Genomic DNA, 72,089 nt, shown 5'->3' on the forward strand with positions numbered 1-72,089 from the left:
GCCGGTTGATATGTTTATGGAAGAAATTAAATTTTACGAGATCGAAGATGGTGTGCTTGACAATTTTATTGAAGACGAGGGTTTGTCAAAAGAAGAACAACGACCAATGCCATCAAACGAACTTCAGCGTCAAATATGGCTGATGTTTGAATATCCCGACAGTTCTGGAGCAGCAAGGATTATTGCCATAGTCTCCGTATTGGTCATTTTGATATCTATTGTAATATTTTGTTTGGAAACGTTACCAGAGTTCAGGGAAGAAACCAGTGTATTCAGTAACCACCTTCTGAATGGGACAACCAATGAGGAAAAGCACAATCCGTTCACAGATCCATTTTTTATATTGGAGACTCTCTGTATAGTGTGGTTCTCCTTTGAATTTGTGGTGAGATTCCTGGCATGTCCTAGCAAGACTACTTTCTATAAAGACATCATGAATGTGATTGATATTGTGGCTATTGGGCCATATTTCGTTACTCTGGGCTTGGAGCTGGCAGAAACCCAAGGAGGCCACCAACAGGCTGCGTCATTAGCCATTCTGAGAGTTATCCGGTTGGTGAGAGTGTTTCGCATCTTCAAACTCTCCCGCCACTCCAAAGGTCTCCAGATTTTGGGGCGGACCCTACGCGCAAGCATGAGAGAACTCGGTCTCTTGATTTTCTTCCTCATCATTGGCATCGTATTGTTCGCGAGTGCAGTGTTCTTCGCAGAAGCTGATGATCCAGCAGCTGGATTCCCGAGCATCCCTGATTCGTTCTGGTGGGCAGTTGTGACTATGACGACCGTGGGCTATGGAGACATGAGCCCGGTGACCATTGGAGGAAAATTAGTAGGATCCATGTGTGCCATTGCTGGTGTGCTAACTATTGCCCTACCCGTACCTGTCATCGTATCAAATTTTAGCTATTTCTATCGCAGGGAAAACGATAAGGAGGATGATAGAGAATACGTCCATGTCACATGCGCTCGGGAAGGGTCATTTTATGTCGAAGTGAAGGAAAACGATAGTAAGCCTTCTCTCATTCATGCTGAAATGATGGAAGACGATTTGGATACATCTAGATACATCAACCTCGGTTCTCTGGAGACTTACACTGGGAAGCTGACAGATGTCTGAGCGTACAAACAACTCCTGGATGCTTCAACTTTTCTGTTGAAGAATTAAGTTTTTACTTTTGAAATGTATTATATTCTTCTCCAAAATTATCTGAATAATTTGATTTATACACATATATTCAAAAAAACACAGATTACAAGATCGAAAGGTGAAAATTGCATGTACCGTATTCTGTGTGTGGCGTCATATCCTATGCCCACCTGTGCAGAACCTTAGTAGGCTGAATGGCACTGAAGCTGTTACCCTGATGTTTTCGACTGACCTATAACCGACATTGTGAGGTCAAAGTGGAACCGTTCAGCTAATGTGAGAGGAGGTGGTGTTTAAAGGTAGCCTAATAGACTAACCACCCGTGGGCCTACTGTGCTGGCTGTCTAAACACTTCTTCGTCTGACGGTGTCGGAGCGCCATTGTGTGGTGGAATGTTGAACAGCAGGTACAACCGACACGCTTGAACTTTCCTGTGCAGCTATCCTTAATTTGATTAATAGTGTAAGCTGCAGCTCCTTTTAGAATGTAACAAATTACAATAACGTGATAACGTTATATAACGTGATGACTATCGCAAACATAGTCTGAAGAAAATGTCTCTGAGATTTTTACAGACTGTGTAGACTTTTCAGGAAGTAGGCAATGACCTATACAACATCTAGCCTACTTAACTGCGTGTTATAGTTCAATTGCTGTGCACGAGAGTATGTATACCTGTTACTGTGGTGGATATGCTAAACACTATGCTATGCTAAACACTTTTTGACAGTTATATATTTTTTTCATTACTTAATAATAACTGCCTCTTGAACATTTAGGGGGAAGGCTAATGTAAAACTTAGCAATAATTTGCGTTTTTGTAAAATAGCCTAATGCATCTTGTAAATTGATTTTATTTCTATTTTTCAATGTGATTTGTACAGTTAAAGTAAAGAAGACCTAAAGAACCCCTTTCAATAATTCCACATGGTGCATATACATTCTTTTAACATTCTTGTTTTGTCCATCATGCCCATATCAGGGTTTTATATTAATATTATTTATTCACGCTATAAATATGCATAGTAACCTACTCATGTTACATACACATTGTTGTGATTGTTTAGATACAGTGCAGAGTACTCTGTTACGGAACAGCTAGTGCATTAATGTGCTTAGTCATGTGATATACAACTATATACACATCACTAGTGATGTTTTGACCACTGACTGAATAAGTTGCCATTCAGTCATTGTGTTCAGCTAAATGTCTCAGGTCTCTTAATGCTTGATAACCCTCAGATGAAAACACTGAATAATATAAGTCCTGGATTGGCTGAATCAGTTATATGTGTCTAGTCAGGGGCAAAATGGGGCCTGGAGAATGCCTTATTGCGGGTCCAGATCAGTGCGTTGAAATGCGTCTTTAATGAGAGATACAGCTTTAGCTGATGCGGTTATTAGATACAGTATTGGGATTGTATAACTTCTTCCATAAGAAAGCACTGTCTGGAGAATAGGACTGGTGAATAAGAAGCCGTAAGTTCCTCCATAAGAAAGCACTGTCTGGAGAATAGGACTGGTAAATAAGAAGCCATACGTTCCTCCAGAGCTCTTAACAGGTTTCTTAGCACTTATTACATTTGAAAGAATTATGCACCTACTAATGTAATACACTTTCTAACGCTGCATTTGCACTTTACAATGATAAAAAGGAAATTGACATTGACAAAGTGACATTTCAATATAAAATGTTAAACAAACATCTGATCACTCTCACTCAGCTAAAGCTATAAGGTTATATTTTGCCCAGTAGTGCAGTTCATATCTTTATTTCCATCAGCAGTATTTTCAATGTCAGAGGCCTTTGCGTCATGCTTTAGTCATACCTTATTTCAGTGTGCATATTGGAACACTAACCACTGTGCTAATCAGCAGAAAACGTATACAATGTGTCCTATGCATAAACGTATACAATGTGTCCTACGCATAAACGTATACAATGTGTCCTATGCACAAATGTATACAATGTGTCCTATGCATAAATTATACAATGTGCCCTATGCATAAATGTATACAATGTGCCCTATGCATAAACATATACAATGTGTCCTATGCATAAAGGCCTTCATAGGTTTGTACCTGAATGCTGATTAGTTGAACTCAGCTAAATGAGTTGGCACTGAAACACATCACTTTTGCCTTGACAACATAATGTGTGTAAAGAACAATTTTTTCTAAAAATGTCTGGATGTACTATTTTGATAAATAAATATTTTCTCATTTTACCATTTGTCAATTTGTGCATTTCCTTGCAGCAGAAAACAGTGCAAAAAGGCTGCCTTCTCTGGCTGCGACCACACTGCCTACTCTAGGTGTTGACATTCACAGCTTGGTGGATTTGACAGTGACCAAGTGTCGGGGTCATGGCTGTCCATCTGTCTGGTAAGGATGGCCGTGGCTGCAGCGGGGACCTTCAGGGAAGATGCCGACGGGACACTTTCCGTAAGAGTGGTCTGCATGACTCAGCAGCTGCAAGCTGCTCCATCTGACACCCTCTGATTCTGTCTCTGCAGCGGACGGACAATGATCCGAGCAGTGAGAGCATTTCAGGGTCATTTTCTCTGACGTTGTACCAGTCTGTTTTGCCAGGATAAACAGTCTTTTGTGAATCAGGCTTTCTCTCTACCAAAGGGCAAAGAGAGTGCCTTACTTACATTCATTTCTAACCTGGAAAGAGGACTATTTGTGGATAGACTGGACACGCTCTTTAAAAAGACAGCGGTCAGTTTGTAATTTATTGGAGTCACAGTATACAGCATACGAGTGCACTCCACTGGTGTTGTTATAAGACACTCTGATGAGTGCTGGGAACATCTATACAAAGTACATAGCTCCAGATTTGATTATCAATCCCAAAAAGCATACACCACAAACAATTCTTAAGATAAAGAGAAAATAAATGATTCAATAATGACAAATGATCAAATCTGTCTAACTGACATAAAAATCTGAACATCAAGTGTATATCAGTGCATTGCAAATATTCGTTTTTAATATTAGTATTTTTTAAATACAAGGAATCTATAGAGAAACTTAAAGATGATAAAATAAAAAATTGATAACAAAAGAAAATGCAAAATGCTACCTGAAAACATATTAGTCCTGGCCTATGACACCTGATCAAGGCACATAAAACCATTGTAGGCTACAATACCGTGTCTTGGTCTGACCATTACTTTACCAAACATATGCATAAATCATAGGTTAATCCATTTAACCGTTACATATACACAGAACTTCTCATGTGGTAAATCTTTTATTATGCAATGAGAGTGTTAGAATGAGGATAACAACATAACATGACGCAATGCTTTGTGTTTTTGTTTCATTCTCACAACACTTAGTTGTACCAACATTACAAAATGAAGAATACTCCTTCAATGAAACACTTAGTGTTACAAAATGAAGAATACTCCTTCAATGAAACACTTACTGTTACAAAATGAAGAATACTCCTTCATTGAAACCCCATGCGGATGGCGCAGAAGAGGCCTGCTGACAGGGTTGCTGACGTGCTCATATTCCTCAAAATAAACCAGCAAGTTCCCAGCGTCCCATTTTCTCCACTGCTCAAGACCCATTGTTCAGCACAAGTAGTATTTGTGCCTATTGTATTATGTAACGGGTCACTTTCCTCTGGCTTCACACTGGCCACCATAACTGCCTCAGCTGTGGAACTGGACCTAATGCTGCTGCAATGGCATGGCGTTCTCAGAGGTGCCATAGCATGTCAACTCCTATCAGTGGTCTTATAGCATGTCAACTCCTATCAGTGGTCTTAGCAAAATATATATGAAAAAAACAACATATATGACCTGCTTTTTGTACATTATCAGAGTGCTGCACACATCAAATGATATACTGTACATTCATTCAGTGGTGCTAAACCACATTGTATTTTTACAAGTTTTAATATTTTAAAAGCGTTTAGGATCATAGTGAAGCATTTAGGATCATAATGAAAAGTATACCATAACAGACATGACTAGGTATGTAATTTCAGACATGGTGACAAGGCAAGCCGAGTATGTGTTCTTTATGTTGTCATTATGCTTCTCAGATGATTGGATACTTGCTAGAGAAAATCAAGCCCAACAGCTGCACCAATCCTGTCACCTGAGTTCAGAAACGTACCAAAGCATAACCTGCCCAAGATGCTTTCCTCTCCACTATCAGAGTATTATCATAGTATTGATAGAAATGTACCAAAGCGTAACCTGCCCAAGATGCTTTCCTCTCGACTCAAAGTATTATCATAGTATTGATAGATTGACAGTGCAGAGTATTATCATAGTATTGATAGATTGACAGTGCAAAGTATTATCATAGTATTGATAGATTGACAGTGCAGAGTATTATCATAGTATTGATAGATTGACAGTGCAAAGTATTATCATAGTATTGATAGATTGACAGCGCTTGTCCTCTGGCCAGCGGCACTGAAGATTTGGCCAAATGAAGTTTATATACGAATACAAATAAATGATTTCATTGTCATCATTGCCACAAGGGTCATAGCTGCTTAGGTGCTCAGTGCTGCAAATAGTTCATTTTGGAATGCTGTATATATTTTTGAATTACACTGGTGTGCATGGGTGTGTATAAAGCATGTAGATGTGCATGGGTGTGTATAAAGCATGTAGGTGTGCATGGGTCTGTATGTGTGCATGGGTGTGTATAAAGCATGTAGGTGTGCATGGGTGTGTATAAAGCATGTAGGTGTGCATGGGTCTGTATGTGTGCATGGGTGTGTATAAAGCATGTATGTGTGCATGGGTGTGTATAAAGCATGTAGGTGTGCATGGGTCTGTATGTGTGCATGGGTGTGTATAAAGCATGTAGGTGTGCATGGGTCTGTATGTGTGCATGGGTGTGTATAAAGCATGTAGGTGTGCATGGGTGTGTATAAAGCATGTAGGTGTGCATGGGTGTGTATAAAGCTTGCTACTTTAATGTACATTTAGATCTGACGATTAAATACTCTTGATTTTACTTCAGAAAATCAACATTTTGGCTCCATCTACTGGCTTACAAGCGCTGGATAGTTCTTCAGGTATCTGCAATATTCCACTGACCTTACGGTCATATTGAGAAACTGATCGGAATACAGATAACCGATGCCGGTGTGAGAGAACCGATGCCGGTGTGAGAGAACAGAGGGAGGGCAAAATGGTCTGTTTCAGCACCATGGACAGCAACACGCAAACGTTATCTCCTCTCATAAACTAGGAGAAACTCAAGTTTAGACATATTGCACATTTTATTATATGGCTATTCTAATAGCAATTTAAACACGTAGGAGACATAAATGAAGGACTGCTTAATTAACTACCCTTTGATAAGTTCTTATTTTGGCTGTGATCTCTCGCCTTCTCTCTGTCTTTCACGCCCACCGTCTCTAACACACCCACACCCACACACAAACTTACACACAGGAACCACGTAACGAACACGTGCAACTGGAAAAGTGACTAGTTCAGAATTTCCAAGTCACTGACAGATCGTCCGATGCGGCACTGTGTGATTCCCGGCATCCCCCCGAAAGCGCCCACTGCTGCGCTTTAGCATACCGCTGTCTCTATAATGTAAATATTGTTCAGGGTGTGTTTAATACCTGCACGTAAGCGGCGGATTAGATACTGCGCCAGTGCTGGCACATAAATGATCTTGTTTTTGTGGTGTGGAAGGAACTTGTGGCAACGTGCGTTAGTACAACCGTTCTGCATTGCGTCGAATACCCTCCCCCTCCTTCTCTTTATCAAAAGCTCTCTCCCCCTCTCCCTCCCTCCCACTCTCTCTCTCTCTGCCCCCTCGCATGTTCAACACAGCACAATGTACTGGTGCACATTATTAAGGAATTATTTTTTTCATCCTCCTATTGATTCTCCACTTTAAGCATCTTTCATCTCCACCCTTTGACAGTATGTTGAGCTGCAACAGACCTTGCTCGTCATCTTGTCTACTCGTAAGAGCACATTTTGCTGATGCGGTAATGTCTGGAAATGGCAGGGGTTCGCTTATTGCCCCTTAATGTATCTCCCCCCTGAGTTGCAGCATTAGAGTTCCTCGTGCAGTGGGCTGTAAGCTATTCTAGCCGCACTTGCCGCTGCACTCTACCAGACTGGACGTTGCGGCTTCAGCATTCTTTTACATTGCAGCGTCCAGCCTTCGTCAATATGACTTTTTTGCTTATTGCGGGATGCAAAGAGTTTGATTTTAAGTATTTTGAAATTTAATTTATTTTAGTTTCTGAAAAATAACTCGTGGAAGGACACGAACATGCCATGAACTTCAACCAGGATTACAGGCACTCAGAGAAGCACGACTCCGAAGAGATGTAAAGTGTCCATGTACCCTATAGATATCCATACACAGGAGAAAGGGAGCATCAGCGTTGGATGAGTGCACCAACGGACGCATTCCAGCAGTATCCCTAAAGATCAAGCGGAGGTAAGGTATGCATGCGTGTACTTAGTCGCTCACATGTTCATCCGGTCATTAGCGTGTATACTTTACAGCCTTAAATGTCTACAGAACTGCAGTCACTTTGGAGTATGCTAGGTGGAGAAGGTTATCGGAGCTTCCGTGGATTGACACAATCAAGGAGATTAGATGCTAAGGAATAATAGGCTACCTGACATAACCTTTTCAAGATTATTTGAATATTAGTATGTCTTTGCATAACGCACAGCAATTAGAAGAGATGTTCTTCCTGGGTGAATAGGCTAATTATGTAAATGCGAGAATAATTGCAACAAGCAAAGTAACATTAAACAAATAAATAATACTCCATAGAGTGAAATTGCTGAGTTAGCAAATATTGCTGCTATTCGATCCATTCGCTCTGACTGGGTGGCAGAGGCAGCAGCAGAAAGGTAGCAATGGTCGAGTCAGCGAGAACCGCAGTGGGGCCGCACTGAGGCCGAGGCAGCTATCCCCTCACCCGGGGACCGAGACAGCTCACAGGGGTGGGGAATCTCGGAGGAAGGGGGAGCATTTCTTATGGGAAATTGTCTGGTTTGTCAAACTAACCGCAATCCCGCAATTCCTGCAGTGTTCCTCCCACGCCGACCTGCAGGATGACCGTAGTGCCCGGAGATAACATGGATGAGACCTCAGCTGTGCCCGGCCACCCTCAGGACGCCTATCCCCCGGACCACGATGACCACGAATGCTGTGAGAGGGTGGTCATCAACATAGCGGGTCTGCGCTTCGAGACCCAACTTAAAACTCTCTCACAGTTCCCTGAGACGCTGTTAGGTAATCCCAAGAAGAGGATGCGCTACTTTGATCCCCTGAGAAATGAGTACTTCTTCGACAGGAACCGTCCTAGTTTCGACGCAATACTCTACTACTATCAGTCCGGAGGCAGGCTGCGGAGGCCGGTGAACGTACCCTTGGATATGTTCTCAGAGGAAATTAAGTTTTACGAACTGGGGGTCGACGCTATGGAGAGATTTCGCGAGGATGAAGGCTTTATACGGGAGGAGGAGCGCCCTTTGCCAGAAAAGGAGTTTCAGCGACAGATCTGGCTACTTTTTGAGCACCCCGAGAGTTCAGGGCCGGCCAGGGGGATTGCTATTGTGTCTGTGATGGTCATTTTGATCTCCATTGTCATATTTTGTTTGGAGACTTTACCTGAACTGAAAGAAGACCCAAGGGGTCGTATGGAAACTGTGGGCAACACCACTTTCTATTACAAGCCAAACATCTTGACCGACCCGTTCTTCATTGTGGAGACGTTGTGCATCATATGGTTCTCGTTTGAACTGATAGTGCGCTTCTTTGCCTGTCCGAGCAAGGCGGCTTTCTTCAAGAATATGATGAACACTATCGATATAGTGGCCATCATTCCATACTTCATAACACTGGGCACAGAGCTGGCCGATGATCCTGAAAATCACGACGGAAAGGGTGAACAGGCGACATCATTGGCCATACTCAGGGTGATACGTCTGGTGAGAGTGTTTAGGATCTTCAAGCTGTCAAGGCATTCAAAAGGGCTGCAGATATTGGGACAAACCCTTAAGGCCAGTATGAGGGAGCTCGGATTGCTCATCTTTTTCTTGTTCATCGGAGTCATCCTGTTCTCCAGCGCAGTGTACTTTGCAGAGGCCGAAGAAGCGGAATCGCACTTCTCAAGCATACCGGACGCTTTCTGGTGGGCAGTGGTCTCCATGACCACAGTCGGCTATGGGGACATGGTTCCAGTGACCATAGGTGGCAAGATCGTCGGTTCCCTATGCGCCATTGCAGGTGTGCTGACAATTGCGCTTCCGGTACCTGTCATCGTATCCAACTTCAACTACTTCTATCACAGGGAGACAGAGGGAGAGGAGCAGGCTCAACTCCTCAATGTTAGCAATCCAAACATTGCTTCAGACACCTCCAGTCGCCGTAGCTCCTCGACTGTAAGCAAATCAGAGTACATGGAAATTGACGGTGACATAAACAACAGTATCGACAATTTTAGGGAAGCCAACCTGAGAACTGGCAACTGCACAATCACTAATCAAAACTGTGTGAACAACACCAAGCTCCTGTCCGATGTTTAGAAGAAAGCAGGGACTTAAGAAACTGGTGATCATACTAATCACACGAATGCTTCATTTACCTCCGTAGAGAGCCCTTCAATGCGACTACTATAGCCTACTCCGCAAAAGAAAGAAAAGAAAAAAAAACACAATGAAAAGAATCAAGCCGTTAGATATTCGAAAGTTAGTAGCTGTTATTAATTTTCAAAAAAAGAATACTTCCAGTACATCAAAAGAACTCCCAGCTAACACACATAAGCGCGCACCAACAGGCAAAAAGTCTGGCACTTACGAGGACCCTTGGTGGTTGTTCTAACCGGCATCCGCGAAGGGTTGTTTTAAAATGATATGCATGGAATACAGATACCATTTCAGTAACTTGCACAGTGCATCCTGGAGAAAATGCATCCAAACTACCCTGCCCTGCAGAGGAAGAGGCGCAACGCTCGGCAGGGTCTGATTGACGACTTCCTGATAGGTGGTCTCCTTCCAGTAAAGGATATACCGACCAGCAAAGCACCTTATACAGACGTGACTGAATACCTGCTGGGATGCTACAGAGGACCAAGTCCTCGACCCATGAACATCCGCAATGCTGCTATTTTTCAGCAGATGCTGTATTAAAAGATCACCAAGTGATTCAATGCCATGCCCTTTAGATGCAAGACAGCACAATGACAAAAGGAGCTTCATATTAGCATGTTCAGATTCTTATCATTTTGATAATGGCATGCTTGGGACATTATCTCATTTAAGAGCTTTTTTTTCTTTTTGGACCTTTCTTCCATCTTCCCTACCATCTACTTCCATGGAAAGTGCACTGGATCGTTATGATTTGAAATGCTTATCATTTATGAGTATTTAAGGACTGAATGTTAAACCTTAAGGGAACAGTAACTCAATGAGATCATAGCATGTTAGAAAATAACCTGCATTATGGCCTACTCAACTAAGGTACTATGTATCCTAGTATATTTAATGCATGACATCAATATTATACAGCTTGTTGCAATTTAGGCACCTCTTATAGGTGCCCATGTTACTGTCAGGGAAAAAGGGACATGGAATCCCACATTTTCTGAAATGTGACAAAAATATATGCAAGCCCATCTCGGGAATGCAGACCTCCTTATTTAAAAAGTAGCCAATGAAACTGAGGAAAATATTATCAAAAATGCATATACTCATACTAAGCACCTGTTAAAATCAGTATAACGCCAATAATACAGTGCATGGGCCTCTCTCAACAAGTAAAACTAAATGTAAATATAATTCATGCTTTCGATTTTTGCAGTCAAATTTAGGCCATTGTGATGTTCAAAGTATCTAAATTACTTGATTTATTTAATAATGTCAGGAAACATTGCAAAGAGAACAAGTCAGAATTATGAACATAGGTTGCTAGTGCCTTTGTGCCTCTCAACGACTGGCTAGGTGAAAGTGCCTCAGCGTACGACTGACCGCCATCATGACACAAGCGCAGCACAGTGCAGTTTCAGCTGGAGCGCTAAACGGGAATGAACCAGTTCAGTCACAACAATGACCTTCTGCCTCCTTTTCAAAGCTTTCACACAAGTGCAAGTGTTACCTCTAAGAAGGGAGACTTTTGCGCTGAGTTGTAAATGTGTTAAACAAGGCGGAGTAACTATTTGGGGTGTCCATGGTGGGCAGGTGAGATAGTCCAGGTGTTACAGTATCCTTACACTTGTCTGTTTCAAAGGAGAGTACTGTGCGGGCTCCATAGAGATGAGCCCTGAGCATCGGGTGGGTGCACTCCGAGTTGAGAAGGTGTTCAACATGACACATGGTTGTCACGCACAACTTGACCTCTTCATGTCGTAATGCACCTGAACTTTGTCTGTGGGGGGGAAAACATCAGCGTCGGTCTCATTGATGAAGTTAATGGTGGGATGGGTGAGGGTGGGATCCCATTGGGTTGGAATCTGCCTTGTGGATGAGTACTTTTGCGTTGCGCTGCGTTGCGTTGCGTTGCGTTGCGGGCCATAAGGAGTCTACCTCAGCGAGGTCCCTGCACAGCTTCCTGTACTGCAGCGCTTGAACATGCTCTCCATCTCCCTCTCTACATCCATGTGCAAAATGGCCAGCCATGTACTGTATTCCCCCTCACCTGCCCCGAGGAAAGGTCAAGGAGCTCCGAGAGTGATTCCATGCCTACTGTATCCCTTCCCCTTAATGCCCCTTGCCCTTACTGACCCCTCCCCTTAATGCCCCTTCCCCTTAATGCCCCCTTCCCCTTAATGCCCCTTCCCCTTAATAACCCCTCCCCTTAATGACCCCTGCCCTTTCAGCTGCGCACAATCAAAAGCATTGCTTTGCTTTAGTGGTACTGTTGTTCTTCTTAACTCTGATCAGTGCTATTATTCTCATTTGATTTGACATCAGCTGGTTTCTACTACTTAGACAGAAAAGCAAGGACATGTACGGCTGGTCAGACCTTACTGGACATGTATGGCCGCTCAGACACTGAGATACACATTTATTTTCTGCGTTTGATTTTATAGTGCCTGCAAGGAGTATTGATGTCTTGCCCCTGAAAGAATGAAATGTGTTGACAGCCATGCTGAAAGTGGGGTATCTTCTGATGCAGAAAGGGCTTAAGAAGGCAGACTGTTTTTTATGCACTTTTTAAATATCTAAAACATGACAGACAAGATTCTTACCATTGCTTTTCTGCAACACAGCAGTTTTCTTTTTCTGTGAAATGTCTGAATGGGCTGTAAGATGTCTCTAAGAGTCCTGAGAGTAGCTTCTTACTGACTGTAGTGTTTGCAATGGTTAAGACAAAACATACATTACAAACTGCTACTGGTACTTTTAAAATAGGTAGATGTTGTGTGTTGGTGGGATTGCAGGTTGAAGACAAATACTTTGTCTACTATCAGCCATCATGACATCATCCCTTTGACTTGTTGGCTTTTTTGTTCTGTGCAATAGCATTGTAACACAAGTTATGTCACCATGGTCCATGAATGGGCGATATAAATACCCCTTGGTTGTCAGAGTACATCAACAGGGAAGGCTAGCCAAGAAGCAGGGGTATGGTGCTGTACAATAAGACCATCCAGACGATGCATTCTGACAAACAGCAATAGAGACGACATATCATTTAGCTGCACTCCCCTATGACAACATGAGAAAAACGAGTAAATAAAAATACAACAGACGTACTGTGCTGGTGGTAAACATAAGTATGTGCCCAAGGACGAAGGAACGTTTTTAAAGATGACAGCAGAGCATTTGTATGAAATACTTCTTATTGAAACATATAGGATGGTGTTTTACTGAGCTGATCTCCTAAATCTGTTTAATTGTTTCAGTTTAGAGGGGATCAGTGAGGGACAAATGAACCAAAGTCAAACCCTCTGATAGATCTACTTGTACTGATCTACTCGTACTGACCTACTCGTACTGTACATTTCTGTGCTCTCTGCGGTGTCTGTGTTGAGTGTGAATGTTGGTGTCAGAGACAGTGGAAAAGGATGTTTAGATTTTTTACAAATCTTGGCATTAATAAGCCTTGCTGGGTCCAAAGACTGATTCAATTAAACGTGTGCTGACATATCTGAAGAAAAAAAAAACACATAAATACCACAAAATACTTATAAAAAATGTTGGAACTAATAGTGCTATTTCAAACAGTCTGCTTACAAGTGATTTTCCATCCAATATAGCGTGCTGGTAGAGACACTTAATGCATATCCCAAGAAAAAATGAAGAAGTCATGTATTGTAGATGTGGCCTTCTGAGAACATGACAACATTTAGTTTCTCTTTGTGTTCACCTCTGTGGCCTCATGTTGCTATTATATTATTTAATGTCACTATTATGAATAAAACACGTGCTTCAGATAAACCATATGGGGCTCCCAGAGAGTCCCTATGCTAAGCCATGACTATAAAAGAGAAAGCAAAACACAAATAATATTATAATATATTATATTGAATAAAGTGAAAAAAGGCATTAGTGAAACTGGTTATTCTCTTGGCTTTATTTAAATGTCACCAAAGCTTCATTCAAACACTGGAAATCAAAGAAAGACGTCATCATCCAACCTTCCTGTAAAGACAACCAATTTAACAGCAACCTTACAGCTCGGATCGTAAATGTGCATGGTCAATGAAAGGCTGCATGAGCTTAGTCTTTCAAAAACTTAGGATCGGCTTCGTTGCGGTTGCTTCATGTTAAAAGCCCTTGCTGTCATCAGCACGCTTGTGTTTTCAAACTCATTCTTATCATTTAACATCGTCTTAACTTTCTTTTCCTTAAAGGACTTCTCTATCGGCAGGTCTGTGCTGCAGACGTTAATGTTGTTCACACAACATGTAAGTGCACATTGGTTGTGTTGGATGAGGTCTAGTGGCGATGAGGGCCTAGAGATAAGCTTTAGATTGATGTGAATGTGCTTTGTTGGATTTCAATGAAACATAGTTATGAATGCCTGGAGGGGTGCCTTTGGAATGAGCCTTGCCCTAGGACCCCCCCCCCCCCCCCCCCCAGGTTCATGATGGACTGTCTGTACCACCACACTTCCACAGATCCCACATACCAACTGTATGGAAATATGACTGGTATGACATGTTTGCTGCCATCATTGTTTTGACTTTTCATTGAGCAAGGATTTGGTTGTGTGTGTTCATTTTGTCAGATGCTGACCGACGCCTGGTCTGTGATCTATGCAAGGGTGTTTATTTTCTTATGTCACTTTTGAGTTGATCATACATTTAACTCAATAAATTTGTAAGGATCTGAGTCCTGTCAAAGCCGCTCTCTGGTGTAATATGATCTGTGGGTGTGTGTATGTGTAAAGCTGTTGTGATGTGTTTTAATAGACCACAGTAATTAACATAGCGTCTGTCATTAATCATAGATGCTATCAAGAAAGTTTCATATGCACTCAATGGCATGAGAATGAAGTCAGAAGTTTTCCTTTAGAATATGAGCACAGTGTGCAATTCTCAGAAGTAATGAATCATTCTTCGCCAACATCTCACATCATTTGGCTAATTAGGTGGAAAGAAGTGCTCACATGGCAACTTTTGAATGAGAATAATGTTATGTCAACTCAGGTGAAAGAAATGGAGCTGTTAACCATGGCAAGATGCTTTCAATCTGAATAAAGCAAGAAAATGATGTCACCTTTTTATACTAGAGAATAGTGAAAAAAGACTGTTGGAAATTCATCATATATTATTCTGGAGAGAAAAGAGATAATGTTGTGTGGTTAGGGTGAGACAGGTAATGTTGTGTGGTTAGGGTGAGACAGGTAATGTTGTGTGGTTATGAGTAAGGCAGGGAGCAATACCACACAACAGTATAACGACAGAATGCCTTGGACTATGAAGTGCAGCACACAGCAAAATGGATGAATGAATATCAACACAATTGTGCTATTGCAGATTTTTCTGTTAAGGTATATGGGTTTTTGAGATCTCCCTCGATATACATACAAATGTACAATATATGTGCATGTGTGGTACCCTACATTTCTGCAATATATGTGCGTGTGGTACCCTACATTTCTGCAATATATGTGCGTGTGGTACCCTACATTTCTGCATATGTTTGTTTTGCAACGGCTGGAGGGGGAGGATGTTTGGTTTGCGAGGGCGTCCTTTGAGTTGCCCTCCAGAGCTGCAGCTCTCTCTTGCCCCGCAGCCTCAGAGGTGGGGTAGAGAGGTGGGGTAGGAGCTGGCAGAGGGCCCAGTGTTGCTCAGAGGTGGGGTAGAGAGGTGGGGTAGAGAGGTGGGGTAGGAGCTGGCAGAGGGCCCAGTGTTGCTCAGAGGTGGGGTAGAGAGGTGGGGTAGAGAGGTGGGGTAGGAGCTGGCAGAGGGCCCAGTGTTGCTCCTAAGCAGTCAACGAAGACAGAGGAGAAAAATGAAAGGGGGAAGTGTGAAGGGGGGATGAAGACTAAAAAAGAATATGTGTGTGTGTGTGTGTGTGTGTTTGAGTGTGTGTATGTGTGTGTGTGTGTGTGTGTGTGTGTGTGTGTGTGTGTGTGTGTGTTTGAGTGTTTGAGTGTGTGTGTGTCTGTGTGTGTGTGTGTGTGTGTTTGAGTGTGTGTATGTGTGTGTGTTTGAGTGTCTGTGTGTGTGTGTGTGTGTGTGTGTGTGTGTGTGTGTGTGTGTGTGTGTGTTTGAGTGTTTGAGTGTGTGTGTGTCTGTGTGTGTGTGTGTGTGTGTGTGTGTGTGTGTGTTTGAGTGTCTGTGTGTGTGTGTGTGTGTGTGTGTGTGTGTGTGTGTGTGTGTGTGTGTTGAGTGTGTGTATGTGTGTGTGTTTGAGTGTATGTGTGTGTGTGTGTGTGTGTGTGTGTGTGTGTGTGTGTGTGTGTGTGTGTTTGAGTGTTTGAGTGTGTGTGTGTCTGTGTGTGTGTGTGTGTGTGTGTGTGTTTGAGTGTCTGTGTGTGTGTGTGCGTGTGTGTGTGTGTGTGAGAGAGAGAGAGAGAGAGAGAGAGAGAGAGAGAGAGAGATGGAAATGAGAGAGAAGAGGCAGTGTATGTGTGGGTGTATGCAAGAGCATCACAGTTCTAGCTTTGAGCAAAGGGTATGTTGATGTCCCATGACCCCAGTGGGAACAGACCACAGCGGCACAGCTGAGCTACCAGCTGCCCAGACGAGAGACCAGCTTATTCCACTCTGGGCACAGCGCACTGCCCAGACGAGAGACCAGCTTATTCCACTCTGGGCACAGCGCACTGCCCAGACGAGAGACCAGCTTATTCCACTCTGGGCACAGCGCACTGCCCAGACGAGAGACCAGCTTATTCCACTCTGGGCACAGCGCACTAACACAGTAAGTAGATGTGTATTTGAAGAATACATGTTTTAAATTAAATCAAAAGAACAGCCCTAAACGATTTTATTTTAGAACAATACAATTTCATTTTCTCATCATCTCAATCATTTGTCTCCACAGAAAAACAATATGGAGTTTAAGCTGCTTTTGTGAATAATGTAAAACATTTGTAGAAAACAATCCCCTACTTCGGTCATTCCAAGTTAGTTTACGATTCTGATCTTAAATCTTGTAATCAGAGATCCAAAACGTCCTTCATGTGTTCCCCCACTAATTCAGACTTCTAACCAGATGCCTGTGCAGCTCCAGGCATAAGAGGGGCTTGTTTTGTGGGCTGGTTTCTTAACACCCTCTGATGGAAGGCAAACACACACACAAACAAACAGTGAATAACACATCCTCTCCTCCTCCATCTAGCAGGCTACAGTGGTGTTGCCTCTGAGTAATGTGTCTCATGTTGTCAGTCATCCTCCTGACTCTCCGCAGCGAGGCTGATGCCTATCACAGCACTCCCTAAGACCACTTAATGGATTACATAGTGGCACTGACCCCCTCCTTCCCTCTCTCTCTCATACACACACACACGCACACAAGAAAAACAAAGGCACGCTGAGTGGGAGTGTGCTATTTTCCCTGAGTCAGGACTCTGGCACACTCGATATTCCGACCGAATCGATCTCTTCAAAGACAGACTTGCACTACATATCCCTTTTATACGGAAAAGCTGTGCGAATCCTATCAACATCATCTGAAATGTTTCTTGGACCCTGAGTGCAGTCGTAATAATGGCCAAGCGGTCATTCACCTCCACCATAACATTAGCCTCCACCATAACATTAGCCTCCACCATAACATTAGCCTCCACCATAACATTAGCCTTCACACAAAGCCAGAGGCTGTGCTATCTCGCGCAGGTGGCTCTGAATCCGACAATGAGATGTGATATGAGCTGTGACCCCTCAGTTTGCTGTCCCATATAGCAGTTGCACTAGTTTTGCCTCCATACAATCTACTGGCCGGACAGCACATTACACGTGGATGGTCAGATGTGCAGGCCGTACAGAACATTACATGTGGACGGTCAGATGTGCTGGCCATAATTTAAGGATGTGAAGACAACTGGATGCATTTCCCATGTGTGTGTGTGTGTGAGTGTGTGTGTGTAAATCAGCATTTAAAAAGCCTATTTCCTGGTCGAGGCTAAACTCCCCTCATTATCATCTCTCTCTCTCACTCTCTCTCTCTCTCTCTCTAACTCTCATTCACACAGTGCTTCCTTTCATCTTTGCATTATCTCCATAATGCTGTTGTCAGCCATGTTTAATAATTAAGGGCACGTCCATCATTTCATCCATCTTGTGTTGATGTGCAAATGGCTTCTGTCAAACCCAAGCCAGTAAAATGGGCCTCTGTTGCCGTCTGAAAGACCTACTTCCCTACCAACACAGGAGAGACCAGAGGAGGGAGGTCCACAAAGAGATTGATTGAAAAACACAACTAGGTAAATAAATAAATAAATAAATAAATAAATAAGAAGCTGAAAGAAGGCAGGAGAGAGAGAGAGCATGCAGTAAATATGCTCTCATAATGTCTGTTATGATTATAGAGTATGTATAGCATGATAACATACAGTATACAGCATTCTAACACGTGCAAAACCACCATCTCATTTGGCTGCCCCATCCACCCTTTTTTCTCATGTCTTTATCCCGTTGCCTGTCTCTGATGGGAGAGCATGAGTGTTTCTGCCTATTGCGACCTTGCTCTGTCCGGCTTGCAGGTCTCGCCTCCGGCCTCTCCCTCCAGGGGGCTGAGCCAGAGGAGGGCAGGATCCTGCCCAGTGCCCAGTGCCCAGCTTCCCCTACAGAGCCCTGGCCTCCTGAGAGAGAGAGCCACAACACACAGCACATTTCTGTTTCATTCATTCCTTCCTGTCAAGACTCCTGGACGTTTTACAAAGGAGACAGAAAGAAGTCATGGAGGGCAAGTATTAGCATAAAGCACACAACAAACACCAACAACACGCTTCAGACAGCCTGCCCAAGGTCAACGAACAGCAACAACCCATTTCAGACAGCCTGCCCAAGGACAGTGGGAGACTGCAAGCCCAGTGTAATTTAGGAGAAACAAATGGAAATCGATAGCCAGTTTTGGGTGAGAAAGGGCATTGTTGCTTGCTGATGATGCAAGGTGAATTCGAAAGTAAGTTTGGGAGGGAAAAGCTGCTCTTTGTGATGATATGGATCTGAGATTATGTGCAGTGACATCAGTTCAGTGTAGACACAACAGCCTCTTTATGCTGATGAGGTTTCCTTTGATGATGGAACATTTTGATGACATTGAACCTTCATTATTAACAGGATTTAGAGAAATTGTACACACTGTTAGTGTCTCATTAACACACTGTTAGTGTCTCATTATTTAACACAATGTTAGTGTATCATTAACACACTGTTAGTGTATCATTATTTAACACACTGTTAGTGTCTCATTAACACACTGTTAGTGTATCATTATTTAACACACTGTTAGTGTATCATTAACACACTATTAGTGTATCATTAACACACTGTTAGTGTCTCATTATTTAACACAGTGTTAGTGTATCATTAACACACTGTTAGTGTATCATTATTTAACACACTGTTAGTGTCTCATTAACACACTGTTAGTGTATCATTAGTGCATAATTATTTAACACACTGTTAGTGTCTCATTATTTAACACACTGTTAGTGTATAATTATTTAACACACTGTTAGTGTATCATTAACACACTGTTAGTGTATCATTATTTAACACACTGTTAGTGTATCATTATTTAACACACTGTTAGTGTCTCATTAACACACTGTTAGTGTATCATTATTTAACACACTGTTAGTGTATCATTAACACATTGTTAGTGTCTCATTATTTAATACACTGTTAGTGTATCATTATTTAACACACTGTTAGTGTCTCATTATTTAACACACTGTTAGTGTATCATTAACACATTGTTAGTGTCTCATTATTTAATACACTGTTAGTGTATCATTATTTAACACACTGTTAGTGTATCATTATTTAACACACTGTTAGTGTATAATAATTTAACACACTGTTAGTGTCTCATTAACACACTGTTAGTGTCTCGTTAACACACTGTTAGTGTCTCATTATTTAACACACTGTTAGTGTGTCTTTATTTCTTTTTAGCTGTGTGTGTCATTATTTCTTTTTAGCTGTGTTTGTCATCTTTGTCCCTTCAACATGTCAGTTACCAGTTAAAAATACTATCCATGCACTTCATTTGAGATCCCTACTTACTCATTTAGATTAATTACTGATTGTTATTACATAATTTCTATAATAATTAGCATATGATTATATTAATGATTGTTTATATACATGACTTATTAAGCAGCTATACACACCATCACTAATGACCATTGTCATTGTAGAGAATCACATCATCTCACTGACCACACAGACCTACACTGACCACACAGACCTACACTACAGCACAGCACTGGGCTACTTGATAATGTTTTTCCATCACTCCTTTACTCTGTCACCTACAGGGAAGCTGTCCAAGTCCTGGTGCATTAAGGTCGGATAATGCCTCAGGTAGCGGTGTGAATGGTCCTTCTCCACTCTCCGTGTCTAATTTGGGCAGCGAGGCTTCCTCTTCCCCGCACTAGTGGAGCCCCTCCCTGTCCTGATCACATGGCACCCGCTCCAGCCCTGGCACAGCCCTCCCGCCAGCAGCCTGAAAGTCACTCGTCTAAGGTCTCTCGTTCTCCCGGCTCCCCCGCCACTGGCTATTGATTCCCTATCGGCCAGCTAGATCCTGTACATGCTCTCTGCTTTTTACAGACTTCCTGGAAGTCCTTGGCTCTTACCTGTCAACAGGACACAAACAACAGCTCCTCCTGTGATGGAGCGCATCTCTGGACCACATAGGACCAGCAACTGCACACTAACAGAGACGCCCACTCTCCTCCTTCACTCATGCAAGGCTGTTTGCTTAAAGTGCCGTTTCTTACATGGCTAATCTGCCACCATTGCACACATGGTGGAGCCACCCTGGGCTCTTTGCAAGAGGCAGGACTGACTGCACCAGTGCAGAACCAATTTCTGACATTTTGTCACGCCGCTGCGCTGTGCTGTCCCGTCCTGCGAGACCATCCAGGGCTGACAAATGAAGCGAGAGAGAGAGAGAGAGGGAGAGAGAGAGAGAGAGGGAGAGAGAGGGGGGGGGGGGGGTCTGCAGGCAGAGAGGCAGGCAAGCAGGCAGCTCACTCCCCCTCCGAGCACACAGCACTACACACAGCACTACACTGCTGCTCCTCTCCTGCCTGCCAGAGCTGGACAGGGCTGGGCTGCCGCCGCTTGAAACTGCCTGTTCCCTCTCCCTCTCCCTCTCCCTCTCTCTTTCACACACACACACACACACACACACACACACACACACACACACACACACACACACACACACACACACACACACAATCCATTTTTGTGTTTCTTTAATGCATATTTCCCCCCTCTTCTCCAATACAACCTTCCTCTCTCTCTCTCTCCCTCTCTCTCTCTCCCTCTATCTTTCTCTCTCCCTCTCCATCTCTCCCTCAAGAGCGGTCAAGGACAGGCAGGTCAGAAGGCTCTGCAGCTCCCTCAGTGCAGCTCCCCTCAGGCTCCTGCAGTCCTCCATGAAATACAGAATTCAGCAGTTTAGCAGCACCGCCCGACTGAGGGAGAAACAGAGAGAGAGAGAGAGGGAGAGAGAGAGAGAGAGAAACAGAGAGAGAAAGAGAGAGAGAGAGAGGGGAGAGAGAGAGGGAGAGAGAACAGAGAGAGAGAGAGAGAGAGAGAGAGAGAGAAACAGAGAGAAACAGAGAGAGAGGGAACTACAGCTCTGCGGCTACTGCTCCCTCAGTGTAGCCCGAGGTATTACATGTATCGTTATATCTATAATTATAAATACAATTACAATTATGATTATGATTCATTATAATTATAATGTTGTAATTATTTTAATAATAATATAATGTTGCTGCTTCTGATGGTGGTGTTGTTAAAGTACAATTCTCATTATTTGCATTGGTTGTTTTTAAAAAATATTCCTTCCAGGTTTTCCATATCAACTTGTGCCTTGAGCAGTTGTGGTCTATGTTTAAATACCATTAAAAACGTGAAGATTCTCTGTGTACAGACAACACATGTTTATATGTTTACACACTGATACTGATACAGAGAAAGACCATATGTCTCCCTCTCTCCATCCCTCCTGCTCTCTCTCTCTCTCTCAGCCTCTCTCTTTCTCCCTCTCTCTCTCTCTCCCTCTCTCTCTCTCTCAGCCTCCATGCTGCTGACTCACTGTCACTGGCCCAGAATGTGCTGTCTGGCTGCATTACTCACAGGCACCTTCCTCTGATAGTGCTTCCTCAGCACCTGGGCTGCTGAGCGGGGGCTGGGGGTGGGGCTGGGCTCCTGTGTGGGCCCTCCTCAATGCTCCTCACATTTGGATGGACGGGACAAGAGTCGTGGAAGAGCAGCGCGGGCGGATGATCAGAACTGTCAATGCACCACTGTGGATAACAAACCTCTAGCTTGCCATATTGATGAGAGGATAAGAGAAGAATGTACTCAAACAAGAAGCTAGCAAAGAGGGTGGAAGGTAGATTCTGTTTTTTATGTGGACAAAGCTGCATGGGCTTAGTCTTGTCTGATAGAGTTGTAGATGTTTTCTTCTGGAAGGGGTTTAAGGGGAAGGATGATGACAGTGTTTGAAATGGCTACCACAGGATGTCTACTGAAGCAGATGCTGATGTATCATACAGAAAGGTACCACAGGATGTCTACTGAAGCAGATGCTGATGTATCACACAGAAAGGTGCACTACCTGGGTCATTTCCTGGTGCAGTGGTTTTGTTGCAAGTTGTGGTGCTGCCATCTTGTGGCGTTAACTCTAAACACATCAACTATGCACAAGCTCATTTCCTCAGACCGAGGAGTCATTTTACACTGATCATTTTGACACTGGAGAATGTTTTAAAAAAATTGTGATCATGTCAAAGATGGAAAGTAAATATCTTGGTGAAACGTAAAATGTTTGTGGGTAATAGAATAGTCTGTCCTTCATTTTCAAGCTATTTAATATAGACCTAAAAACATTCTTGCTATCTTGATATTGTTATAACTTTTAAGAGACTCAATTAAAGGCAACCAATGATACTGTTGTCTGAATCTCCACTTCAAGAATGAACTAATAGCTGTTATTTGGCGCACTGGCTAAGCTGTTACTCTAAGGATCATTGTTTTTACCCATCTGAATATTTAGCCATCCCAGCCACACATACCTAAAGGGGACTTACAGTAAGACTTGTATTTATCAGATTTCGGGGCTGCTTCAAAAAAAATTGGGTTGTATGAAAGAATATAATATTGGGACCCCTGAACTGGTCATTACGTTCTATGGGGGCCTCCAGTCAATGCAGGGCCTTTGGGATTTTCCGAGCTTTCCTCCACTTTACGCTGCCCTTGTACAACATCCTTATTAGACTGGCATGACTCTCTGGTTGAAGTTGGCTGACCCCTACTGGTCATGCAGCATAGTGCACAGCATTAAAAAATGTTATCTCAAAGAGTATCAGTTACAAACCTTCCATGTGACAGATTGCTTTCCATGGAGACCAGAACTATCTGTGTGATTTGATCAAATACATATAATTGTTTGGCCTAAATAAAAAAGTGGGCTTTGATCTAAGATAGATTTGATTAGCTTTCTGTGTTGTGGTTTTGTGTGTGGTGATTCCCTCAAGTAAAGCTTGGAACCTGACAAATGAGAGGCTGTGGTTATTGTTGTATGTAAAACAAGCCAAGAATAAGACATTCAAAATCCAAAAGCCCACTGCAACAAAATCTGGAGCATGTCAAAATGAATGATACAAGAGACAAATGTTGGCTGGAACAGTGACCAAAAATGAATTGTGTTCTGTAGGTTGAAACATCCTGCAAACTCATCCCATTCAAATTGCATAAGGCAAACTGCTTGGTAAAATACATGTTGTACCTGTATCATGTAAGTGTAGACAAAAAAGATTAGATGAAAAGAATGTTAAGATGGCCTTGGTTTTGAATGTGGTGCATGCACAGATATACTGTATGTATTTACATATTGGCATATATCCCACATACTAATTTTTAAGTCAGATTAAAGGAAACATAGTCAAAGGAAACTTTTACAGCATTATCACATGACTCATTATAGGGCTGGGCGATATAACGATATATTTTAAAATGTGATATGGAATTAGACCATATCGCATATATTGATATAGGGGCAGGCAGAGACACTCCGGCACTCTTCAACAAACATGGAGAAAGCAACAACGTCTGAGCATGCGGAGGAGAGTCTCTTGGTTAGTAAAAGAAAAAGTAGGAGCTCAATAATTGGGGCAGCCGTGGCCCACTGGTTAGCACTCTCCGGTTCGAGCCCCGACCAGTGGGCCACGGCTGAAGTGCCCTTGAGCAAGGCACCTAACCCCTCACTGCTCCCCGAGCGCCGCCATTGAAGCAGGCAGCTCACTGCGCCGGGATTAGTGTGTGCTTCACCTTACTGTGTGTTCACTGTGTGCTGTTTGTGTTTCACTAATTCACCGATTGGGTTAAATGCAGAGAACAAATTTCCCTCACGGGATCAAAAGAGTATATATACTTATACTTATATATATATAATTTGGAGATGGTTTGGACACAAATTTTCAGATGAGCAACAAAACCACGCTATATGTAGGGAGTGCCATAAGCACATTGCAGCCAGTAGTGGAAGCACTAAGAATCGTTCACCACTTGAAAACGTGCCACAAAGTGCAATATGAAGAGTGTGTGAAACTGCGTGCTGCAGAAGCCACAGACCCAAGCCGTCCACAACCCGACAAAGCTCCAGCCCCAAAACAAAGCTCACTGCAAAGCTTCATTTTTTCCACAGTGTGCCGCATGAGAAGAAAAGCGACAAGTGGTGTGCAATAACAAAAGCGGTGTCCTCTCACATTGCCAAAGACATGGTCCCTGTTGCAACAGTGGAACAGGTTGGGTTCTAAAAGCTAATGAAAACCATGGACCCGAGATATGTCCCAGTCGCAACTGATTTGCACGAGAAGCACTGCCACAAATGTACAGTGAAGTCAGACAGAGCCTTGCAAACCGGCTCGCTAACGTCACCCATTTAGCGTTGACCAGCGATATGTGGTCAAGCAGGACATGTGAGCCTTACATGAGAGTGACAGTTCACAGTTTGTTATCTCTTTATATATAAATGCTGCCCTTACTAGGGTTTGTCATATTTTGTTCTTTTGTAAGAGAAGAAAATCTGTAATTTGATTTTAAAAAGCCATTTATAGTTGTCAAACTAAAAAAATATTGTATTCTCATATAAGCTTAAATATATTTTTTTCAGAAAAAGATTGGCCTATTTTATTTTATAGCTATTTTTTTTAAGATATTTTTTTATTTAAACGAGCACCTTACAGAGCTTTGATTTAAAAAAAGGCAGTCCAGTTGTTATACAGTGTTTATGTTTACATTATTATTTGAGTAGTGAGTTTTAATAAAACTACTCATATTTGACTGAACATTTCATTTCACAGCTCTAACATTACGGAAAAAATATCGGGATATATATCGATATTCAACCTAAATATATCGGGATATGACTTTTGGTCCATATCGCCCAGCCCTAACTCATTACAGCATTATCACATGACTCATTACAGCATTATCACATGACTCATGACTCATTACAGCATTATCACATGACTCATTACAGCATTATCACATGACTCATGACTCATTACAGCATTATCACATGACTCATTATCACATGACTCATTACAGCATTATCACATGACTCATTACAGCATTATCACATGACTCATTACAGCATTATCACATGACTCATTACAGCATTATCACATGACTCATTACAGCATTATCACATGACTCATCATCACATGACTCATTACAGCATTATCACATGACTCATGACTCATTACAGCATTATCACATGACTCATCATCACATGCCTCATTACAGCATTATCACATGACTCATTACAGCATCATCACATGACTCATTACAGCATTATCACATGACTCATTACAGCATTATCACATGACTCATTACAGCATTATCACATGACTCATCATCACATGACTCATTACAGCATTATCACATGACTCATGACTCATTACAGCATTATCACATGACTCATCATCACATGCCTCATTACAGCATTATCACATGACTCATTACAGCATCATCACATGCCTCATTACAGCATTATCACATGACTCATTACAGCATTATCACATGACTCATCATCACATGCCTCATTACAGCATTATCACATGACTCATTACAGCATCATCACATGCCTCATTACAGCATTATCACATGACTCATTACAGCATTATCACATGACTCATCATCACATGCCTCATTACAGCATTATCACATGACTCATTATCACATGACTCATTACAGCATCATCACATGCCTCATTACAGCATTATCACATGCCTCATTACAGCATCATCACATGCCTCATTACAGCATTATCACATGACTCATTACAGCATTATCACATGACTCATTACAGCATTATCACATGCCTCATTACAGCATTATCACATGACTCATTACAGCATTATCACATGACTCATTACAGCATTATCACATGACTCATTGGACACTTTTACAGCATCATCACATGACTCATTACAGCATTATCACATGACTCATCACATGACTCATTACAGCATTATCACATGATTCACTACAGCATTATCACATGACTCATCATCACATGACTCATTACAGCATTATCACATGACTCATCATCACATGACTCATTACAGCATTATCACATGACTCATCACATGACTCATTACAGCATTATCACATGATTCACTACAGCATTATCACATGACTCATTACAGCATTATCACACGATTCATTATCACATGATTCACTACAGCATTATCAAATGACTCATTACAGCATTATCACATGACTCATTACAGCATTATCACACGATTCATTATCACATGATTCACTACAGCATTATCAAATGACTCATTACAGCATTATCACGACTCATTGCTAAACATTGTATCGTGTGAGTGAAGTGGGTGTATGCTGGAAAAGTATGGATACCAATCTGTTAAACAACAGAAAAGACAACAACTGATCACCTCCCTGGACCAACATGGACCTGGGGGTCATACACAGCAGTAACATGAAAAGGGTCATTAATTCATATGGAGAGATAATCACGTATTGTAGAGTGTGATCATGGTTAATTCATATGGAGAGGTAATCACGTATTGTAGAGTGTGATCATGGTTAAAATGGTATTTTTAAAAGGTCATTATCAAAGTGTAACTGAGGTGGAATATGTGTGTATCATTGTTCAGGCTGTATCCTGTAAAACATACACATGTGTTCCCCCTTTGTCTTCCAGTTAGATTACATCTGGAAATATTTAAATTCTGGCCAAACAACCCATTTTCTGTGTGTAGAAATCCCTCCTCTGAAAATGTTCCTTATCTAGGAGAACAGCCAGTCAAAGTGGCCTCCTCTCCCTTTTGCTCTGTGAGAATTGAGTTTAGTCCTCCCCAACCTCTCATTTCTGGGACATTATCCAACACTAATCAGATGGACATGTCCACACACATAAATAGAGTCAGGACATCCTTATTTCTCACAGTGTCAGGACATTCTTATTTCTCACCTAAATCGAGTCAGGACATCCTTATTTCTCACATAGTCATCCTCCCACTGGCTTTGTGTTCATTTTTTAAACTCTTTTTTGTTTCACTGATATTCACTAGAAATACAAAGTAATTTCATAAACCATAAGGTTTAACTGTGCTATCATAGATAGGGAACCACTGAAAAGCAAGACTGCTGTGGTTCATCCAACAATTTCCCTGAAGAATCTTGAATCTTGAGTTCTCAACAAGAGGCAGGACACTTAAATTATCCTGTAACATCTCAATTTGAATGCAGGAGCACAGCCCAAGTACGCAGGCAAAATGCTTTCCCTGTAATAGAATGCAGGAGCACAGTCCAAGTACGCAGGCAAAATGCTTTCCCTGTAAGAGAAGCTCATTTTGATAATGGTGCAGTAACTCCTGGAACCACTTCATCACATTTCTCAAAATAATGAGGTCTGGGTTAACTGAGCGTTTCAGTTGGCCATGACATGCAGAAAGACAAGACATCCCACACAGAATGCACACACAGCTGAGACTCCACATGACACTCAGAGATGCACTTGACCACACATGACACTAAGAGATGCACTTGACCACACATGACACTCAGAGATGCACTTGACCGCAGATGACACTCAGAGATGCACTTGACCACACATGACACTCAGAGATGCACTTGACCACACATAACACTCAGACATGCACTTGACCGCAGATAACACTCACTTGACCACATGAAGCTCAAAGCAAGGCTCAAAGGCACAGCAGTGTATTATGCATAACATCAATAAGGCCATGAGATTTGGTGGCACAGTAGGTTGTGCCCTCAGAACTATTTGTTTTAGAGTGTCGATATTGTGGCTTATTGGAAAGCGAAACTGAAGCCAATCATTGACCAATGATTCAGTGTTGTAAAACACTATGGTATCCATATTTCATATTCTCTTGATACAGTAATGCAAAATCCTCTCACCAACTCAACATCTAATGTAAAGCCATCTCCTGGAGCCAGAATAGTTTTGGCTAAATGTCCAAAATAATGTCCTTCATCCCTGCTGAAAAAAACAGCCTGACCAGCTAAAGGTGGTTTGCTGGTTGTCCAGCTTGTTTGACCACCCTATGATGGTTGACCTGCTAGACCAGCAAAACTCTTGCGAAAACATACCTTCAGCTGGTTTACCCAGCTGGTTTTGCTTCTCGTACCACCCCAAGCTAGTCATTTTAGCTGGTATTGCTGGTCTATAGTGCTGGTTTAACTGGCCATGCCAGCTTATGTTGGTCATTCTAGCAAACCAGCATGACAGGCTGGTCACCAGCATGACCATCTTGCACCAGCTGTATCTCACACGACAGGCTGGTCAAACCAGCATGACCAGCTTCCTCAGATGGTCACGCCAGCATATCCAGCTGGTGGTCCAACCAGCTACACCTGCAAAGACCAGCGAGAGCTAGAAGAAAACCAGCAAAGACCAGCTAAAACCAGCTACCAGCATAAGCTGGTTTCTAGCTGTTTTTTTCAGCAGGGATAGGCGACTGGCAGCTGTTTGAACCAGGCCATTTCCCCAAGAAATGCATAGATTCTATATTAATATGGTTCAAATCCTAGTAAATTATTGCTATACTCTCTGGCAAATGCTACTAAATAATTCATTTTTATTGCGTCTGTAGTATACCCTTTCCTGCCACTCAAGATATTTAAGTTACACTAACTTTATTCTTGCTATTCATGTTATGGTGTAATCAGGTTAGGCCTACTTTAAACACCTCCAGACTTTTGGAGGGAAGGGTTCTCTAATATTTTGTTTGTTTGTTTAACATTCAAATGTAATTGTATCTAGGATATGTTTGCAATATTTGAAAACACTCAAGTCAAGAGAGTCATAAACAAAACCAAACAATAATAACAAATAAAAGCATAGAAGGGCAATATAGTCAAAGAATAGTTAAAAGGTAAAGATCATAATAAAAAGAAAACATAAAACACAAGGTAAAATCATTTAAAAATAAAGAATAATTAGTAAGCAAAAACAAAGGCAAAAGTAGTAAAAAAAGTAATAAAAGACAAAGTAGAATAATTATCAAGGCAGATTCAGAATTTGTAACTCGGCACAGTTAGCAGAAAGCCTCTGAGAACAGTTTGGTCTTAAGTCTAGATTTAAAACTGGCTACAGTTGGGGCCTTTTTAATGTCATCCGAAAGTTGGTTCCACAGCTGAGCCGCATAGCAGTTAAAAGCTGCTTCACCATGTTTAGTTCTAACTGTAGGTTTTACTAGCAGGTTTTTCACCTGGGACCTGAGAGGACGAGAAGGTGTGTACTGCTGAAGCATGTCTGACAAGTATTTAGGTCCTGCTCCATTTACTGATTTATAAACAAGCAATAGTGCTTTAAAGTCAATTCTGTGACTTACTGGAAGCCAGTGCAAGGACTTAAGAATTGGAGTAATGTGGTCAGTTCTTTTAGTTATTGTTAGAGTCCTAGCTGCTGCATTTTGTATCACCTGAAGCTGTTTAATAGTCTTTTTAGGAAGGCCTGTGAACAGTCCATTGCAGTAATCAACCCTGCTGGAGATAAATGCATGAATGAGTTTTTCTAAGTCATGTTTTGACATCAGCCCTCTGAGTTTGGCAATATTTTTGAGGTGGTAAAAAGCTGATTTAGTAATCGCTTTCATGTGGCTGTTGAAATTTAGATCACTGTTAATTAATACACCAAGATTTTTAACAGTATCCTTTGCCTTCAACCCTTTTGTGTCAAGGAGAGTGGCAACCCTAATTTTTTCCTCATTTTTACCAAATATAATTACTTAATAAGTTTTTTCTTTGTTCAGCTGAAGAAAATTTTGAGACATCCAGGTGTTGATTTGTTCTATACACTGACACATAGATTCAAGAGGACCATAGTCGTTTGGTGATAGAGCTAAGTAAATTTGTGTGTCATCTGCATAGCTATGATATGAAATCAAATTATTTTGAATGATTTGTCCAAGTGGGAGCATATAGAGGTTGAATAATAGTGGCCCCAAGATCGACCCCTGGGGAACACCACAGGTCAAGGACGTTGGTGTTGAGGTACAGTTTCCGATGGCAACAAAGAAGCTCCTTTCTTGTAGATATGATTTTAGCCAGCAGATAACTATGCCTGTAAATCCAACCCAGTGTTCTAGTCTGTGTAGTAAAATATTGTGATCAACAGTGTCAAATGCTGCACTAAGGTCCAGTAGCACTAGGACTGATGTTTTACCTGAATCTGTGTTGAGGCGTATGTCATTGGAAACTTTAATGAGAGCTGTTTCAGTGCTGTGATTTGCCCGAAAACCAGACTGAAAGTAATCAAAATACCCATTTGATGTTAGGAAGGTGGTTAATTGATTAAAGACTACTTTTTCAATAATTTTGCCAATAAAAGGTAGATTGGATATGGGCCTGTAATTGTTTAGCATGGAGGCATCCAGGTTATTCTTCTTGAGAAGTGGCTTTACAACAGCTGTTTTCAGTGACTTAGGAAAAGTGCCAGACAGCAGTGATACATTTACAATTTGAAGGACATCCGCCGCTATGAGGTGAAAAACAGTTTTGAAGAAATTGGTAGGCAGAGTGTCTAAGACACATGTGGAAGAGCTGAGATTATGTACCGTTTTTTCAAGTGTTTCGTAGTCTATAAAGCTGAACTCTGACATCAAGTTTAGTTTCCCTCTGTTTGTTGCTGGAAGTTCAGGTTGTTGAATTTGTAATTGAGTAGATATGTTGAGTCTGATTTTGTCAATTTTACCTTTAAAAAAAGATGAAAACTCATTGCATTTATTAGTTGAGAGAAGTTCAGGCGCTAATTGTGAGGGGGGATTTGTTAACTTATCAACAGTTGAAAATAGAATACGAGTGTTATTTGAACTTCTATTGATAATGTTAGAAAAGAAAGACTGTCTTGCTTTGCATATTTCAGAGTTACATGTGCGGAGCATCTCTTTATGGATTTCATAGTGGATCTGAAGTTTGTATTTACGCCATTTTCTTTCAGTCTTCCTACACTCTCTTTTTAGAAGTTTAACTGCTGGATTTAGCCTCCATGGTGCTTTCTGTTTGTCCTTAACTTTTTTGATTATATACTCAGTTCATTAGGGGTATTCATCATCTTTTTGTTATAGTTCAGATTAAGAAAACATATTGTTCAAACATATTGTAACAAATTAGGATGCCCCTAAGAACAGTTTGTCTTTTCTTTCATTTCGCCCCCATCAGAAGTCCATAATCCAAAGAAGTGATGAGCCATGGGACTACGTGTGCCAAGTAGCCTATAACACAGTAGCGAAAAGTCTTTGAATTTTGGTACATCTTCAAGAGAGAACAAGGGCTCGTTGTGGAGTGTGAATGAGACAAACATCTTTCCGCTTGTCGGGCACCCGCACAGCCAGCTGCTCGCTCTATCATGCGCGCGAACACACGGCCATTCCTACGCTAAATATTGAAGCGAATTATAGCCCTTGTCATCATCGCAAAGTTGAATTAAAATCTTTTTTTTTTAAGCGAGGAGCGAATCTACAGAGAGATTCTATGCAGTGGTTGGAAAAGAAGCTGTACACGGTTTTGAGGTGCTGATGCGGCCCTGAGAAGAAACGATGGCGACGGGGAGGTGGCTGCTCTATACTGGCCTCTGTCTCTCACTGGTCGCCTTGTTTATGCTGACAGTGGCTGTCAGTTCCAACCATTGGTACGAAACCGATGCGAGGAGATATAAGGAGCGCTGTCGAACTTTCACAGGTCGCAGGAATGACCCGGGGTTCATTTCCATCCCGAACCCCAGCCTCCCGCTGCGCGCCAGCCGAGGCAGGCTCGACCGCCTTGAAGACAGACCAGCCCTAGTTCGAAACAGGCGCCAGGTATTTGCTATGAGCGCGGCGGATGAATGCGGTCGGCGTTATAATTCCACCAACATGGGTCTCTGGAGCAAATGTTACCGACTCGGATTTGACCAAGACATCGAGGTCCTCATTCAGAAAGGTATGAACAGCGGCCAGTTCATATCGCATCGTGTGACCAAATTAACATGGCAATTTGTCATGTCGTGATCTGTAAGACGTACCCATATGAAACGTCCATTTAATGTGAACAATGTGTCTTGCGCCAAGGCTGTCCTATGGTTTCATATATCTGAGTTACGCCATATGTTGTCCAGCAAAATGACATATAGATTAATAACAATCAGTGATGGCTATCCCATACTAAGAGACGCTCGTAACTGTCTTAAGAAACTGTATCTTACCGTTGGGTCTTATTCTGCGAAAAGGCTATGGACATACACATATTCTATTCTATTTTAGTCTATTCATAAACGTGTTTGAGAGCCACCGTATAACATAATAGCATGCGCTGTCAGCAAGGCAGTCGTTTGTGATCTCTTATCTTTGACGAGAATATCAACCACGTTTACAGGGTTAAACAGAATAACATGCATAAGAGATGGACCAAAATCACCCCCCATCTAATGCAGGAGTTAAGAAACAACATATTATTTATAAAGATCAGATCATTGTTTCATTGTGTATCGTGCCTATGCATGGAATTGTACCATTTTGCTTCAGCTGGCTCTTTCCTGTGCAGAAAGCCATGGGCACTGATTCAGACCATATGATTGGTGATTATTCTGAGAGCAGATGAGTGTGTGTTCCGGTTTCTCGCTGATCCTCCTGTATTTACTACTGCGAGAGGGGCAAAGCTTGGCACTCTCCATCTGGCCTGACTCTCAGAGTTCTGGTGCTGGAACAAGTAAGAGAGAGAGAGAGGAAGAGAGCTCATAATAAACTGTCAGACTCGGCCATCTGCCCCATGTTCTTCACTAGCTGCTACACCCATTAGCGCCTCCTATGAGAGTGGGAGAGACAGAGTGAGAGAGAGAGAGAGAGAGAGAGAGGTGAAATGATATCTTATTACTCAACATACAAGACCCATGATCCTACAAGTTAGATATAGAGAGAGAATATACACACAGTGCTCAGAATGGATATAATGTAATCTGAGAAGATGCTTTTTTGGTGTCTTTTGGTGTTTAGGATACATCCAGCGATGCTCCTTCATCAGGTACTACTATTCTTCCTCCACCTCCTCACGGAAGGACCTGTCCTACAACATCACCAAGATTATACAGCAAGATGACTGGCATGCTTTGCGTAAGTGGCAAAGGATTTGTGGGAGAATGTGGGACCTCTCTGAGTCAATGTTCTGTGTTCATTCACAGTAATCAATGGGATAACCATATGGGCTACATTTGGATTGTGGACCCATTTTATGGACTATAGGCTATATTCTGAGATAATGCATGGGGCATGAATTATTGAAACGAATTCCTTGAAAGGTCCATTGAACTGCTTGGGATACATATAACATATTCAAATGGCTGTTCAGTGACGCCAGTTAGATATTAGATTTGTTAAGCAGTTGCCCATAGAGGAGTTGCCCATAGAGTACTCCAGTTGGGAGCTGCCTATAGAGTACTCCAGTTGCCCATAGAGTACTCCAGTTGGGAGCTGCCTATAGAGTACTCCAGTTGCCCATAGAGTACTCCAGTTGGGAGCTGCCTATCGAGTACTCCAGTTGCCTATAGAGTACTCCATTTGCCCATAGAGTACTCCAGTTGCCCATAGAGTACTCCAGTTGGGAGCTGCCTATAGAGTACTCCAGTTGCCCATAGAGTACTCCAGTTGGGAGCTGCCCATAGAGTACTCCAGTTGCTCATAGAGTACGCCAGTTGGGAGCTGCCTATAGAGTACTCCAGTTGGGAGCTGCCCATAGAGTACTCCAGTTGGGAGTTGCCCATAGAGTACTCCAGTTGGGAGCTGCCCATAGGGTACTCCAGTTGCCCATAGAATACTCCAGTTGCCCATAAGTAGTCCATTTGCCCATAGAGTACTCCAGTTGCCTATAGAGTACTCCATTTGCCCATAGAGTATTTCAGTTGCCCATAGAGTACTCCATTTGAAATGGGAAGTGATCGTAACAGAGTATTTCTTGATCAAACTCATGCCATCAAAGTTGTGATTGTAGAATTAGTCCAACTCAAGAGAAAATGCCTTCTTACTTGTCTGCAGACCTGCGGCGTATGACTGCAGGCTTCATGGGCATGGCCCTGTCCATCATCCTCTTCGGCTGGACCATCGGTGTGCTGGGCTGCTGCTGGCACCAGGGCCTCATGCACTATGTGGCGGGTCTGCTCTTCCTCATGGGAGGTAAGGGGTTCAGGGCCGGGTGCACTATGTGGCGGGTCTGCTCTTCCTCATGGGAGGTAATGTGTATACTCTATATTATCTCCCTTTGGAGATTCTATCACAAATACACCAGTGATGGCCAGCCAGTGGGAGGGAGAATGAAACTATTCCAATGCAATTGTTGGATAATATATGGACGATTAAACATACTGATACATTATCAGTACTAGGCCTACATTATAAATATGATTAATTATTATAAATGAAAGATTTTTCTTAGATAATAAAAGGTTTACCTTGCCAGTTTCCTTGAGTTTAATTGAATATGACAAGCTGGTAATCTGAAGCACAATGCCACCAATCATTCAAAATATTGCCACAAAGCACTCCTCAGTTTTAAATAACCCTCTCCCTGAAAAATTCACAAAGAAACCATATGCAGCCATTTAAAACCGATATGTGAATTTCACTGTTTCACTGCTCTTCAGAATAATTGTGATATATTATTCAGGCGTGACCCACAAAGCTGAACCCTTGTCATTCAGATTTACCATATCAGATGGCAGTGTGTTATAATATCTACTACTCAAATGTAATATTTTCAATTGACTGAACTGTTCACATTTTGAAGCAGTAATTAAGTGGTCACCTCCTCCAATGTCTCCCTCTCTCCTCCTAAGGGACGTTCTGCATCATCTCTCTGTGCACCTGTGTCGCTGGCATCAACTTCGAGCTCTCACGCTACCCCCGCTACCTGTTCAGCCTCCCGGACGACATCGGACACGGCTACGGCTGGTCCATGTTCTGTGCCTGGGGAGGCCTGGGCCTGACGCTGATCGCCGGCTTCTTCTGCACGCTGGCCCCGTCCATTCAGCCCCCGCCACCCCGCTCACGCTGCCCCAAGCCTCGGCCGGAGAACGGAACGCTCTGCTGAGAGCTCCAAGCCTCGGCCGGAGAACGGAACGCTCTGCTGAGAGGGCGTGCAAGGGGAGAGGAGACATTTTGTGTCTCGCCGTTGGAGAGAAGCTTGTTTGGACCTTGTGCAGACAGCCAGATGCAAGCTCTTGATTAGGAAGAATGAAGACTGAATTGGGCTCAGACTTGATTCATTTATCCTTGTGACTGATGTGCACAAAAAAAACATCACTGAACAAAACTATTTCACCTGCTCGGCCCTCGGGGGCGCCCCAGCCCCGTGTGTGAAGGACAAACTGCTCTGCGTATAACAGGCCGAACTGCAGATATGATCTTTGCACGTACGCAGTGGAAGTGCTGTACTATAGTGTGTTCTCTTCAGTGTGTTGTACTTCCTGTTTGCCTACATGTGTGTGACCGAAAACAAAAAAAAGAAAACTGTTGTCTGTCTCAAGTCTGCCAGACGTTCATGTGTAACTGACAAAAGATATGGAGACGGTCAAATCAGTCACAACCGAGCATCCTCATCCAGTCATTACCACAACACACATGCATTCCATTAGATAATAAAATTTGTTATAGAAAAAATACATAATTTGTTGGAAATCTATCCGTGCTAGAAATGGACCATGGTCATCCAGGGTCAACTGGTTGAAGACCAAAGGTGTGTGATTGAAGACCAAAGCAAAAGGAAGACATCAGAGTCATCAGAGTTCTTTGTTTTATTTAATATTCTGTTTCTTTTCACGACCTTCAGAAAAGGGGTCAGTTCTTTTAAGCTCTTTGTTTTTGTTGTGTTAGATGTGTTTCTCTCAGCAGCACGTTCAAACTCAAGGTTGCACTGGCCTCCCCAGCCTCATGACTTGTTCTGGTGAACACTGATTAGTCCGGCCCGGCTTGATACGGATAGAGACGGTTAAAAAGAAAAAGGAAATCAGCTGAGAAGGAGAGGAAGTGATTCAGGGCTCCCGAGAGCGGCCATTTTTGTTGTGGTCTTGCATCAGTCTTTCAATACACACTCACTACCTTAAGCGTTTACTCGGATCTTTTTTTCCTTTCTTCCTTTTCAATGTCAAAGTCATATAACTACGCATCACTCGGCATCCACACTTGTTCTTTGCTCTACTGACACACTTTTAAGGCCTTGCAGTGCTGTTCTGTGCCAAATCTAACAGACGCATTCAACACATGCAGCCATGCCCTCAACTCCCAACTCAATGGCTCTACGGTTATTAAAGCAGCTTTTTTTTGTTTTCTTTCTGAATTGCTTGAGGGGCAGCAATGACATGTGCCACATGGTGGCGCTCTCAGCCTCCAAACCCAACTAAGGTCACGCCTCCGCCTACAGCGCCTGGACTCTGGATGGAGAAGGCCTCCCATCCTCCGCCCGGCTCGGCAGCACGCCTCCCTCTGATGCAGAGATCTGGCTTTGCGTCAGCCCTTAGGTGGACGAGCCTGTCGGCTAACCGTGGTGGGACACCGTGACCTTTTTTGGACTTTCCATGACCTTGCCCACGAGGTCATTCGCGGCTCTAACCGGTGGCACACCGACCACGCGGGCCACAAGTACCAGTAGTGCAGCATCTGCACGTCATCGCCACTCTACCTTCCTTGACCACATCTCTGATTGCTTGGATGCACACACTGAAGCAGTGAGGGACACTGACCAGCAGGTGGGCAAGAATCACAGTAAGAATGCGAGCTGTCAGGTCAAGTCAGGGCCTACTCCCTCCACCTCCCAACCCGTTGCTGTTCTGTGGGGCTATTCCGTTCGCAATACCTCAACAAGTCATCTGTGCACTATTATGTAATTAACTCGTTACTCGCTTAGCTAGCGAACTGAAAGAGGTATGATGATGACGGTCAGACCCCCACTCCTGCCTTGCCCCCATGAGCTCACCCTGAGGTGACCCCCACTCCTGCCTTACCCACCCTGAGGTGGACGCTGCAATAGATACATGTGGTCACTTGACTACGGTTGGATGCTTGTTGGGGCCACTGGAATATTGATGACGTGTGAGCCACGAAACAAAACCCACTGAACAAACAAAAGCAAAAAGCAAAACAAAAAATGAGTTCCCAACAAACAGGCCGTCAGAGGGAGGGAGAGAGGGAGAGAGGGATGGAGAGAGGGATGAAGGAAGGGAGGGAGGGAGAACAAATCATCAGATAATCATCTTGTTAATCAGTGTTACAAGTTTGGCCTTGAGTTCTCATGGTTGAATATGTGTGTTTTTGTTTGTGTGTGTGTGTGTGTGTGTGTGTGTGTGTGTGTGCGTGTGCATGTGTGTGGGAGTGATGGGTGTGTCCCTAGTGGCGGTCCATGGCGGCGGTCTGTAGCATGTCTGGCGTGGCGGTCTGGCCGGGGGGTCTGAAGGCGGTCTGAAAGCCGGGCGGAGGCGAGTGGTAGTGGCTGGGGGTGGCGCTGGAGGGGGGGGGCAGGTAGGACGCCCAGCCGGATCTGTGCAGAGAGGACAGGTGTGTGTCCAGCAGCCCCACGTGGTGCTGTGGGAGGGGCTGCTGCTGCTGAGGGGGGGGGGCTGTGCTGGCCGGGGCCTCCATCTCTGTTAGCGCCTGCAGGGACTTCAGCCAGTGTGGCGGATTGTCGTCCTGGAGACAGTCCAGACTGTTGCCTGCGGTGGCGGGGATCCCTGGAGGGGGGGGAAAGTGTCAGGGGTCAGTCTCTCTGGCCAAGCTGGATTACTGCCCTACGGCTGCTCTATAGACATGTCACAATGACCACATTTCTAAAAAAGAGAAACATTTAACATCATACACACCTTTAATCTATACCAGAATCAGGGTTCCCACTCTAAATCAAATGTAAAATTCCATGACTTTGCACCAAAAATGATAAAATTCCCTGACTATTCCATGTCTGGAATAGACTTTTCAAAATTCCATATTCCAGAAATTCTATGACCTGTGGTGATTCTTTCTGTAGTGGAATACCCACGTTTTAATGATTTTAAGTTGCTCACACAAAATGTATTCATGAGTTGATATTGACACTTGAACAGGCCTTTAACAATTGTGCTCATTTGATAAATGTTTTTTGGGATAGATGGGATAATGGATCAATAAATATTGTATATTATATCCATCTAAAAATACCAGCATGCCAACAAAGATGTGAATTCTGGTCCGAATGTTCCAATATTCAGCAGAATATTGACACCTTCACACTCTTACATGGTTCTCCTGGCCACTCTCACCTAGAACAGTGTGATTTATCATTGGTGATTGAGTGAGAGATCTCGAGTGTGTGAGAGAATTCAAGCTAATACTACAGTAGCTAACCTTGACAAACCAACGGGGACAACTAATGTGTATCCTGCATTGAAAACACTTCCTCCTGTGGGCAAGTAGCCACTCGGCCACCTGAGAATTCTAAATATGCATCAGAGCCTTTAGAACTCAACAAAGCGCAGAAACGGGTGTAGTGTAGCAACTATCTTCAGCCTTGTCATTGCCAGAAGTGACAGCTCGTCTCGTCCGGTTGGTTTTGTACAGAGCAGTGGACTGCTGCTTCATGGTTCAGAGGGTTATTGCCTCTCCTGCTCTAGAACACATGTGTACCGTTGGCCTCTAGAACACATGTGTACGCTGGCCTCTAGAACACATGTGTACGCTGGCCTCTCCTGCTCTAGAACACATGTGTACGCTGGCCTCTAGAACACGTGTACGCTGGCTTCTCCTGCTCTAGAACACATGTGTACGCTGGCCTCTAGAACACATGTGTACGCTGGCCTCTCCTGCTCTAGAACACATGTGTACCGCTGGCCTCTAGAACACATGTGTACGCTGGCCTCTCCTGCTCTAGAACACATGTGTACGCTGGCCTCTAGAACACGTGTACGCTGGCTTCTCCTGCTCTAGAACACATGTGTACGCTGGCCTCTAGAACACATGTGTACGCTGTACGCTGGCCTCTAGAACACATGTGTACGCTGGCCTCTAGAACACATGTGTACGCTGGCCTCTCCTGCTCTAGAACACATGTGTACCGCTGGCCTCTAGAACACATGTGTACGCTGGCCTCTAGAACACATGTGTACGCTGGCCTCTAGAACACATGTGTATGCTGGCCTTTCCTGCTCTAGAACACATGTGTACGCTGGCCTCTAGAACACATGTGTACGTTGGCCTTTCCTGCTCTAGAACACATGTGTACGCTGGCCTCTAGAACACATGTGTACGTTGGCCTTTCCTGCTCTAGAACACGTGTGTACGCTGGCCTCTCCTGCTCTAGAACACGTGTACGCTGGCCTCTAGAACACATGTGTACGCTGGCCTCTAGAACACATGTGTACGCTGGCCTCTAGAACACATGTGTACGCTGGCCTCTAGAACACATGTGTACGCTGGCCTCTAGAACACATGTGTACGCTGGCCTCTCCTGCTTTAGAACACATGTGTACGCTGGCTTTTCCTGCTCTAGAACACATGTGTACGTTCTAGAACACATGTGTACGTTGGCCTCTCCTGCTCTAGCTCTAGAACACATGTGTACGTAGGCCTCTCCTGCTCTAGAACACATGTGTACGCTGGCCTCTAGAACACATGTGTACGCTGGCTTCTCCTGCTCTAGAACACTTGTGTACGTTGGCCTCTCCTGCTCTAGAACACATGTGTACGTTCTAGAACACATGTGTACGTTGGCCTCTCCTGCTCTAGAACACATGTGTACGTTCTAGAACACATGTGTACGTTGGCCTCTCCTGCTCTAGAACACATGTGTACGCTGGCCTTTCGTTTTCATCTCTGTGGCCTGTGGAGGACATTAAAGGGGTTAGGTGTAGAATTCTAGTTTTGAGTTTTATTTATTCATTTGGGTGACCCCTTTATCCAAAGTGACTTACATATGTAAATTATTACAAGGGCCAATCTCTCCAGAACAATTCCCCTGCTCAAGGGCACAACTGTGGCAGTTGGGAATTTAACCCACTACAGCATGCTCAACCAGCTCCTTAGCCACTACGCTAGCAGTGCTGTCTTGAACAGTCCAATGGCACTATTCCACTGACTAGCATTGTATTCGCTACTGCACAAAGTGGTATTACAAGAGAGATGGCCTGTGTCTGGATGGTTAGCATGCTAACTCTAGCGTATATCTGGGCCACACAGCACAGGCATTTTTTGACATTACGTCAAAACAGTTATTTCTTCACATTCTTTTGCTACTTCTGGGTCTTTTTGGAATATTTTAAACCAACAAAAACGACAAATTTCCCTTTTAATAAAGTAGGAACAACATGGAGCACCTCTTAGAAATAAGCGTCTAAATAAACTAGACGCACCGCAGAGTAGAGGTCTGCGAGGGACACATTCTTCAGTCCCGCTCCCGCATTAATGTGCCATTTAAGTGTCCCGCTCCCGCCCGCATCTGGAACATTAAGTCCCGCTCCCGTCCGCAGGAGGGTTATTCAGTTTTGCCTTTTGCCCCACAAAAGGAGCACTTGGCACACTGAACTGAATACGAAGGGGTTTTTGTCCACTACATTTTTGTTCCCTGTTACAGACTAACTTTATTAACCATATTAAAAATTCCCAGTTTATTCCCATTAATTCCCATGGAAAGTTTCCAACTTTGAAAATTCCCAGAATTTTGCAACCCTACCTTTAATCATTTATATTTGTTATTTTACACATATATTTCATTTGCGGGAGTGCAGTGAATCATCGGTTTCTCCCGCAAACGCACCGGTCTCATCCCGCCCGCTCCCGCATAGAGCTCTCAAAGAGTGTTGCTCGATCTTTTGACCCGCGGGTCCCGTGGGAGAACAGACCTCTACCGCAGAGCAGTAGAAAACATGCCCGCCGCCCAGTCCTGCACATTCTATCCGCAAAAATAAATAACGCTTGTCAATTTTTCTCCATCTCCTACTCCACCCCCATACCTCAAATACATGTGTTGACCCTTTGGAGACCAACATAAAAAAATTATTTGGTCATCCTAGGCCCTACGGTTATCGAGATATTCAGAGAAAATTGTGTCCGGCCATTTACAGGCTGATTGGTGTACAGTCCCTTAATGTACACATATATTCATTTATTGTATGGCCCCCCATGAATGGAATTCCACCAAACTTGGCATGCATTCAGAGTGGGTCATAATCATCCTACTCTTCAATGGTTCGGGGTCATCCTTGCGGGGCTTAATGCCGATCAAGTTTTGTGCACCCTGGTCTTTCAGTGTCCCGGGAATCATTGACACGAAATGACTGAAAAAACAAACACTCCATTAGCGAGCGAGTCGTCCTGCAGACTGACCTGTGATGATGGCCGGGTCCATCCAGCTGGCCGTTGCGTCCCAGCTGAGGCTGTGCGAGAGCCCTGCTGGGGGGCCGCCGGGCCCCCCCATGTGGTTTACGCTGGAGGAGGAGGAGGAGGAGGAGGAGGAGGAGGAGGAGGTAGAGCTGGGGAGGCCCCCGAAGTTGATGTTGATATTTGGTAGGAGCGCTCGCAAGCCATCCTGCCACTCTTTGACGTTGAGGCTCTCTATAGAGCCATTGCTGTCTGTTCACATGAGAGAGAAATGACATTGTGTCAAGGTGACAAACTACAAATGGCTCGACTCAACACACTCGACAAACAGGTGCGTTCACTGGTATTTGTTGTGTGGGAGAGTTCTCATGATCCCTTTCAACATTTTCTTTGGGAACTACAATGAGGGCTTGAAAATTGATTCTGCATCGTTTCTCGAAGTCAAATATTTATTGTTTTCATACTGCATGACCTGTTGCCTGCCTGACTAGGGCTGGGCGATATGGACCAAAACTGATATCCCGATATTTTGGGGCTGATTGGCGATATACGATATCGATACGATATTGATATTTCAAACAGAAAGAGCGAAGTGCTTCATATATTCACTCAACACAACAATTATGACAACACAGGCAGTTTTAATTATATTCATTTCAGACTGCTCTAACAGAGCTGTGCAAAAAAGTGTAAACAATAACATAGGCCTACAATAGGCATAGGCTACAGTTGCTCTGATAAAGCTGTGCAAATAACAAAAGACTAAAAGTTGACCCTGACTGACAACGCAGGCCTACATTGTACGGCACAATGCAATAGGCTATTTTGGGCACAACAATATTGAAAAAACCTGCAGTTTTGTCACACAATGCAGTTTTTTTTACCTGTAAGGGTTTGATAGGGCCTAGATGACAAGCAAATGTAGACTATGATGGCCTAGACATGTTGCTATCAACAACAAAAATAGTTTTAAACAATTAGGCTACTTAAACAACGTAACTGAGTCACTCATCAAGAGTGTGATAGACGCTACCGTCGTTTTGTATGCGTTCATTTTTGCATGTTCCGGTTCGTAAGAAAAATCCCTATGCACGATTGAATGGGGTTTCAGGAATCATAAAAAATGATGCCCTAACTGCTCGCGAGTCGTGTGCATATCCTCTTAATAAAATCAGCGTGTAGGTTGTCTCCCTGAGGACTTTAGATCTGCTACTGTATATCGCTAAACGCAAGCATTCATCAGTGTACTTAAATTAGCTAGGCTATGTACCAAAAATGACATTTTACCGTGAGTCAAAGAGCTGTAAACAGTGTTGTAACTTAAATCTGCGTGTACAAAACAGCTTGGAGCTTCAGTGGAATTTTGATTTTTTACAACGAGAATTCTCGGTCTAGCCGTTGATGTGCCGATGGAATAGACATTAGCACCAACCTCTGATCAAGGTAAACAAAATCTGACTCAGTGTCCGTCATGTTTGAAAGTTTGTAGTGCTGCGAGGAGCTACGGCTGTAGAGGGAGCTGTAGAGCTGCGGCTATCTGAATGGTCTGAACACAGAAGAGCAAGTGGCTTTGATAAAATGGCCCATTATTTGACATAATACCGGTATTACGATATTGTCTCAACTACATATAGTTTTCAAAAATATATCGGTCGTAGTCGTAATACCGATATATCGCCCAGCCCTATGCCTGACCGGTACTTGATGACGTGATCATCTTTCTGAATCACTTCAATGAAAAGATTATGATAATCTCAGTAGCCTCCACAGCAGTTAAGAATTATGAGCATCTGATCACACTGGGCAACACCATAAATGACACCAATTTCACTTCTTATGTTGACATTTCACTTTTCACAGCAAATCAGCTTTTTCAGCTATAAAAGCAGCTGTGCTGTGTGTCTGTGCTGTGTGTCTGTGCTGTGTGTCTGTGCTGTGTGTCTGTGCTGTGTGTCTGTGCTGTGCCTGCTGCTCACCTGATATGGGAATGCCCCCGAGGCCGGTGTTGTGAGGGTGATGCTGCTCCTGCACTGGCAAATTCAAGTCCAAGAAGCTGCTGTGCACAGCTGTGTGGTTCAAGTGTGCCAGGTTATTGCGCGTGGACGCCCCCATCCAGGGGTGGCGGGCAGTGGTCTGGACGGGCGCTGGGCCCAGGTGGCCGTTGAGCGGGGCGCGCTGGTGCAGGTGGCCGAAGCGCTGCGCCAGGCTGGAGCGGTACAGGTGGGCGTGTGTGTGGAACAGGCCGGGGGAGAGTGCGGAGGAGGAGGAGGAGGAGGAGGAGGAAGAGTAGGGAAGCTCCTGCACGGACAGCTCCTTCTCAATGAGGTCGGCCAGGGCCTTGCGCGTCACGTCGAAGGGGTCGAAGCCCAGGTCGTCGTCCTGCTGCTGCTGCTTGGCTGAGGAGCCGAAGCCGAAGGCCGCCTGCCAGTCCGTTGACGAAGACACAGGAATGGTGTCTGTGGGAGGGGGAGCAAAGATGACCAACTCAACTTGAACTTTAATACCAGTACTAAGTCTCCAAAAAAAACAAGCTTTGTTTGGCTTGTCACTCAGTCAGTCCAGGAGAGGTGTCTGGTCAGAGTTTTAGCCAAAGGCCAACTCTGTTTTCAGGAACACCGAGGTCTGACACAACATCAGTCAAAACGGGTATGCTAATAACGTTACAAAAACAAATGTTATTGAACTGACCGTTGGCTTATCAGCTAGTTGGTTAACTTTGCTGGCTAACTGGCCAGCTAGCTAGTTCATATCTGGCTGGTATAACAAAAGCGTTGTTATGGAAACATGGTGCTGTTGCGAGCTGTTTCACTGGTATGAAGAGCTTGTTTTAAGAACAATGTGCACTGGTCTTCCAGTTAAGGGCACACAGACACATACCTGAGGTGAAGAGGCTCTGTGGTTCGGGGGTCATGGGCCAGTCGGACCCGCCCTGAGGTGAGCAGGGGCCAGAGGGCAGGCTGCTCGGGAGAGGGTTGGGGTGCCGGAAGTTGCTGTTGTCGGAGAAGAGCGAGCGCGACTCGGCGGCCGCCCCCTCAAACGGCGAGCGTGCTGTGAGATCGGCCACACTGATGGGCACCACTAGACTGGGCTTGGTCAGGCCAGGGGGAGGCGAGGGGGGGTCACTGTTGGGGAGCTGATGAACCGAGGAGCGGTGAACGAGAGACGAGAGCATTGTCTGCCACGGACACATGAAAAGGTTTAGATATTCAAATTCAATTCACAATATTTGAACTCAACTGAACTAAACTACACAGAACAATCTAAACGCAGGTGTCACCTGTGGGGTAGCCTCTCCATTCTCTGTGATACTGTTTGATTCTGGAGGTTTATCAATGGAACTACAATAGATAAGAAAAAAACACATTTTATTTTAGCATCACAGTGTGCAGCAGATGACCCAACACTTCAATTTGAAAAGGGCTGCATGGGGTCATTCCAACTGTACCTGGAGGGGTCTAATGCTGAGGGGAAAGGCGAGATGCCCTGATCTGGACACAGCTCCTCAGAGTCTGGCCCGTCTGGGGTCATGTGGTCGGAGTCTGAGCCACAGTCTAAGACGGGAGGCGTTTTACGGTGCTCTGTGGGTAGACCATTGACTGCCTTACCACAGCCTTGTAGCACGGGCCAGCCATCTTTGTTGGTGCTGCCAGGTCTGCAATTCAAAGGAATAGTAATGTCAGAAAGCGGTAAGAGCAGGTCACAGTGAGCCGTTTACATTCCCGATATGCACAGGTGCTGTTACATTCCCGATATGCACAGGTGCTGTTACATTCCCGATATGCACAGGTGCTGTTACATTCCCGATATGCACAAAAAGTGCTGTATAAAAAAGTGCTGTGACTGCTGTATATGTGAAAAATAAAAAGATACCCGCACACTGTTCTATAAGCTCGCAGAGCGGTTTATTAACAACGTATACCTGACGAAGACCTCTGGTCGAAACGTTGTTAATAAACCACTCTGGGAGCTTATAGAACAGTGTGCGGGTATCTTTTTATTTTTCACATATACAGCAGTCACAGACCCTGAAGATTAACTTTATTCGTTTTAGTTTAATTGAAATCTGAATTTTCCATAGTCTGCTTATCTCACACGACTGCTTTTGGAATGTTTGTGTTTCTTCATTGCTAATTAATAATGAAGCCTGCATCGTTACATCTTCTGGCCTGGCATATGCACTACAGCGCTTGCTGTCGGTGTGACCTCTTCGTGTGGACGCAAGTTTTTTTTTTGCTGGTGTCGTTAAAGGAACACGCCACCCAATGTCAGTAGTAATATATGTTCTTACCTTAACTTTCACAAGTTGAGTCATACCTCTCCCGTGCCTGTACGTGCACTCAAACGCTCTGGTGCACGGCGCAAATGTGTTAGCATGTTGCTATGCTAGCGGGCTCAGACGTAGCCATAGAGGGAGGAAGATTGCAGTAATCAAAAATAAAGCATGGTAAAGTAGGTGAAGTGAAGTGAACAATTATAACATGCATTGTGAAGGGTTGTGATGACAAGCAGAAGTATTATAGTGATTTCATGTTTCATAGAATTCCGCTTCGCTGCAAACGGTGGATAGGATCTGCAATTAGGTGTAAATTAATATTACTACTCTAGGTCGAAGTACTCCCAAGTGCTATTGCGCCACACATTGTAGTTCTCCTGTTTATAAAGTATATATTTGGGCTTTTTATGCCTTTAATTAGATAGGACAGTGGAGAACGACAGGAAGTGAGTGGGAGAGAGAGTCGGGGTGGGATCCGGAAAGGACCACGGGGCGGGAATCGAACCCGGGTCGCCGGCGTACGGTGCAGGTGCCCCAGCCAGCCGCGCCACCTCTGGGGCCATGACCATTACACAGTTTTATCAACTACTCGAGCAACTGTATTTAAGTAGGGAAAACGTGGATGTTTTTGATTACTGCAATCTTCCTCCCTCTATGGCTACGTCTGAGCCCGCTAGCATAGCAACATGCTAACACATTTGCGCCGTGCACCAGAGCGTTTGAGTGCACGTACAGACACGGGAGAGTTATGACTCAACTTGTGAAAGTTAAGGTAAGAACATATATTACTACTGACATTGGGTGGCGTGTTCCTTTAAAGGTGTGAAAGCGGTACGAAAAAACCCTACCCTAACCCTAAGGCATGCCTGTTTAACAACAACCAACGTGGGATACAACAGCAAGGCACAACTGGATGATGGCAGTCACAAAGATGACAGTGACCGCTAAAGCAGACTACTAACCAAGATAAACACAAAACAGTAAATCTCCACATCCCTAGTGAAGACTGCACATATTCTAGCAACTCAAAAAGAGACTCAAGAGCACCACTGAAAGACAGGATATTATGGGATATTATTCTGCAGAAGTAACCTTTGGGAGGAGCTGGATTTTCCTTTCGACTTTTCACTGCCACATGTTGAAGGTTGTAGGAAAGTGGGATTTGATTTGTAGAGATCTTGGAGTAGTTTTTGTTCATATTCTTGGTGCTTTCCCGCCTACAACCAAAAAGCAATGCACATATATATCAATGCACATATATATCAAGTGATATAAGCCTGTCAAAATGACTAAATGAAATAATAGTTCAATCAATTTACATTTCAATGTTATTAATGAGCAGCACATCCTCATGTTCTTAGTAGCAGGGTTCAACATAGGCAATGGCCCATTATGTTGGACAGGATTTTGTAGTACATGCTCAAGAGCAGTAGAACTGCCTACAATGAGCAACGGAAAAAGAGTGAATATGTTTTTTGTTTACCTGCATCTCCTCTTTTGTAAAACTAGCTGCTTCATCTCCCAGTTCATGTAAATACATGCAGTCTGGCTTGGGACACTGCATACTTTTCAAAAAGTAACTGCAGTATTTTGTTGTACCTAAGGAAGCCTTCCAGACAAAAAGTACCAAATACATTATGCCACTAGCCTTGATTGTCACAGAACTTTAAGACAAAACAAACATCACCAGGTCAACAATAGTACTACATACATGTTATATTTGACTTAACTCAAATTGTACACTGAAAGGCATGGTTAACCCAAACAAAGACATCTTCTCACCTTTAGAGTTCTACCATCCACAACAACATTGTTGACACACTGTATTGCTCTCAGGGCATCCTCTGAGCGGAGGTACGTGACATACGCACTGGCACTTGGACCCTGTGGATTACAAGGGGGGATAAATGTACAGGTCACAGGTCTGGTCAATCGACTAATTATGACCACTTGATTATGGATCATGAATCACATTCAATGTCACCCTAGTCGACTGTACACCAACAGTCAAGTCATCCCATGAAGCTTGTTATGACCAACAGTCAAAAGTCATGTCATGAAGCTTGTTATGACCAACAGTCAAAAGTCATGTCATGAAGCTTGTTATGACCAACAGTCAAAAGTCATGTCATGAAGCTTGTTATGACCAACAGTCAAAAGTCATGTCATGAAGCTTGTTATGATGACACTCATCATGATACATAATTTATTTTCTTTGGTTAAAAAAACTTCAAAATCGCCTCCGTTTCCCTTCCTGACTGCTATGCACACTATTGCATCATCATATCAGCTTCATGACGTGGTCCCAAGTATGTTCCTCGACATACAACCAACAACATGCTCATATCAGCGCCTACAGGAGCTAACAGGCTGGTGGAGAGAAGGCCCAGAATGGAAAATGCTGTCATCACAGCAAACGCTGGCTGCTCTGAGGAACCCAAAATATAAAACATTTAGCTTCATTTACACTTTTGTTGTTTACTACACAACCCTATGTGTGTTATTTAACTGTTTTGAGTATGTCTCATTTCTGACTGGTAGTGCACACACACCACTGGTTTCACTATTTATAGGTATGTGTTTCAACACAATAGACATTTTTATTTTATTCTATAAATGACTGAAAACGTGTCCCATTTGTGCGGTCATCAGCCACCCTCCCCAACATGTCATAGTGGGCGCAAGACACTGTGGCTCGTACGCCTCTCAGTCTGCAGGTCCAGTGTTTAACCAGTAAATGAGCAGGTATTGGGCAAAGCTGGAAATTGGGCAAATTTGTCTTCATGACGGATGCAAGAATATAGTAATTTGTCATTTTCTTTGATTGGAATTTGGGATAAATGCTGTCAGCAATTTGAAGAAAAGAATTTCATTATACTCAAACACATTCATACTAATACTCAAACGAGAGAAACTGATTATTTTTCCATAGCCTCTTATTTCTTCCCAGACCTGTAGGCCCTGTAGAGTCTTTTTACTGCTTTATCATTTCTATTATAACATGAAATAGAGGGTGTCAAATTTTTTAATTATAGGTTCTATGCCACATATTACAAACCATACAGTCACTCATCAGTAACTGGCAAGATGCTGTCATACTTTCTACTTTAAAGGTCAATGATTAAGGAGATCCTTTTCTTACCTGTGAACCTGCATACGATGTGCTGTTATTGATGACTACTTTATGGATTTTGCCAAACTTGCCAAAGTACTCTGGTCTTTTAAGAACCTGTATTAGTATATAGTTCAAATTAGAAAATGAAATTACACAAATGTCAAGTAACTTTTCACAAAATTCCCTTGGATAAAATATTCTCAATCAAATAAAATGTCTGTGGTAAATCACTTCCTACAGTATATATCACTTTTAAGCTATAACTATTTTATATGCCACAGCATCATGACAAGCTACATATTTACAAGACTAATGTTTGACTGAAGACAATAACAACGATGACAACAATTAAATAGCAACACCCATCTTGAGCAATTACTTATCAACATTTGCTGAGAAATGACCAAGATTTTGGCCATTATCTTCCTTTTAACGTTGAAGCATAATCTATTACTCTAGTGCACTACAAAAGGACACCCAAGAGCTCAATATCCACAAAGCGACAGTGTTCATGTTGTACTAGCACCCCCGCTCCAGACTGCATACAGAGCACGATGAGAACAGAGCTAGTAATAAGGGCTGCATGACATTTGACAGGTGCTTGCCACAGTCTCCATAACGGTGTTAATTGCTCTGGTTTAAGGCACCGTTTCCTTTAAGTAGCACAACTTGCTTCTTTAAAAAAAGAGGTTTAAGGCACCGTTTCCTTTAAGTAGCACAACTTGTTTCTTTATAAAGAGTTGACAGAAAACTGTGATTTAGTAGAACATAGAAACAAATGACTGATTCCTATCAACATAAAGGCTTAGAAAAGGTAACGGTGACCAGTCACTACCAAACAAGTGAGGAATGGCTACCTATGGCCTCAGCCATCCTCAGGGGAGCAGATCTCTCTCTCTCTCTCACCTCTGGGTCGGCGAGCCTTTGAGACAGCCCAACCACGAACACAAGGTTCCGCTGGACCACGCGCACGCTGGCCAGGTGCTTGCGGTTCTCCGTGACCTTCTGCTTCTTCTCGTTCTGCTTCTGCTTCTTCTCGTTCTTTATCCTCTGGATCTCTTCCTGTGAAAGGGGCTTGTAAACAGCTGGGTCCTCTGGGTAGGGCTACAAATAACAGGAGACAAGTGCACCATTGGAGTCATTATTTGGAGGCATTTATTTCCCACTCCTCTAAAAAAGTCAAGGCCAAGCATACAGATCTTCATAGAACACTGGATTGAACAATGCTCACACAAAATCTATGTAAACCATAATATGAACAAGTCAAGGGTTTGTTTGAATCCAAATGAATACATATATATTTAGCTACCAATCATCCATTTCTACAAACATTCATGAATACACACTGAAAATAAATACTGCAACTAGAATGGCAACTTGAAAAATCCCCGGGTAAAAAACAATGGTAAAATATGTTATTAGTACTGATGACATTTGTTTCACAGAGGCTGTGAAAAGGTATACTGTGCTAGGACCCTGATAATGTCCATACCAACCAACAGGAACAAACTGACATTACTGGGGAAGGACCATTTCAAGCACAACACAATGCACTGCTTATACTCATGGTGTGTACCAATACCAATGTGTCTTGCTCTGATGAAGGCAGTAATGGCGAAACGTGTATGCATGTTTTAGAATAGCAGCCATGTGAAATGAAAGGTTTTTTTAAACAGATAACCCTCATAAGATTTTCTTTAAAATATTTTTCAACTCATGGTGTATATTTAGCCAAACCCTGATTGTAGGTGTGGTAAGAATCCCAGGTCAAATAATAATAGTAAAAACATGCGGTCATATTTTCTGTGAAATGGATTTGGTCCAGTACTAACTCATACAAAGTGATTAAGTTAAGTGCACTCCCTCAGACATAAGGAAGCACATTTTTACAGGACATTCCCCTTTGTGGAAAATACATGCATCATCACTGTATCAACAACAACAAAACATTCCCGTACTGGAAAAAGAAAATGTTTCTTATTTCTGGTTGCATCTGGGTTCTTTCCCGCTAGCTTTCAGTGAAAGCATACTGGAGCATTTGGCCTTTTAAATGTACTTTTCAGAATACAAACAGGGGCCAATATTATTATATGTTCTAATGGGCTATCCATTTACTCATCTGAAACATCTCTGTGACTAATAGTCCCACCTCTGCCTCACACCTCGTCACTGTACTAGTCTTCGCTTGACTGTCCATCTCATCCTGTTGTGTGCACTGGCTGAGTACGCACCCAGCTCTGGGCTCACCTTTCTGCAAGCGGGACAGAGGCCGTTCTCATCTGTGCGGATGCGATGCCAGCAGAAGCGGCAGATCTGGTAGCCGCAGGTGCAGGGGAAAAAGTTGACGTCATCGATCTCCAAGGGCTCCATGCACAGTGGGCACTCCATGGGGTCCTCTTTGACGTCTGGGCTGCGAGACATCCTACAGCACAGTGATCACTGGTGGCTCTCAGTGGGCTAATGATACAAGGGGGGGGGGGGGGGGGGGGGGGGTTGAAATGCCAAGCTAAAAATCCATAAAATGACTAGTTACCTTCCTCATTAATTCACTTATCGCTAATAACTTAGGTTACTTTCATCACGCTGGTCAATTTGACAAGCAAGGCAATGCTGTTTGGGTTATGAATACTTTTCTTAAAGGGCACACATGACTCAGGCTTGATGACAGCATCTAGTAGGCCTAGGTCTCCTGTGTGTATATGCATGTCTAGGTAACCATAGGTAAACCCTCTTCATGACATCACATCACTACTGAACCATGGTCACTAACACCCAAACTATAGGCCTACAGACAGCAGCAATAGCCTTAAGTGCTGTGTGTGTAACTTTGCAAAATTTGCAAAACATAGATGCACTGGGCAGACATAAGTGCTCAACCTACATCATGGAGACACATGCCCACAGCTCTTCCTTAAGAGACAACCCCCGTATGCTTTCATACTCCGTATGTAGTCTGCAAAACATGACAACATCTGGAACGACATCTCACATATTTTCCACAAATAATTGCATCCTCAAAATGGCAGTGTCCAGATGGTGTCGGCAGCTTTAACTATCTATCGGTTCACTGCATGACCATACGAATACATTTACAAAGGCTAAAGTTAAATTCGTAAACGCAATGCATGTCAATTTCTACAAACCTTACCAAACCTTCTTGCTTCGCAATAACAGACCAGCCGCACACTAGCTTACGCCACTGACAGTTCTCGATTTTGGTTTAACATGCAGTCACGATAATCATACCGTGTGTAACAGTGCGATAAAGAGAACAGATCATCTGAACTGAATAGCAAGGTAACATTGTGAGACGCATATATTTATAGGTGACCGGGTTCAAAGCATTATTCTCAATTATATCAGATAGCTAACGTTAGCTTGCACAGGTCAGCGACTGATCTAAAATTGGTGAAGCTCATGACGCGCAAACATGGACCTAGCTATCCTAGCTACTGTTAGCTAGCTGGGCGAGTCCGATTAGAGTACAGATTCCCCAAACAAAATACCCACATTACAGTCAGTGATTTCCTTTATGCAGGGAACATGTTGTTAAAATGTTTGACTGACACGGTCGCAATCACTTGGTAATACAACAAATGTGTAAAAAGCCGGTCAAGAGCTTAGGCTAACGTTATGTTGGTTGAACATCTGACGTATGGCAGCGGTGCTCACAAGACAACAAGAACGGGTTAGCTAGCTTGCTAACGTTACCCATGTAGCGGAGAAACCGAATTTACTACAAAGCACTTCTAAGTCATTTCGAATGCTTTCTAAATGGTCCTGCGCCGAACCCTGCATATGGAGACGCAATCAACCAAGTATCTATCAAATATAGGTCAAAGAGAATAAAGATAGCAGTTCCTTCAGCGCTCACAATTGTGCGGCCTATGCCGAAGCCTGGGACTCTCCCACTATCGTTAATCTGATAACACGGGCGGATGGGCTTCAGTCAACCTTTAGCTGCTCCATGAAGTCAGATCTGTATGGAAAATGCACGGATATGGAATTTTGACGGATGCATCTGAACGTAGCTGTCGCTATAGAACAAACAATTGTTTGTCTTCGTGACCATGTTGCCGAATCTGTAGTTTGCGGGATACTCACCCTGATTGCAAGGATTCCACTCCAAACAATATTCACACCAATTTAGGCGGAAATTGCTCAAGTGTCAGATATCGTTAGATGTGTGTACGGAACACAATGGAATTTCTCTTCGATTACCTAGTAGTCTACCTAGAAATTCTATAGTTGCAGATATGATAGAGATAGGGTTATACGAAATATTTCTAAGTTAGGTAGCTTTCTGGCTAGGTTACTTCTTTTGGTAGCTAGTTGCTTCTTGCCACCATCTTACATTGAAATGAGGAGGGGGGAACTGGTACACACTTGCGATACACTGAGGTTGCGCAAACATCTCTCTTCTGTTCGTTCTTCGCGGTTTATGGGAACTGTAGTGTGCAGCATATTTGTAGTCCCTTCTACATTAAGCTACATCTATTTATCACGTTTCTGTAGTAGGCTAGCCTGTAGTAGTAAATGTTATGCCCAAATGATTCATGCCAAACTGAGTAAAATAGCCTAGGCTACATGTCCAACTTAACCCCTTGATGACGGGCACATCTTCTATTTCTAGAAGAGGAAAATATAGGTTTAGCCTAATTCTTAAAACTCAGCACCAACCCCATTTCTTTCCTGGAATCAAACCATACCAAGCCTGGCATTGGAATTAAAATCTTAAAATAGTTCTCGAAGCTACACTAAAATCTGAGACAGGATAATAATGCTATCATTCCATCATTATTTGATCACCTGAATAGGTCTATAGGCTAACCTAAATTAAGTTTACAAAATTAAACAGCTCTCCTACAAACTCTCTTTCTTTCTGGAAAATCTGGTGTAATTGCAGCCCTTGACCAGCTGACCTCTCTAAATGCTTGTTTGGCTGAGGTTTATCATCTAGTCAGGGGGCCAAAACTGATATTAAAACTAGAAATGCAATTCCGAGGAATTACATGAGGGGATGCAATCTGCTGGTTAGGGTGTTGGTGGGGCTGTTGAGCTTGCTGCTAGCTGGTTGGTAGGGTAATTGTGATACCTGCAAAGGTGCTTTTGGAGTAACCAAATTTGAATCTTGAGTGACATGGCATTCATGAGATATCACATTCAAGGTGTTTTTGACCTTGACATTGGACCTTCAACCTCCAACATCAACTCACTTCACCTTTGAGTCCATAAAAACACTCGTACCAAATTTGAAGCATGTACGTCAAGCCATTCTGGAGATATAATGCTGAATGCATGAGATATGGCTGGGACTTTTATTTTGACACACAGGAAACACTTTAACAGGATGTGTAGTTCAGGTAGAGCTAGATTGTATGCTTAGAACCTGAGACAGATGGATTTCTCACAGGTGACACCTGTGCCAGTGTTCTGATTAGCCTGGGAACTGCTCTGAGAACTACTTAACGAGCGCATCTGGCTCTATTATGACATCACAGCCCCCATTCAAGTCTATGGGGGAAAAATACACTTTTAATTACAAATATCTCAAAAAGTATAAACTCCTCAAAAATGAAAAACGGATAGGACTGTAAAGCCTTGGAAGATCTACGAAACGGTGTTTGAACCAAATTTGTACGTTAAGCGGTTTGGGCTGAATAGCGTGCACAAAAAGGTAAAAAGAAAAATAATAATAACTAGAAATGCAATTCCAAGGAATTACCAGTGCATGAAAATGCTAAAGTTGTGATGTAAAATATCATGTATAGTTAAAACAGATAATACAGAGATGGTTACTACGGTGATGCTAGGATAGACATGGTGGTTGCATAGCTTAATAAAAGTTGATAGTTTAAAAGTAGACTGTTTAAAAGCTGAATGTAGATAGTTTAAAAGCTGTTGATAGACAGTAGATAGTTTAAAAGTTGTTGATAGACAGCTAGTTTAATAGATAGTTTAATGATAGTTTAATAGATAGTTTAAAAGTTGAAGGTAAATAGTTTAAAAGTTGTTGACAGACTGGAAGTTTAATGAATGTTGATATTCAAATAGTTTAATGGCTGGGTATAGGTAGATATTTGACGATAACTGAAAGTTGGAATGGCTCTAATGTTTGCTAGCAGTTATGCTAAGATTTTTAACTATGCTAACCATGTTACTTAGCTAATGTTGTATAGCAGTGTTAGCAATGCTAACATGCTAACCATGTTACTTAGTTAACTTAGCTAACGTTTTCTAGCTAGCAATGTTAACATGCTAACTATGCTAATTATGTGACTTAGCTAACCTAACTAATCATTTTTAGTAGTTATGCTAATTAACATGCTAACAATGCTAACTATGCTAACCATGTTACTTAGCTAATCATTTTTAGCAGTTTTACTAAAAATGCTAACTAGCATGCTAACAATGCTAACATGCTAAGTATGCTAACCATGTTACTTAGCTATCTTAGCCAATCATTTTTAGCAGTTTTGCTAAAAATGCTAACTAGCATGCTAACAATGCTAACTAGCTACAGTGGGTAGGAGTCATAGTTGATGACAAGTAACAGTTACAATGGCAGTTAAAAAGTTCAGTAGTTTAACCCTTAAAGGTGTAGGTTTTTGAACGTTCTAAGTTCCGCAACAATTGAAGGTTCTAAAATTCTATGTTGAATTCAATGAACCCAGATATTCTTTAGAACGTTCATTTCTCAACATTCCCGTCACACCAGTGTGACGGTACTCCTGTCTATGGGGATTTTTAAAAAGTTTTTCTTTAATAGTTTAAAAAAGTATAAAAGTCGAAAAGACATAGCAACCCGATCTGTTTGAAGACCTACGTTACAAAGTTTGAATGAAGTTTCTAAGTTAAACTGTTCAAGAAAAATTGCGTACGCAAAAAGTGGTAAGCGGAATAATAATAAGAATAATAAGAAGTTGCCTAGGAAGAACAGTCCAGTGCATTTGCATGCACTGTAATAAGAAGTCTCCGGATTTCAATAGAGGGGATGCATCCCCTCTAACTCTGTCGGACACTTTTTGGTACAAGCATACAACCTATCCAGTATTAATATTTAACCCCTCAACATGTGTTCTAGCCAGGTTGTCAGCTTAGAAAATGTCCATTTTAACACTATATTCATATAAGTGGTAAAAGCGGATTTCCCCCCCCCCAAAGTGCTTTCATTTTCTTCCATGCTACCTACTGTAATTTTGGGCAAATGTGCAATATAATCCAATTTATTTACAAGCATGATCATTAGGGTGGTTGTCAAGCTGATTTTTTTTTGTGTGTGTGTATGACTTTAAGCAATTTCAGGCCAATTTGTTGGTTTCCTGCTCAACATGACATACCAACACTAAATGTTGAATATCTCCACAACCACAAGGACCATATACATAGAAATGGTATCAAATGAAAGCCAACACTCATGGGCTGTCTGCCGAAGTGTCAGAATGAACATGTATTGTACAGTGTAAGAGAACAGAACTAGAACATGAAAAAACAATCTTCACCTAAAGAGAACCAGTTTTCAAAGTGAATATCAGCTTGGAAACAACCACTATCAATCAGTACCTCTCAAGAGTCAAGCCAAGTTTAAAGCTTGTAGGGAGAGACTGTGCAATGCTGCACAAGTTGTAATTATTTAATGTCAAGGCAGTAATAGAACTGTAGATAGTGGTCTATGGTGCTATTTGACTTCATTAATGTACCAGGTTGTAACACAAATTATACTATAGTTATTAATTCCATCCTAACATAACTGCTCTCTCACTTCTTTAGGGTAAGGGGTTAGTAACTAGTTAGTAGTAAAAACTAGTTTTGCTGATCCTAGCACTTGCCACCTGACTAGAACTGACTCTCGATTGTTTAAAACACAGCACTCACTGACGCACTTATTCTTATTGTACTAGAGCTTTTTAAAATGGTCCTATAAGTGTTGAGAGAATTCCTTTATAAAGCTTAAACTGTTAACCATGTTGTTAGTTGCTTTGGTTAAAAATGCGTCAGCCAAATGTAATGTAATGTAATAACTAATAGTTGTAGTGGCAAGGTATTCATTATCAAAACAGTAAACTCTTCTTTTGTGTCCCTGACCAGGACTCAGACTGAGCACATGGACATGGTCCCTGGGTGCCTTCTGTTGGCTGCCTACCACTGCTTGGATGGGGAAAAGCATACCTTTGCCATATGACTATTATATAGTTATTACTACTAACTAGTTACTTACCCCTAACCCTAAAGTGAGAGAGCAGTAATGTTAGGATGGAATTAAGAACTATAGTGATATGTTAATTAAATATAATTTGTGTTACAACCTGGTACATTAATGAAGTAAAATAGCACCATAGACCACCATCTACAGTTCTACATTTCCGCCTTGACATTAAAGAATTATAACTTGTGCAGTATTGCACTGTCTCTCCCTACAAGCTTTAAACTTGGCTTGACTCATTCCCATAGATAGGGGTACTGATTGATAGAGGTTTTGGGATACTATATTATGTTTCCAAGCTGATATTCACTTTGAAAACTGGTTCTCTTTAGGCGGAGATTGTTTTTTTCATGTTCTAGTTCTGTTGTCTCTTACACTGTACAATACATGTCAATTCTGACACTTCTGCAGACAGCCCATGAGTTTTAGCTTTCATTTGATACCTTTTTATGTATATGGTCCTTGTGGTTGTGGAGATATTCAACATTTATTGCTGGCATGTCGTGTTGAGCAGGAAACCAAAAAATTGGCCTGAAATTGCTTGTACAAGTCACACAAAAAAAATTCAGCTTGACAACCACCCTAATATCTTACCTATGGGTGTCTTCTACCTAAAAAAATAGGGTGACAGCTTGTACCAAAACATGTCCGCAAAAGTCTTAACGGAAGCCCTTTTCAGAATTGGCCCCCTGACTAATCCAGTAGGCTACCTATATGCACTGATTTTTTGGCATGCCATATGTAGTTAAAGGAGAATTCCGGTGTGATATTGACCTAAAGTGTGTTGAAACATGATACCGAGTGTGAACGTATGTCTCATAGCCCATCTCGGCTTGTCCCCTGCACTCCAAAATCTGGTGCTAGTTAGCCGATGCTACCAACAGCTTTTTCAATGGTGGTGCTTCGGCATCGGGCTAGCCATGCAAATAAATCACGTTTTACGAGGCTCAATGTATCTCCACACTTCATTGGTAGACTTCCGAGGGCCCTGACATTTAAAACGAGACATTGAGAACTTTGAAAAAGCACTGGTAGTTTACTTACAAGACGATTTATACAGACAGTATCTTCACGAAGTTTAGCGTTTGCAGCCATCTTGAATTTAGTCACGATAAGTCGAGCGACGAGTAAGAATGAACAGGTATGATAAGGGATCAGATTCCAAAAATAATTCCGTGGAAATGCATGGATTCCATTTGCTGCTACTGGAAGAAACTGGAATCCATGCATTTCCACTGAATTATTTTTGGAATCTGATCCCTTATCATACCTGTTCCCGAGATGGGCTATGAGACATACGTTCACACTCGGTATCATGTTTCAACACACTTTAGGTCAATATCACACCGGAATTATCCTTTAACATTTGTGAGGCGAAACTTTTGGTGCATCTCAGACAATATATGAACACCAGGACCCAGAATTATATAGCCTAGGCCTACTGCTACAATTTTGTGCTTCAACTCCCTTAATTTTACTTCAGTGGTGTATCAAGTTGTATCAAGTTGCTGTATCACAGTCTGTTTCACAGTTGAGCCAACGGGGTTGGTCAACATCCAAAGAGGGATTGGACTTGGGTAATGGCACTCAATAAACACACAAGTAATATAGGCCTACACAGAATAAGACTAATCACATTTCTATCCTAACTGCAGTACAGTCTGTATCACACAGGCTACAGATAAATACATATCCCTAGCAAGCTGTAACATTAAACATTAGTTTACTTTGAGAAATAAAAAAAAAAATGGTCAAACTGAGTGCTACTATGGACATGTAGGAATGCAATTTATTCATCTTTAATCTGTGGCAGCAGGCTAACATGAAATACAAGTAGGCCTGTGCAGCACCTCCTCTGCCATGTCTCGGTGTTGGTATCTTCCGTTTGAATGGCAGGTCTGTGCAGCACCTCCTCTGCCATGTCTCAGTGTTGGTATCTTCCGTTTGAATGGCAGGTCTGTGCAGCACCTCCTCTGCCATGTCTCAGCAGTACCTGTACATCAGTGAGTTTAAAACATGGGCAGAAGCTCAGGAGTCCTGCAGAAAAGCCCATATTGACCTGGCCACTGTAGAGGATATGAGGAGTATGAGGAGTCTCTTAAAGACTGTAGACCCACAGTACTTGGGCTTGGTGTGGATTGGGCTGGAGAGAGGAATGGAGCAGCGCTGGCAGTGGTCTCTGTGGAACAGCTCTCAGACCATCACATACACTAACTGGGGGGAGGGCGAACCTGATGGACCAGGAGGTGAATGTGAGTGGAAATGGGAAGGGTGATATGATGCTGGGTGATATGATGCTGGATGATATGATGCTGGGTGATATGATGCTGGGTGTGGCACATCGCAGTACTTATCTGCTTTGACGGTGAGTAACAGTCCTGTAGAATTATTGCTTTCAGTATGTTTTTGTAGATGTTCTTTGTTTCTCATCACACAAACATTCATTATGGAATTGTGTTTTAGCACAGAGAGTAATGGCAAATATACTGCTGTATACATCAGGAAGCCATGGCGTCATGCTCAGCTTTATGGCAGCAAACACTACACTGACTACACCTAGCTCCTATTCCAAACTCAACAGCAGAAAAAGACATTCAAAAAGTGATAGATCCTCAATATAGGTACAGGACTGGAGAAAATAGCTGGACCATACTGGACTGGCCTCTCAGGATAGCTGGGAGTGGTCAGACAAATGTATGTCTTCCTTCCGGTACTGGATGTCTGGGAAACCAGACAACTACGGCAGTGGAGAGGGCTGCACAGCAATAGATATGAGCAATGGAGGCCTATGGGATGAGCTGAGCTGTAACAACAATCTGCCCTTCATCTGTCTGGGAGGTGAGTCCGAAGATCTCCATGAATTCATCTTTTAGCAGTTTTGCTTTGGCCATGAGTTGTGCATGAATCTAATAGTGACATGATTTCAGTCTTATTCATATTTCATGTGCAGCCTGTAACTGATATACCAATCTGAGTCCTCATGTTGGTTTGCACCAGTGAACTTCTGTGATGTAAAATTGTGTGATTCTCCAGAGGAAAGCAAGTTCAAGTGACGTTTTCCTCCACTGGAGATCTGGCTTTGGGCGACATCTCAGTAGTCATTTTGGAGCAGGTTAATGCCCTATGCAGATTAATGCTCTATGCAGGTTAATGCCCTATGATGATTTTCATTCTTGTCATGTTCTTCTTACATCGGTGGTGTAGTTAGCTGTAGTGTTAGGGTTAGGTATACTGTGATCAACCCCATTCAGGGTAGCTTCATATTATATAGCCATGTAACTTACTGGGTGGTTTTTGGTGGTAACACACAACTAGCTAACGGTATCACTGCCACTAACGTTAACAGTATTGTCTTTAAAATATTCATATAAAATACAGTGTGCATACAGTGGCTAAAAGAAGAGGTGTGTCTGATTAGTCCCATATAGGATAACTATTCTGCATTGGTTTGGAGCATAGACTGTATATATATAACTGGACAGTGTGCCGTCTGTTAAGAGTGATGTGAGCGTTAGTCCAGAGCCCCCTGGTGGCTGGCTGCAGTACAATGTGTAACTCCGCCCATCCCCATGTATTTCAATGGCCAAGTAGCCAACTTTCCGTGTCACTTTTCTCATCTAAAACTATTTTTGTATCAACAACGTTTTATTCGAAAAAATAGTTTTCAAGATGCTTCAATACACACAATTTTTCTTTTCTCGCTGAAATTATTTTTTTTAATGTTATATTAACAAATCTAAAAGGGCGTGTTTGAATTTGACCTAGAATTTGACCTAGCGTTTAAGACCGGTCGACACAACAGAAGCTCATCAGAAGACCACAGTGGGCGGTTGGGGATGTACACCTTGATCATTGAATTAAAATAACAAGGAGCAGATCCAGTCAGTGTCCTATAGGCCAAAGTGAGAGATTTAAATTTAATTCCGTCTACTGTAGGGAGCCAATGGAGAGTAACTAGGAGAGGAGTTACGATGTGTCCTCTTTGGCTGATTGAAGACCAGCATTCTGAATGATAGATCACACAAAAGAAATAAAAAAAAACATTCAATATTGATTTAGTATCAACCAATAATTATTCTGATATTAATATTCTTGTAACATCTACATCTTTGTGTAGGCTACAGTTAAATACTAAGCAATGGCCTCTGACTTAAATACCAAGGCAGTTAAATGACCGTGGTATAGTCTACGTGATACACAGGACTACACAGTAAACCCATTTAAAATAGGCAAGGATATGTATTTAATAACATTTGGGGTTGCTCACAGTATACCCACCACTACAACTAACTAACTCGACTACACCACTAGTTAAATGGTGCATTGCAATTTACAATTTGTGTGACATACAGAATGGCATACAGAAAGTTGAAGTTTGGGTGACATCAATAAAGAAAATAGAAACAAAGGGATGTGTACAGCCTCAAGTATAAATTATGTCACATAATCAGAGCAGAGGCAGACCTTTCTTGGTGCCATGCAAGTTATTGAAAGTGTTTTCAGAACGTAGTGGTGCTGCTGTGCCATGTCCCATGTATAAGGGGCTTCAGGTTGATCCAGTGACGGTGGGTGATGATGTCAGGGAGATGGATGTCAGGGTACTTGGAGAAAGGGGGAGGACATGCCACCTCAGACCACCCCAGCCAAACATCTTCACGTAGGCATTCCCTTGCTTGCAGACTAATGTAGACCATGGAGACCACCTTGCCGCCACCTCCAGTACATTCAGCCATCACCCATATCTTACCTGCAAAAAGGAAAGTTACAATAAAGTTAGTCAGACAATTTTACAACATTACAAAGCATCTAATCAGGCACTCAACACCACTAGTAATACCAATTAATTAAATATATGTGTGCAATAAACTTCACAGCCTACCTATAATGTTAACTACACATTTAAATATGCGGTGTGAATGTTATTAACTTGCGTCAGCTTGAAAAATAACGTTATCAGTATGACTGATCATGGACGTTAGATGACAAACTAAGGTCTTTCTCAAATGTTCACCGATATCCCTGGGAAGTGACTGGTTCTTGGCGTAGCAGCTAGTGTTTAATGCAGGCGTTTCATTTATCGATCATTCACTTATGCGGTCTACAACTACTGACCTACCGATCTATTTTTTACAGTCTATGCTACCGACCTACCATCACAGAAGTAGCTCTAACAGAGGTGTCTGTCGTTAACGTTAGAAAAAATGCAAAGTTGGCAAACTGGCTAGTAGTTACATTAACATGAGGTTGATGAGGTCCATGCTTCACATTATGTTAACGTTAACTTGCGTTGCTTTATCACATCATACCGTTGCTTTATCACATCATATACTGATATTTGATACACATGATATTTGAAAACAGCAACAACTAATAAAACCAAGTATATCATGCATCGACTGTTAAGGGAGCTGTGTGCTAATCTTCACTTCAACGACTAGAATCTAACTTAGCCTCCCGTTAACGGTAACGTTAATGTAGCTGCTAACGTTAGCATGTAATTCGCTGTCCGTATTTCTGTTGTTAGCTCATTAGTATTCACCATACTAAATTGTCACAGTCTATAATCAACATAATAAGCTCTCTTAGACGTATTTAAGAACACCAATAGACAAAAAAACTTTTCAGTTGATACGCAACACTTACCAGACAAGAACAAACCGATTGTTGTTTGTACTGTTTAGCTAACTCAGTCACAGCCGTAAAATTCATCCAGCCAGCTAGCCTTCGGCGCCGAGTCGACCTGCGTTGTGGAAAGGAGAAGGGGGCGGGTTTCACTTGACAAGGGGCGTGTTTAACTCGCTGAGTGGCAACTGAGTGGGCGTGCCTGACCGCGACTCCTCTTCACTGCGCATGCTTCAACTTTTGCTGCGCAGCCGCACTTCAAATTGGCTCCAAATTTTCCAAGATGGAGTCGCCTCGGCGGCTTCAATTCCATAGAACACTGTAGAATGCAGCCACACTGTCCAGTTCTATATATACAGTCTATGGTTTGGAGGCACTAGGTGACATGGCTTGCGAGGTATTGAAAAAAGGAGACCATTCCTTATGGGAAATAATGTATTTTCTTTAAAACATTCATATAAAATACAGTGTGCATATAGTGGCTATAAGAAGAGGTGTGTCTGATGAGTCCCATATAGGATAACTATTCTGCATTGGTTTGGAGTCACTAGGTCACATGGCTTGGGAGGTATTGAAAAAAAGGAGACCATTCCTTATGGGAAATAATGAATTTTCTTTAAAGGGATACCAGGCAAGCCTGAGTGCTTTTTCTCTACAAAGCTCCCCTAGCGTCTGTACATGTCGATACGTGTGCGAGCCCTTGCTCGGTCTGAAGCTCTTTTCCTTTTCTTTGCGTCTTCCGTCAAGGGTTTTCGCTGCTTCTTCGCCGGCTCTGCCATTATACACACGTTTGCAACAATCGCTAGCATTTCGTTAGCCTGCCTCTGTGCTGTGAATGCAGGATGTAAACAGATACTGCTTCTCGCAATGTCTGAGACTTTGTGAGACTGAAAGACGGCGGGTACGATACACTGAACTTGCAAGCGGGATATTCTTCCTACAGGCAGTAGGGGCGGGCGAGAGAGTCTTCATTCGCCCCATAATGAGTTATTTAACCATAAACCGACTTACGAAGATGATTAATTAACATGAAAACGTTGCCTGGTGTCCCTTTAAAATGTGTGCGTGCGTGCGTGTGTGTGTGTGTTTAACTTGAGGAGGACCTGAAGGAGACCAGGTGTGTCAGTGAGGTCCGACCCTGCTGTTGACTGTTACCTGAGAGACGCGTGTGTCTGTGTGTGTGTATGTGTGTGTGTAGGTGTGTGTGTAGGTGTGTGTGTGTGTGTGTGTGTGTGTAGGTGTGTGTGTGTGTGTGTGTGTCTGTGTGTGTAGGTGTGTGTGTGTGTGTGTAGGTGTGTGTGTGTGTGTGTGTAGGTGTGTGTGTGTGTGTGTGTGTGTGTGTGTGTGTGTGTCTGTCTGTCTGTCTGTGTGTGTGTGTGTGTGTGTCTGTGTGTGTGTGTGTGTGTATGACCTCCCACACTGTCCTGCTCGTCCAGTGCTGCAGTGCTGAGACGGCCCCCTGGTGGCCTCTTGCCAGTCCGACGCGCTGGAGACTGACCGCACCTCCGTTGCCACGGAGACGGGCACCGTGGTCCAGCGGCTGAAGGTCGAAGCCGGCTCGGACGACGTCACTATGGAGACGGACACCGTGGTCCAGATGCTGAATGTTGGCGACGGTATCACCATGGTCGCTCCGGCCTTCTACAGGACCGAGAGCGACTTAGCACTGACCAGCATGGATGAGGACGATGGTCAGGGTGGTGGCGCCCCCTGTGGAGCGATGGAGATCATCATCTCTCACCTGTCCAACGCTCCCTGCAGCCGTGTTGAGCCGGTCAGCATATCTCACCTGTCCAACGCTCCCTGCAGCCGTGTTGAGCCGGTCGCCCCTGTGCTGGTCTACCAGCAGGCCGGTCGTGAGGACAGCAGCTCTGGAGCTGTGAGTGTGAGTGTGGGTGTGAGTGTGAGTGTGGGTGTGGGTGTGTGTGTGGGTGTGTGTGTGTGTGTGAGTGTGGGTGTGAGTGTTAGAAAGACCATTGGCTGCGCTGAAGATTCTGAACTCGCACTTACGTCCTCACGTTTTCGCGGGAAGCTCAGTGTCCACGCGTCTTCAGTGTGGAGCAGTTCAGTTAGTTGTTGCTGCCAGTCAGTTTGCCAAGGACGTTTGGCTCGACGTTTCACCATGAAAGGACACTTTATTCACCTTCTAAAGTCATTTTCTGTTCCTTACAGTGCGTCATTGAAGATTTGTGAGTATTTTTTGTCCTGTTTTAGTGTCCAGATGTTTGGTAGTTTAGTCCGTTTTGAGAGTGTGATTTTGCCAGCTTTAACAGTGAATGTAGAGTAATGTAGAGCATGCTAGAATGTTCCTATGACTTCGTTTGTGATTTGTAGTGCCTTATATTGATGTCGGATCCCTTAATTGTCATTTGGAATGTGTTAATTGCCGTCTTTTGTGTTAGTATAGCGAAATACCGTCGTGTGTTTTACTGTGGAGATTTTCGCGCCTTTAATAGCCTGTTTAATGGGCGCCATTGTAATGTGTAATTACCACGAGTTTGCCAGTAGTTGGCAGTGTTTCCCCAGTGTATAGCAGTCATGTAGATTTTCCCTATGGAAGCTGTTCATGCCTTAAATAACTAGACTGAATGCCTTTATTTCAGTCATTGTTTATTGATGCAGAGTTTGTATTTCTGCTTCCTTCCTTTCTTAGACCACACATATTTGTAACCAACTGTAGAAAGCCTATTTGAATTATGCAACTGAGTAATAATTACGAAGAATTATCATCTGATTGACCCTGTATTAGGGCTGGGCGATATATCGATATAAAAGATATATCGATATATTTTAAAATGTGATATGGAATTAGACCATATCGCATATATCGATAGGGGCAGGAAGAGACACTCCGGCACTCTTCAACAAACATGGAGAAAGCAACAACGTCTGAGCATGCGGAGGAGAGTCTCTTGGTTAGTAAAAGAAAAAGTAGGAGCTCAATAATTGGGGCAGCCGTGGCCCACTGGTTAGCACTCTCCGGTTCGAGCCCCGACCAGTGGGCCACGGCTGAAGTGACCTTGAGCAAGGCACCTAACCCCTCACTGCTCCCCGAGCGCCGCCATTGAAGCAGGCAGCTCACTGCGCCGGGATTAGTGTGTGCTTCACCTCACTGTGTGTTCACTGTGTGCTGTTTGTTTTTCACTAATTCACCGATTGGGTTAAATGCAGAGAACAAATTTCCCTCAGGGGATCAAAAGAGTATATATACTTATATATATATATATATATATATAATTTGGAGATGGTTTGGACACAAATTTTCAGATGAGCAACAAAACCACGCTATATGTAGGGAGTGCCATAAGCACATTGCAGCCAGTAGTGGAAGCACTAAGAATCGTTCACCACTTGAAAACGTGCCACAAAGTGCAATATGAAGAGTGTGTGAAACTGCGTGCTGCAGAAGCCACAGACCCAAGCCGTCCACAACCCGACAAAGCTCCAGCCCCAAAACAAAGCTCACTGCAAAGCTTCATTTTTTCCACAGTGTGCCGTATGAGAAGAAAAGCGACAAGTGGTGTGCAATAACAAAAGCAGTGTCCTTTCACATTGCCAAAGACATGGTCCCTGTTGCAACAGTGGAACAGATCGGGTTCAAAAAGCTAATGAAAACCATCGACCCGAGATATGAGCTTCCCAGTCGCAACTGATTTGCACGAGAAGCACTGCCACAAATGTACAGTGAAGTCAGACAGAGCCTTGCAAACCGGCTTGCTAACGTCACCCATTTAGCGTTGACCAGCGATATGTGGTCAAGCAGGACATGTGAGCCTTACATGAGCGTGACAGTTCACAGTTTGTTATCTCTTTATATATAAATGCTGCCCTTACTAGGGTTTGTCATATTTTGTTCTTTTGTAAGAGAAGAAAATCTGTAATTTGATTTTTTAAAAGCCATTTATAGTTGTCAAACTAAAAAAATATTGTATTCTCATATAAGCTTAAATATATTTTTTTTCAGAAAAAGATTGGCCTATTTTATTTTATAGCTATTTTTTTTTAAGATATTTTTTTATTTAAATGAGCACCTTACAGAGCTTTGATTTCAAAAAAGGCACTCCAGTTGTTATACAGTGTTTATGCATACATTATTATTTGAGTAGTGAGTTTTAATAAAACTACTCATATATAATTATTTTGCTACTTCTATCAGGTAACGTCCATCCCAACCCAGGCCCTAGTCTGACAGATCTTCAGGATCCCGTCGATCTCAAAAACAGCTGTGGATTGCGTTTCATTTATGCAAACGTGCGTAGCTTACTAAACAAAATTGATGCCGTCCGCTTGTGGACGAAATTGACTGAATGCGATGTCATAGTTTTATCAGAGACGTGGCTGAAACCTTCAACTACGAATCATATGATACATATCGACGGCTATGTTTTCCGGACTGATCGCATGAGCAGAGGAGGGGGAGTTGCGATTTATGTCAAAGCATCATTCAACTGTGTAAGCGTCGACTCGACCAGCAAGTCTAAGTCCTTTGAACTGTCTGCAATACAATTAAAATTCCCAAACGGCGCTGACCTGACAGTACTAGGATGTTATCGCCCACCATCGGCGTCACCTGAGACTGCTTCCCTCCTCGCAGAAATCCTGCACAAATTCTCTGATAACGAGTTAATTCTGCTTGGAGATTTAAACTGGGACTGGTTATCTACTTCTTCTAACTTACTCAAGGACATTTGTGATGCACTTAGCCTGACGCAACTGATATCCTCTCCCACTCGTCTAAACCAAAAACACATGGATAAATCAACCTTGCTTGATGTGATTCTAACAAATGCCCCACATAAATATACAGCTATTGGCATATTCTGTAATGATATTAGTGATCATTGTACTATTGCCTGTGTTAGAGACTGCAAGCTTCCTAAAACTAAGCCACGATTTATCTTTAAGAGGAATTATAAAAGCTTTAATGAACAAGCCTTCCTGCATGATGTTTACCATAGTGATTTGAACTTTGTGTGTGGGATGGTGGATGTAGAACTGGCATGGGATTTCTTTAAAAACACCTTTCTGTCCCTAATTGATAAACATGCACCTCTGAGAAGGTATAGGATTAGCGGTAAAAAATAACCCTTGGTTCAATGAAAAAATTGCATCTGCTATCAGAGAAAGGGATAGAGCATGGACCAAAGCAAAACAAAACAATGATACCAAGCACTGGACAATTTATAGGGCACTAAGAAACCAATGCACCAGGTTGATAAAAAATGCAAAAAGTGGTCACTATCTTGAATTAATAAATGAAAACTTAAATGACCCTAGAAAATTCTGGAAGTTGGTAAAATCTACAGCTGAAGAGGTTACACCTCCAACTCTTCCAAAATTCTTAAAAAATAAACCAAAATGAAATCACAGGGAAACAAAACATTGTGGATGCCTTTAATATTCATTTTATCAATGCAGGAGTGAATACTCAATCCAGTATATCAGTAAATATATAGCGTGCAATTACAACTACACGTGACTCTGCACACAAATTCCATTTTTCAACGATTCTTGCCTCCCAAGTTCATAAGGCCCTTTCAACCCTGGACTGTAAAAAGTCCTCTGGACCAGACCAGATAGAACCATTTTTTTTAAAGACCGCAGCGGACCTGATTGCTGAACCCATTGCCTCAATTTTTAATCTTAGTTTATGTAGTGGGTTTATTCCCAGCTCCTGGAAGTCAGCTCAGGTCCTCCCGTTACTAAAAGGAGGTGATCCTTCTGCATTGGATAATTACCGCCCCATATCCAGATTGTCCATTATAGCCAAAGTATTAGAATCCCTTGTAAATGAACAGCTAAAAATCTTTCTATCTGATAATAATATTTTAAGTCCCACACAGTCTGGCTTTAGGCAAGGTCACAGTACTACAACTGCTGTAACAGCTGTCACAAATGACATTATTACTGCCTTGGACCACAAAAAATCATGCGCCGCTCTTTTCATTGATTTATCCAAGGCATTTGATACTGTTGATCACAATCTCTTATTACAAAGGCTGTGTACTTTGGGCTTCAGTGACTCTGTATTGGCCTGGTTTGATGACTACTTAACTAGGAGAACACAGTGTGTCTCCTTAGAGCAGAGGTGGGACCAAGTCACTGTTTGGCAAGTCACAAGTAAGTCCCAAGTCTTAGCAGTCAAGTCCAAGTCAAGTCCCAAGTAAATACAGAGAAGGGCAAGTCGAGTCCAAGTCCAAGTCACATCAAAGCCAAGTCGAGTCCAAGTCCAAGTCCCAATCTTTTTCAAGTCCTGAACAAGTCATCAGGTACTCTTCACTTAATAATGCCATTATTAGACTATCGATCATAATTTTAGCACTTCCATCTAATCCACAGTATTTTTTGTTTATAAATACAGATTAAAATATGTTCAATGTTTCTGTCTTGTAATCTTTTACGACATATGCATGCGCATACCTGTGTAATCTGTAAACGGATAGCTACATAACACTCAGCACAGCTGCAAATATATATATTGTTTTTCCAAATTGCGGAGCCCACTGTAAGGATGAGTAATAATTTGACTGATGGCAGTTCACTGCGCTAGGCCACAGATTTGCCTGCAAACAATTTATTAGGCTGTCTGGCAGTGGCGACTCATAAGGGAAGCCAAGGTCAACACTTTTATATTATTTAAAAGATAATAATGACAGTAATTTTGTTTTAAAGTATTCATTTCTTAAGAAATACTACACATTTGATGCTGTTTATCTCATTTGTAAATGGTGCACTGTCACTTTAAGCCCATTGTGTCACACGTTCTCATAATGATCCTTTTTTTACCAGCTCCGTTCAAATATAGCCTATGGCTAGTCCACAAACTCAAACATTGTTTGTGCCACATGTATAGCACAATATTAACAACGATAAGCATGATATTAAGTTGGCACAAACATGATATTAAGTTGGCACTTTTGATATTAAGTTGGAAAGAGAAGCATGTATGACATGATGCTTGCTTGACATTTTCTGTTTGCAATTAAAAGTGAATTATGAGCCTGGTAGCCAGTAGCCACCTAGCTACAGTAGCTGAGTGAAATGTATTTCAATCGGCATATCATGTGCTTCATGTAAATAAATTATTGAATACTTCAAGACTATTAAGACCAGTTCCATTACACAAGGCAAAGACAACTCTTCATAATATTCTTGTCCACTTTCCAAATCACAGTGAGTGCAGCTATGTCATAGTGACCTGGATCTCATAGTTTATAACAGTACAGTAGGCTAGTGAGAACCGGATAATTCACAATCTCCTCTAATCTCGTATTTGTTGCCTTCACGATTTCCTTTTATATGTTTCTTATATTTAAAAGAAGATATCAATCATCATCAACAATGACAAGCCAGCTGGAACCTACTCATTTTCTCTCCCTCTCGTGCGTGCTTGGATGCGTTCTCAATTAAATGCAGTAGGCTAGCATAAGTTCAAGTTGGATCTTAATGGAGAGGACTCGAAAAGTATCAACTTTATGTAACATGCTGTTGGTGCTTTTTGACATTAAACGTTCTCTAACAAGAGTGCAAATCAGTTTGCAGTAAAGCTACTAGTGATTGGCTAAATGTTGGTCCTTCCTCTGTCTCTTGGTGCCCTACACACAGTGCGTAACGCGTGTGGGGGTAGCGGCAGTACTGTACTGTGCTCTGGCCGCTTGTCTCCGCTATCTTTTTTTTATTTTTTTTAGTCGCGGGAAAGCGTCTGTGGGGTGACTGGTCCATGATCAGGAAATTTAGTTTTTGATTCGAGACATGTCAAGTCATCACAAGTCAAAGAGGCAAAGTCCGAGTCAAGTCTCAAGTGAATAGTATTCAAGTCCAAGTCGAGTCGCAAGTCATGCCGAATTTTATCAAGTCAAGTCTGAAGTCATTAAAATCATGACTCGAGTCTGACTCGAGTCCAAGTCATGTGACTCGAGTCCACATGTCTGCCTTAGAGGATTGTCACTCTGTATATCTGGGAGTAAAGACTGGTGTCCCACAAGGGTCAATCTTAGGTCCTATTTTGTTTACTCTGTATATAAATAACATAGGTTTGGGTTTAGACCCGGCCAAGGTACACCTTTATGCAGATGATACAATCGTTTATGCTTATTGCTCCCTCAATACAAGAGGCAATGGATACCCTACAGGCTGCATTTGATTCACTACAAATGTCTTTAGTCAAGTTAAAACTGGTATTAAATGCGAAAAAAACAAAATATATGACTTTCACACGGGCACGGTCAATTTCTGACTGTACAATACTGTCACTGGATGGCACTCAAATAGAAAGGGTAACCTCATATAAATACCTTGGCATCTGGCTTGATGACAAGTTATCTTTTGATGAATGCTATATGAAAAGGTTCAATGGACTTCACTGCATCTAAGAAGAAAAATCCATATTTTAATCTTTATAGCAAAGGCCCTAATGGGCAAACTTCCCAGTTATATTTGTAATCTTTTGTCATTTTGCCCTTCTACATACAACACCCGTTCCTCAAACAAGCTCCTCCTACAGTCTTCAACTTCCCGAACTAAACTTGGAAAATCTGCCTTTTCATCCTTTGCACCACATGCATGGAATGAGCTACAACACACACTTAACATGGACTCCTTACCCTCCTTAAATGTTTTTAAAAGTATTTTAAAACTTGCTTACACTGAGCAGTGTCACTGCTTCTAGTGTTCTATTTTTATATTATTCTTTGTTGTCTCTGACTTTGTGTCTTCTGTGTTAGTGTGCTGTTGTTGTTAGTGTGCTTTGTTGTCTTTGATTCTGTGTCCTCTGTGTTAGTGTGCTGTTGATGTCTCTGCTCTGTACCCATGTCCCATGTTGTATTTTCTTTGTCTTTAAAAAAAAAAATAATAATAATAATAATTGCTGCCATCTTGACCAGGCAGAAGAGACATTGTGTCTCAATGGGACCTTCCTGGTAAAATAAAGGTTTAAAAACTGAACATTTCATTTCACAGCTCTAACATTACGGAAAAAATATCGGGATATATATCGTATATCGATATTCAACCTAAATATATCGGAATATGACTTTTGCTCCATATCGCCCAGCCCTACCCTGTATATTACTGTGCTGCCTTCAAGTTAATTAAAACCCCTTAACTGCATTTTGGACTCAGTGGCGTTCTTACCGACGCACCAGGAAGACACCATACTATCCAACCAGCACCTATACAGTCCACCCACCTAATCACCTAATACCATAGACTGTATATATAGAACTGGACAGTGTGG

The 72,089-nt window shown here is 42.6% G+C and overlaps 4 protein-coding genes across 7 annotated transcripts in view; 3 read left to right on the forward strand and 1 right to left on the reverse strand.

Annotated features, from left to right (window-relative positions):
- The window catches only part of kcna6a (potassium voltage-gated channel, shaker-related, subfamily, member 6 a), a 3,991-nt gene extending 548 nt beyond the window's left edge, over positions 1 to 3,443 (forward strand). The window contains exons 1-2 of the mRNA XM_042110068.1: positions 1 to 1,553; positions 3,406 to 3,443. The exon at positions 1 to 1,553 is cut by the window's left edge and continues 548 nt beyond it. Of these exons, the coding sequence (XP_041966002.1) occupies positions 1 to 1,117 (1,117 nt within the window). The 3' untranslated portion in view covers positions 1,118 to 1,553; positions 3,406 to 3,443. The remainder of the gene's footprint in view (positions 1,554 to 3,405) is intronic.
- A 3,501-nt stretch (positions 3,444 to 6,944) lies between these two features.
- kcna1a (potassium voltage-gated channel, shaker-related subfamily, member 1a) lies at positions 6,945 to 12,914 on the forward strand. Its single transcript, XM_042110067.1, has 2 exons — positions 6,945 to 7,600; positions 8,205 to 12,914. The coding sequence occupies exon 2, from the start codon at positions 8,230 to 8,232 to the stop codon at positions 9,703 to 9,705; it is 1,476 nt and encodes a 491-aa protein (XP_041966001.1). The 5' UTR covers positions 6,945 to 7,600; positions 8,205 to 8,229; the 3' UTR covers positions 9,706 to 12,914.
- An 8,635-nt stretch (positions 12,915 to 21,549) lies between these two features.
- On the forward strand, positions 21,550 to 35,974 carry tmem178ba (transmembrane protein 178Ba). 2 transcript variants are annotated; one of them, XM_042110076.1, is made up of 4 exons: positions 21,550 to 22,161; positions 33,308 to 33,424; positions 34,343 to 34,480; positions 35,140 to 35,974. In XM_042110076.1, the coding sequence occupies exons 1-4, from the start codon at positions 22,125 to 22,127 to the stop codon at positions 35,391 to 35,393; spliced, it is 546 nt and encodes a 181-aa protein (XP_041966010.1). In that variant the 5' UTR covers positions 21,550 to 22,124; the 3' UTR covers positions 35,394 to 35,974. The 2 variants fall into 2 exon arrangements, with proteins under 2 accessions (XP_041966010.1, XP_041966009.1); XM_042110075.1 differs by lacking the exon at positions 21,550 to 22,161 and adding an exon at positions 31,434 to 32,258.
- Positions 35,975 to 36,081: 107 nt separating this feature from the next.
- On the reverse strand, positions 36,082 to 53,447 carry cnot4a (CCR4-NOT transcription complex, subunit 4a). 3 transcript variants are annotated; one of them, XM_042110050.1, is made up of 14 exons: positions 53,134 to 53,447; positions 51,911 to 51,982; positions 51,277 to 51,486; positions 49,936 to 50,133; positions 49,057 to 49,143; positions 47,697 to 47,798; positions 47,398 to 47,523; positions 47,007 to 47,131; positions 45,087 to 45,293; positions 44,919 to 44,979; positions 44,519 to 44,816; positions 43,618 to 44,097; positions 41,648 to 41,893; positions 36,082 to 38,025 (listed from the first exon to the last, which is right to left on the reverse strand). In XM_042110050.1, the coding sequence occupies exons 3-14, from the start codon at positions 51,448 to 51,450 to the stop codon at positions 37,685 to 37,687; spliced, it is 2,445 nt and encodes an 814-aa protein (XP_041965984.1). In that variant the 5' UTR covers positions 51,451 to 51,486; positions 51,911 to 51,982; positions 53,134 to 53,447; the 3' UTR covers positions 36,082 to 37,684. The 3 variants fall into 3 exon arrangements, with proteins under 3 accessions (XP_041965984.1, XP_041965983.1, XP_041965986.1); XM_042110049.1 differs by lacking the exon at positions 51,911 to 51,982 and having other exon boundaries at positions 53,134 to 53,445; XM_042110052.1 differs by lacking the exons at positions 51,911 to 51,982; positions 53,134 to 53,447 and adding an exon at positions 52,904 to 53,091.
- Positions 53,448 to 72,089: the final 18,642 nt, after the last annotated feature.

This window comes from Alosa sapidissima, chromosome 11 (genome assembly GCF_018492685.1).
Source record: "Alosa sapidissima isolate fAloSap1 chromosome 11, fAloSap1.pri, whole genome shotgun sequence".
NCBI classification, from domain to species: Eukaryota; Metazoa; Chordata; class Actinopteri; order Clupeiformes; family Clupeidae; genus Alosa; species Alosa sapidissima.

Bases quoted from the DNA above. Each gene is read 5' to 3' on its own strand.
- kcna1a (XM_042110067.1), top strand. From the start codon at position 8,230: ATGACCGTAGTGCCCGGAGATAACATGGATGAGACCTCAGCTGTGCCC.
- tmem178ba (XM_042110075.1), top strand. From the start codon at position 31,877: ATGGCGACGGGGAGGTGGCTGCTCTATACTGGCCTCTGTCTCTCACTG. The intron at 32,259-33,307 runs GTATGAACAGCG...TTTGGTGTTTAG, and splicing joins CGAGGTCCTCATTCAGAAAG to GATACATCCAGCGATGCTCC. The intron at 33,425-34,342 runs GTAAGTGGCAAA...ACTTGTCTGCAG, and splicing joins AGATGACTGGCATGCTTTGC to ACCTGCGGCGTATGACTGCA.
- cnot4a (XM_042110050.1), bottom strand. From the start codon at position 51,450: ATGTCTCGCAGCCCAGACGTCAAAGAGGACCCCATGGAGTGCCCACTG. The intron at 49,144-49,935 runs GTGAGAGAGAGA...ATACTAATACAG, and splicing joins AAAGGCTCGCCGACCCAGAG to GTTCTTAAAAGACCAGAGTA. The intron at 38,026-41,647 runs GTCAGTCTGCAG...CCCCCCCTCCAG, and splicing joins GGACCCGGCCATCATCACAG to GGATCCCCGCCACCGCAGGC.